Here is a 72,089-nt window from a genome sequence, read left to right as displayed (position 1 = left end):
CTGACTCCAGCTCTGACTCCAGCTGTGACTCCAGCTGTGACTCCAGCTGTGACTCCAGCTGCGACTCCAGCTGTGACTCCAGTCTGACTCCAGCTCTGACTCCAGCTGTGACTCCAGCTGTGACTCCAGCTCTGACTCCAGCTGTGACTCCAGCTGTGACTCCAGCTGCGACTCCAGCTGCGACTCCAGCTCTGACTCCAGCTGTGACTCCAGCTCTGACTACAGCTCTGACTCCAGGTCTGACTCCAACTGTGACTCCAGCTCTGACTCCAGCTGTGACTCCTTGCAGATTCCTTTAGAAACACTAAAGCATCATCTGTTGAGGAACACACACACACACACACACAAACACACACACACACACACACACACACACACACACACACACACACACACACACACACACACACACACACACACACACACACACACACACATACACACAAACACACACACACACACACTGTACTGTTTCTCCCGCCCCCCAGACTCTGTCCCTGTCTTGTTGAGTCTCTGCATGGTTACAAGCTGGTGTGTGTGTCAAATCAATTTCGTGGACACCAGGTGTAGACGAACAGTAAAATGCTTCCTTACAGGCCCTTCCCAACAACGCAGAATACAATGAAAATTAATAATAATACTGGGGGAATATTGGGGGAACAGGGAGTACAGGTTGGGATTAAGCATGCACCCCTGAGGGGCCCCCGTGTTGAGGGTCAGCGTGGCGGATGTGTTGTTGCCTACCCTTCCCACCTGGGGGCGGCCCGTCAGGAAGTCCAGGATCCAGTTGCGGTGAGAGAAGTTCAGTCCCAGATGCTATCCTGATGCTGCATTTATTGTAGCTGGGGATTTTAACAAAGCACATTTGAGAACAAGGCTACCTAAATTCTATCAGCATATTGATTGCAGCACTCACGCGGGCAATACACTCGATCATTGTTACTCTAACTTCCCCAATGCATACAAGGCCCTCCCTCGCCCTCCCTTCGGCAAATCCAAACCACGACTCCATCTTGCTCCTACCGTCTTTTAGGCAGAAACTCAAACAGGATGTTTGGTATAGGGACAAAGTGGAGTGGCAATTCAACGTCTCAGACACGAGTGGCCTAGGGGTCTACAGGAAATCACGGACGACAAGAAAGAAAAGCAAACACGTCACGGACACCAGACAAACTAAACACCTTCTTTGCCGGCTTTGAGGATAATACAGTGACACCCTCGCTAACAAGGACTGCGCCCCCCCCCCCCCTCTCCTTCTCTGTGGCCGACGTGAGTAAAACATTTAAACGTGTTAACCCTCGCAAGACTGCTGGCCCAGATGGCATCCCTAGCCGCGTCCTCAGAGCATGGGCAGGACCAGCTGGCTGGTGTGTTTACGGACATACTCAATTTCTCCCTATCCCCGTCTGCTGTCCCCAAATGCTTCAATATGGCCACCATTGTTCCTGTACCCAAGAAGGATAACTGACCTAAATGACTACCGCCCTGTAACTTTTGTCATCATGAACTGCTTTGAGAGACTAGTCAAGGATCATATCACCTCCACTTTGCTGACCCTCAACACTGGGGCCCCACAAGGGTGTGTGCTCAGCCCCCTCCTGTACTCCCTGTTCACCCACGACTGCGTTGCCACGCACGCCTCCAACTCAATCATCAAGTTTGCAGACCACACAACAGCTGCGGATATGATTACCAACATTGATGAGACAGCCTACAGGGAGGAGGTGAGGGCACTCAGAGTGTGGTGTCAGGAAAACAACCTCTCACTCAACTTCAACAAAACAAAGGGGATGATTGTGTACTTCAGGAAACAGCAGAGGGAGCACCCCCCTGTCCACATTGAAGGAACCATAGTAGAGCAGGTGGAAAGTTTTAAGTTCCTCTGCATACATATCGCTGACAAACTGAAATGATCCACCCACACAGACAGCGCACTAGCGCCTCTTCAACCCCAGGCGGCTAAAGAAATTTGCCTTGTCACCTAAAACCCTGACAAACTTACAGATGCACAATCGAGAGCATCCTGTCGGTCTGTATCACCGCCTGGTATGGTAACTGCACCGCCCTCAACCGAAAGGCACAACGCATCACCGGGGCCAAACTACCTGCCCTCCAAGACACTTACAGCACCCGATGTCACAGGAAGGCCAAAAAGATCATGAAGGACAACAACAACCCGAGCCACTGCCTGTTCACCCCACTATCGTCCAGAAGGCGAGGTCAGTACAGGTGCATCAAAGCTGGGACTGAGAGACTGAAAAACAGCTTCTATCTCAAGGCCATCAGACTGCTAAACAGCAATCAGAGAAGCTGCTGCCTACATTGAGACCCAATCACTGGCCACTTTAATAATGTTATCTTACATTACTCATCTCGTATGTATATACTGTACCTTATACCATCTATTGCACCTTGCCTATGTCGCTCGGCCATCACTCATCCATATATTTATATGTGCATATTCTCATCCATCCCTTTAGATTTGTGTGTATTAGGTAGTTGTTGGGGAATTGTTAGATCACTTGTTAGATATTACTGCACTGTCGGAACTAGAAGCACAAGCATTTCACTACACTCACATTAACATCGGCTAACCGTGTGTTTGTGACCATTAACATTTGATTTGAGACAGAGTTGGTCCTGTCTCTTCTTATTTGAAACCTTAAAGGGAAAGTCCAATGTAAAACTGTATCAACCCTAAAAACATACCAAAAGGATCGTTTTTGAGTAGATTTTCCCTTTAACTCTTACCCATTCAGAATGAATGCCTTAACATAACCAGTCGTGAGGTGCCAGCAACAGCAGGAGGAGGAGGAGGAGGAGGAGGAGGAGGAGGAAGAGGAGGAGGAGGAGGAGGAGGAGGAGGAGCAAACACAGGTTGCCCAAAACACGTCGAAATTTGACATTTGGAGCAACTTCAGAAAGTGATGTTTAGAGAAACGTGGACAACGTGTGTGTGTGTGTGTGTGTATGTGTGTGTGTCTGTCTGTGTGTGTGTGTGTGTGTGTGTGTGTGTGTGTGTGTGTGTGTGTGTGTGTGTGTGTGTGTGTGTGTGTGTGTGTGTGTGTGTGTGTGTGTGTGTGTGTGTGTGTGTGTGTGTTAATGTGTGTGTGTGTTAATGTGTGTGTGTGTGTGTGTGTGTCTGTGTGTGTGTATGTGTCTGTGTGTGTGTGTGTGTGTGTGTCTGTGTGTGTGTGTGTGTGTTGCTATTAGGTATGCGGTGCCTCACCACATAATCAATAGTTCTCGACCTGCCAATCAAAGCAATCTAATTCTTCTCTTTAATCAACCGCTCACACCACCCGCCCACGAATCAACACACAAACATGGACAAACACACACACACAGACACACAACTAATTCCAGCTGGTGTTCCATCCAGTGCAAGGCCTTCACAGCTCAAATTGGAGCATTTGGTTTAAAGAATAACCCTAAGGAACAACCCTAACAAACCAAACACATCCATAACACACACACACACACAGTCACTATTTCACACACACAGAACACACACACACAGTCAAACACACACACACACCTCTGTGACTCTGTACAGTGACAGAATGAATTACAACTCACAATTAACTTACTGTAGATAGTATTTAATGCTTATATATCCTCTGTGGCTCAGGGAAGAGACACATGAGACATAACAAGCACTGTGGCTCAGGGAAGAGACACATGAGACATAACAAGCACTGTGGCTCAGGGAAGAGACACATGAGACATAACAAGCACTGTGGCTCAGGGAAGAGACACATGAGACATAACAAGCACTGTGGCTCAGGGAAGAGACCCAGGAGACATAACAAGCACTGTGGCTCAGGGAAGAGACGCAGGAGACATAACAAGCACTGTGGCTCAGGGAAGAGACGCAGGAGACATAACAAGCTCTGTGGCTCAGGGAAGAGACCCAGGAGACATAACAAGCACTGTGGCTCAGGGAAGAGACGCAGGAGACATAACAAGCACTGTGGCTCAGGGAAGAGACCCAGGAGACATAACAAGCACTGTGGCTCAGGGAAGAGACGCAGGAGACATAACAAGCTCTGTGGCTCAGGGAAGAGACCCAGGAGACATAACAAGCACTGTGGCTCAGGGAAGAGACGCATGAGACATAACAAGCACTGTGGCTCAGGGAAGAGACCCAGGAGACATAACAAGCACTGTGGCTCAGGGAAGAGACCCAGGAGACATAACAAGCACTGTGGCTCAGGGAAGAGACCCAGGAGACATAACAAGCACTGTGGCTCAGGGAAGAGACCCAGGAGACATAACAAGCACTGTGGCTCAGGGAAGAGACGCAGGAGACATAACAAGCTCTGTGGCTCAGGGAAGAGACCCAGGAGACATAACAAGCACTGTGGCTCAGGGAAGAGACGCAGGAGACATAACAAGCACTGTGGCTCAGGGAAGAGACCCAGGAGACATAACAAGCACTGTGGCTCAGGGAAGAGACCCAGGAGACATAACAAGCACTGTGGCTCAGGGAAGAGACGCAGGAGACATAACAAGCACTGTGGCTCAGGGAAGAGACGCAGGAGAGACGCAGGAGACATAACAAGCTCTGTGGCTCAGGGAAGAGATGCAGGAGACATAACAAGCACTGTGGCTCAGGGAAGAGACGCATGAGACATAACAAGCACTGTGGCTCAGGGAAGAGACCCAGGAGACATAACAAGCACTGTGGCTCAGGGAAGAGACCCAGGAGACATAACAAGCACTGTGGCTCAGGGAAGAGACGCAGGAGACATAACAAGCACTGTGGCTCAGGGAAGAGACGCAGGAGAGGCGCAGGAGACATAACAAGCATTATGGGGAATGAAGCAAACTGGAGACAAACTTAATTAAGTATAGACATCACATGTGTCTCAGCACATACACACACACACACATACACACACATACACACAAGCATACAAACAGAGATGCATGCACAAATACACACACACACACCCTTTCCTTAGCATGAACAATCTTCCCTGTAAACCTTGGTCTGAAGCAAGACCTTCGGGCTCAATCAGTCAGAACATACATTGTATGAGATGAATACATGATAACATTCTATATCTCTAGGTGAATACGTGATAACATTCTGAATCTCTAGGTGAATACGTAATAACATTCAGTATCTCTAACATTCTATATCACTAGGTGAATACGTGATAACATTCTATATCTCTAGATGAATACATGATAACATTCTATATCACTAGGTGAATACGTGATAACATTCTATATCTCTAGGTGAGTACATGATAACATTCTATATCTCTAGGTGAATACGTGATAACATTCTATATCTCTAGGTGAATACGTGATAACATTCTATATCTCTAGGTGAATACGTGATAACATTCTATATCTCTAGGTGAATACGTGATAACATTCTATATCTCTAGGTGAATACGTGATAACATTCTATATCTCTAGGTGAATACGTGATAACATTCTATATCTCTAGGTGAATATGTGATAACATTCTATATCTCTAGACCAGGTATTCCCAAACCAGGGGAACGCACAATGCAGTCGGGGGTACGCCAAATAAAAATGTTATTCACATTTTCAAGCAGTCCATTTATATTTTCCAATGGCGCTATACATTTGGGTGAGATTTCTTTCTCGCCTGAGTAGCCTCGTTTCACTTCCAAAAATGTAATTAAACCATCTAGTGTTCAGCGAAGTGTTCAGCGAACACAATGTCAAATACAGGTAGCCTAGTCGAATAATTAACATCCAATCACATTAACCGTTACTCTCTCGCGGGAATTCCACTAACGGTCCGTATGGAGCCAAACGTAGCTGCTGCTCATTCTGTTAGCTCGGAAATGGAAAGTTGGTTTTTAAAAAGACACATACCAGCTCTACTGGTAGTACTGCTACAACCAGCAGTACTACACCTGCACCTGTCGACGACACAAGATGTTGTGCTTCCACGAGCACATCCAATGCTAGCATCAGTAATTGTACATTTGTTGTTAGCCCAGATAGCATGGACACTGACAGTTGTGAATGTGATGCAGCCGAAGAGCTACTGCCCCATGACCCGGGAAAGCACCAAGGTACTGCCCCATGACCCGGGAAAGCACCAAGGTACTGCCCCATGACCCGGGAAAGCACCAAGGTACTGCCCCATGACCCGGGAAAGCACCAAGGTACTGCCCCATGACCCGGGAAAGCACCAAGGTACTGCCCCATGACCCGGGAAAGCACCAAGGTACTGCCCCATTACCCGGGAAAGCACCAAGCTACTGCCCCATTACCCGGGAAAGCACCAAGCTACTGCCCCATTACCCGGGAAAGCACCAAGCTACTGCCCCATTACCCGGGAAAGCACCAAGCTACTGCCCCATTACCCGGGAAGGCACCAAGCTACTGCCCCATTACCCGGGAAAGCACCGAACAACAGACAGAGACGTTGGACCATCGAAGAGGTGCAAATATGATGAGAACTACACTGGGTTCACTTACACTATCATTTAAACGTTTGGGGTCACTTAAAAATGTCCTTGTTTTTCAAAGAAAAGCACATTTTTTTGTCCGTTGAAATAACATAAAATTGATCAGAAATACAGTGTCGACATTGTTATTGTTGTAAATGACTATTGTAGCTGGAAACGGCAGGTTTTTATGGAATATCTACATAGGCGTAAAGAGGCCCATTATCAGCAACCATCACTCCTGTGTTCCAATGGTACGTTGTGTCAGCTAATCCAAGTTTATCATTTTAAAAGGCTAATTGATCATTTTTTGCAATTTTGCAATTACATTAGCACATCTGAAAACTGTTGTCCTGGTTAAAGAAGCAATAAAACTGTCCTTCTTTAGACTAGTTGAGTATCTGGAGCATCAGCATTTGTGGGTTCAATTACAGTCTCAGAATGGCCAGAAACAAAGAACTGTCTTCTGAAACTCATCAGTCCAAGGCTATTCCATGCGAGAAATTGCCAAGAAACTGAAGATCTCATACAACACTGTGTACTACTCCCTTCACAGAACAGCGCAAACTGGCTCTAACCAGAATAGAAAGAGGAGTGGGAGGCCCCGGTGCACAACTGAGCAAGAGGACAAGTACATTAGAGTGTCTAGATTGAGAAACAGACGCCTCACAAGTCCTCAACTGGCAGCTTCATTAACTGGTACCGGCAAAACACCAGCCTCAACGTTAACAGTGAAGAGGCAACTCTGGGATTCTGGCCCCATGTGGGTCGCCATCCCTGCCAAAGCCAGGGCAATTCCTACAAGAAATACAATATACTTAATTCTACCACAAAAATAAAAAATAATGATAACCTTAATCGTGCATAGAAAAAGGCAATCCCCCAAGAAACGGAAACAAGAAAGGAAACACAGGCGATCTAACTCCAGACAACACTCACACTCACTCATACAATTCCCAGCATGCACCAAACACTTCCAGCAGGCAGAGAGAGAATGATGTGTTGGAATGTGTGTCTTTGTGTCTTCCTTCTTGTTTTGGTGTGTGTTAATATCAATAAAAAAAGAGAGAGAAAGAGACCACTTCTCACTACACGTGAATCACGTCCTCCGTTCTTAAACCTGTGCCCTGGAACAAATACCCTCTGGGTGTCACGCTGACAACATTCCCCCATGCTACATCTCCATCAACATTTTGCGATGGCTACAGTGGAACCTAATTTCACGTGTGGCTAAAACAGGCCAATGGAATGGGGAGTGTGACAGTCCATTTAACCTAGTAGAGCCATTCAACAACACCTGATGCTTTCACAACTCTCCCGACGGCCTATAGGGAACAGGGATTTCAGATCACACACACGCACAGGGCCGTAACCAGGGGTTTGAGTTTTAGTGAGGTCCGAAATGCTTTGAAAGTTGAAGCTCATTTACTGAATTTTCTATACAAATAAAAACTCTCTACAATTTGGAAAACAGCAAAAAACAAAAACAAAACATGTAGCATCAGCGACGAAATGAAAAACATCTGACATTTTTATAACTGCATTGTAATGTCGGCCTATAGGGAGGATAGGTCCTGTGGAGATGTTCCCATTGAAACATACAGTGGTTGTATTGTAATGTCGGCCTATAGGGAAGATAGGTCCTGTGGAGATGTTCCCATTGAAACATACAGTGGTTGTATTGTAATGTCGGCCTATAGGGAAGATAGATCCTGTGGAGATGTTCATATTGAAACATACAGTGGTTGTATTGTAATGTCGGCCTATAGGGAAGATAGGTCCTGTGGAGATGTTAATATTGAAACATACAGTGGTTGTATTGTAATGTCGGCCTATAGGGAAGATAGGTCCTGTGGAGATGTTAATATTGAAACATACAGTGGTTGTATTTTAATGTCGGCCTATAGGGAAGATAGGTCCTGTGGAGATGTTCCTATTGAAACATACAGTGGTTGTATTTTAATGTCGGCCTATAGGGAAGATAGGTCCTGTGGAGATGTTAATATTGAAACATACAGTGGTTGTATTTTAATGTCGGCCTATAGGGAAGATAGGTCCTGTGGAGATGTTAATATTGAAACATACAGTGGTTGTATTGTAATGTCGGCCTATAGGGAAGATAGGTCCTGTGGAGATGTTAATATTGAAACATACAGTGGTTGTATTGTAATGTCGGCCTATAGGGAAGATAGGTCCTGTGGAGATGTTAATATTGAAACATACAGTGGTTGTATTGTAATGTCGGCCTATAGGGAAGATAGGTCCTGTGGAGATGTTAATATTGAAACATACAGTGGTTGTATTGTAATGTCGGCCTATAGGGAAGATAGGTCCTGTGGAGATGTTAATATTGAAACATACAGTGGTTGTATTGTAATGTCGGCCTATAGGGAAGATAGGTCCTGTGGAGATGTTCCTATTGAAACATACAGTGGTTGTATTGTAATGTCGGCCTATAGGGAGGATAGGTCCTGTGGAGATGTTCCTATTGAAACATACAGTGGTTGTGTTGTAATGTCGGCCTATAGGGAAGATAGGTCCTGTGGAGATGTTAATATTGAAACATACAGTGGTTGTATTGTAATGTCGGCCTATAGGGAAGATCAGTCCTATGGAGATGTTCAACCTGAAATGTAGTGGTTGTATTTTCATGTCGACCTATAGGTGAAGATAGATCCTGTGGAGATGTTCCTATTGAAACATAACTTATTTTTCTTAAGTTCGTAACTAGTTTGAAAAGATTAGTACAGAGATAAGGAGAGATAGGGGGTCAGATAGATAGAGAGATAGAAACAGAGCGAGAGAGAGAGAGAGAGAGAGAGAGAGGCGGAGAGAGAGAGAGAGAGAGAGAGACAGACAGACAGACAGACAGACAGACAGACAGACAGACAGACAGACAGACAGACAGACAGAGAAAGTGAGGGGCAGATTGAGAGAGAGATTTAATTTTAAAATTACCTTTATTGGCCCAATAATTTACGCCACTTTAATAAAAGATATCCCGCCTTCCACTGCACACAGAACCGCCTTGGCGCCCCTTTACACCATTTCACCAAACGGTTCACCAGTCCACATTGAGAGAGAGAGAGAGAGAGGGAGAGAGAGAGAGAGAGAGAGAGAGAGAGAGAGAGACAGAGAGAGAGAGACAGAGATATAGAGAGAGAGAGAGAGAGAGAGAGAGAGAGAGAGAAAGAGGGGGTGTACAGAGAGAGAGGGGTACAGAGATTGAAAGAGAGGGGTACAGATGAATAAAAGATGGATAGGGCACTACAGGCAGCAGCAGCAGTGTCTGCTAGATGCAGGTGATGGTGTTATTATGATCTGTTCATGGCACACTGGGTTTCATCAGGGCCAGAGGGGACGGGAGCCTTATTGGAATGAAATGACACACACAGAGAACCAGCTAGATAGAGAGAGAAGAGAGGGAATGGAGAAAAGAGGAGGGACTGATGGTATTCATGGAGAATGGACAGAGATGGGAAGACAAGGAGGTAGAGGGACAGAATAAGAGAATGGTAGAATGAGAGAATGGTAGAATGAGAGAATGAGACAATGGTGGAATGAGTGAATGGTAGAATGAGAGAATGGTAGAATGAGAGAATGGTAGAATGAGAGAATGGTGGAATGAGAGAATGGTAGAATGAGAGAATGGTAGAATGAGAGAATGGTAGAATGAGATAATGGTGGAATGAGGGATGAAGAGGTAGGAAGAGAGATAGAAAAAGGAAGAATGAGGGATGAAGAGGTAGGAAGAGAGATAGAAAAGGAAGAATGAGGGATGAAGAGGTAGGGAGAGAGATAGAAAAGGAAGAATGAGGGATGAAGAGGTAGGAAGAGAGATAGAAAAGGAAGAATGAGGGATGAAGAGGTAGGATGAGAGATAGAAAAGGAAGAATGAGGGATGAAGAGGTAGGATGAGAGATAGAAAAGGAAGAATGAGGGATGAAGAGGTAGGAAGAGAGATTGAAAAGGAAGAATGAGGGATGAAGAGGTAAGAAGAGAGGCAGGTTGGTCGTTCACTCTCCTTTTTTCCTGTAAATCTGTGTAAACATAACTGAATAAATGAATGAATGGATTAATCAATCAATCAATTAGATCAAGTTTATTGAGACAGTTTTCTTCCTGGACACTCTGAACACCTGGGACTTGATGTATTATATAGCGTTGTGAGAGGGAGCATTGGTTTCTGGGTAGATGATACACAACATCGCCAAAAGGATGTGGACACGCCTTCAAATTAGTGGACTCGGCTATTTCAGCCACACCCGTTGCTAACAGGTATATAAATTCGAGCACACTGCCATGCAATCTCCATAGACAAACATTGTCAGTAGAATGGCCCGTACTGAAGAGCTGTGACTTTCAACGTGGCACCGTCATACGATGCCACCTTTCCAACAAGTCAGTTGGTCAAATTTCTATCATGCTAGAGCTTCTCCGGGCAACTATAAGTGCTGTTATTGTGAAGTGGAAACGTCTAGGAGCAACAACTGCTCAGCCGCGAAGTGGTAGGCCACAGAAAGCTCATAGAATGGGACCACTGAGTGCTGAAGCGCTCATTACCGAGTTCCAAACTGCCTCTGGAAGCAATGTCAGCACAATAAATGTTTGTCGGGAGCTTCATGAAATGGGTTTCCATGGCAGAACAGCCGCACACAAGCCTAAGATCACCATGCTCAATGCCAAGGGTTGGCTGGAGTGGTGTAGCTCACCTGGCTGTAGTGGCTGTCCTCCTGTAGCCTAATAGCAGAGCCTGTAGTCTAATAGCATAGCCTGGCAGTCCCCTAATAGCAGAGCCTGGCTGTCCTCCTGTAGTCTAATAGCAGAGCCTGGCTGTCCTCCTGTAGTCTAATAGCAAAGCCGAGCCTGGCTGTCCATTAATAGCAGAGCCTGGCTGTCCTCCTGTAGTCTAATAGCAGAGCCTGGCTGTCCTCCTGTAGTCTAATAGCAGAGCCTGGCTGTCCCCTAATAGCAGGGCCTGGCTGTCCTCCTGTAGTCTAATAGCAGAGCCTGGCTGTCCTCCTGTTGTCTAATAGCAGCAGTTGTCTGTTTTCCTGTAGTCTAATAGTAGCAGCTGGCCATCCTCCTGTAGTCTAATAGCAGCAGCTGGCCATCCTCCTGTAGTCTAATAGCAGCAGCTGGCCATCCTCCTGTAGTCTAATAGCAGCAGCTGGCCATCCTCCTGTAGTCTAATAGCAGCAGCAGGCCGTCCTCCTGTAGTCTAATAGCAGCAGCTGGCTGTCCTCCTGTAGTCTAATAGCAGCAGCTGACCGTCCTCCTGTAGTCTAATAGCAGCAGCTGGCCGTCCTCCTGTAGTCTAATAGCAGAGCCTGGCCGTCCTCCTGTAGTCTAATAGCAGCAGCTGGCCGTCCTCCTGTAGTCTAATAGCAGAGCCTGGCCGTCCTCCTGTAGTCTAATAGCAGCAGCTGGCCGTCCTCCTGTAGTCTAATAGCAGCAGCTGGCCGTCCTCCTGTAGTCTAATAGCAGCAGCTGGCCATCCTCCTGTAGTCTAATAGCAGCAGCTGACCATCCTCCTGTAGTCTAATAGCAGCAGCTGGCCGTCCTCCTGTAGTCTAAAAGCAGCAGCTGGCCGTCCTCCTGTAGTCTAATAGCAGCAACTGGCCGTCCTCCTGTAGTCTAATAGCAGCAGCTGGCTGTCCTCCTAAATCAGAACTGTCTAGACGTCATGGTGAAGGCTGAGTTTCTGTTGTTTTTCTCAAGTCAAGAACACTTTTTATAAGAATAAATAGAAAGTTGAAGGATGAGAGAGAGAGGAAATTCCCTGTCCCTCTCTTTTTTCTGACACGCTCTTGTTCATTCTCTCTCTTTCTCTCTCTCTCTCTCTCTCTCTCTGTCATTTCTCTCTCTCTCTCTGTCATTTATCTCTCTCTCTCTCTCTCTCTCTCTCTGTCTCTCTCTCTGTCTCTCTCTCTGGTCTCTCTCTCTCTCTCTCTCTCTCTCTCTCTCTCTCTCTCTCTGTCATTTCTCTCTCTCTCACACACTCTTTGTCTCTTATTATCTCTCTCTCATTCTCTCCTCTTCCCCCTCTCTTTATTTTTCTCTAACCTGCTGTTCTACCCATCACATGAGTGGTATTCAGTGTCTGACTCTGCATTCAGCCACCATTTCTCCCCAAAGAACAATTTACTGATACAGTTGGATGGAAATGAATCAATCTTTCATGGCTGTGCCGGTGAAGTTACTCTGAAGTGAGGGTGGGGAACTCATTGTGTCAAATCATTGCGGCTCTATATAACATTGTTTCTTTCCAAACCGAGGCTCAGACAGCGTTGAAACCTTCACCTCTTAAGGATCCGCCGACTTTAAAAAAAAATGCCTCCTAAAATGACAAACTCAAATCTAACTGCCTGTAGCTCAGGCCCTGAAGCAAGGATATGCATATTATTGATACCATTTGAAAGGAAACACTTTGAAAGTTGTGGAAATGTGAAAGGAATGTGGGAGAATATAACACAATAGATCTGGTAAAAGATAATACGAAGAAAAAACCAACCATTCCGTTGTATATTTTTTATACCATCATCTTTAAAATGCAAGAGAAAGGCCATAATGTATTATTCCAGCCCAGGTTCAATATACATTTTGGCCACTAGATGGCAGCAGTGTATGTGCAAAGTTTTAGACTGATCCAATGAACCATTGCTTTTCTGTTAAGAAAAATTATATCAAGACTGCCCAAATATACCTAATTTGTTTATTAATGACTAGTGCTGCCATGTCACTACGGGCCATTATACACAGTTCTGTATAAATCCCAAATGGCACCCTGTTTCCTATGTAGAGCACAACAGTGGTGGCCAAACGTTTTGAGAATGACACAAATATTAATTTCCGCAAGGTTTGCTGCTTCAGTGTCTTCAGATATTTTTGTCAGGTGTTACTATGGAATACTGAAGTATAATTACAAGCATTTCATAAGTGTCATAAGTGTCATAAGGCTTTTATTGACAATTACATGAAGTTGATGCCATGAGTCAATATTTGCAGTGTTGACCCGGAGGATGTGTTGGTACCGTTCTTTATTCATGGCTGTGTTCTTAGCCAAAATTGTGAGTGAGCCCACTCCCTTGGCTGAGAAGCAACCCCACACATGAATGGTCTCAGGATGCTTTACTGTTGGCATGACACAGGACTGATGGTAGAGCTCACTTTGTCTTGTCCGGACAAGCTTTTTTTCCGGATGCCCCAAACAACCGGAAAGGGGATTAATCAGAGAAAATGACTTTACCCCAGTCCTCAGCAGTCTAATCTCTGTACCTTTTGCAGAATATCAGTCTGTCCCTGATGTTTTTCCTGGAGAGAAGTGGCTTCTTTGCTGCCCTTCTTGACACCAGGCCATCCTCCAAAAGTCTCACTGTGTGTGCAGATGCACTCACACCTGCCTGCTGCCATTCCTGAGCTAGCTCTGTACTGGTGGTGCCCCGTTTCTGCAGCTGAATCAACTTTAGGAGACGGTCCTGGCACTTGCTGGACTTTCTTGGGTGCCCTGAAGCCTTCACAACAATTGAACCGCTCTCCTTGAAGTTCTTGATGATCCGATAAATTGATTGATTGGTTGATTTAGGTGCAATCTTACTGGCAGCAATATCCTTGCCTGTGAAGCCCTTTTTGTGCAAAGCAATGATGACGGCACATGTTTCCTTGCAGGTAACCATGGTTGACAGAGGAAGAACAATGATTGCAAGCACCACCCTCCTTTTGAAGCGTCCAGTCTGTTATTCGAACTCAATCTGCATGACAGAGTGCTCTCCAGCCTTGTCCTCGTCAACACTCACACCTGTATTAACAAGATAATTTTTTACTATTCAGTTAATTTGCATGGCAAAGAGGGACTTTGCAATTAATTGCAATTCATCTGATCACTCTTCATAACATTCTGGAGTATATGCAAATTGCCATCATACAAACTGAGACAGAAGACCTTGTGAAAATGTATATTTGTTTCATTCTCAAAACTTTTGGCCACGACTGTACATTCTGATCAGGGCCAATAGGCACTATATAGGGAATAGGGCTCTGGTCTATAGTAGTACCACTATATAGGGAATAGGGCTCTGGTCTATAGTAGTACCACTATATAGGGAATAGGGCTCTGGTCTATAGTAGTACCACTATATAGGGAATAGGGCTCTGGTCTATAGTAGTACCACTATATAGGGAATAGGGCTCTGGTCTATAGTAGTACCACTATATAAGGAATAGGGCTCTGGTCTATAGTAGTACCACTATATAGGGAATAGGGCTCTGGTCTATAGTAGTACCACTATATAGGGAATAGGGCTCTGGTCTATAGTAGTACCACTATATAGGGAATAGGGCTCTGGTCTATAGTAGTACCACTATATAGGGAATAGGGCTCTGGTCTATAGTAGTACCACTATATAGGGAATAGGGCTCTGGTCTATAGTAGTACCACGATATAGGGAATAGGGCTCTGGTCTATAGTAGTACCACTATATAAGGAATAGGGCTCTGGTCTATAGTAGTACCACTATATAGGGAATAGGGCTCTGGTCTATAGTAGTACCACTATATAGGGAATAGGGCTCTGGTCTACAGTAGTACCACTATATAGGGAATAGGGCTCTGGTCTATAGTAGTACCACTATATAGGGAATAGGGCTCTGGTCTATAGTAGTACCACTATATAGGGAATAGGGCTCTGGTCTATAGTAGTACCACTATATAGGGAATAGGGCTCTGGTCTAAAGTAGTACCACTATATAGGGAATAGGGCTCTGGTCTAAAGTAGTACCACTATATAGGGAATAGGGCTCTGGTATAAAGTAGTACCACTATATAGAGAATAGGGCCCTGGTCTATAGTAGTACCACTATATAGGGAATAGGGCTCTGGTCTATAGTAGTACCACTATATAGGGAATAGGGCCCTGGTCTATAGTAGTACCACTATATAGGGAATAGGGCCCTGGTCTATAGTAGTACCACTATATAGGGAATAGGGCTCTGGTCTAAAGTAGTACCACTATATAGGGAATAGGGCTCTGGTCTATAGTAGTACCACTATATAGGGAATAGGGCCCTGGTCTATAGTAGTACCACTATATAGGGAATAGGGCCCTGGTCTATAGTAGTACCACTATATAGGGAATAGGGCTCTGGTCTATAGTAGTACCACTATATAGGGAATAGGGCTCTGGTCTATAGTAGTACCACTATATAGGGAATAGGGCTCTGGTCTATAGTAGTACCACTATATAGGGAATAGGGCTCTGGTCTATAGTAGTACCACTATATAGGGAATAGGGCTCTGGTCTATAGTAGTACCACTATATAGGGAATAGGGCTCTGGTCTATAGTAGTACCACTATATAGGGAATAGGGCTCTGGTCTATAGTAGTACCACTATATAGGGAATAGGGCTCTGGTCTAAAGTAGTACCACTATATAGGGAATAGGGCTCTGGTCTAAAGTAGTACCACTATATAGGGAATAGGGCTCTGGTCTATAGTAGTACCACTATATAGGGAATAGGGCTCTGGTCTAAAGTAGTACCACTATATAGGGAATAGGGCTCTGGTCTAAAGTAGTACCACTATATAGGGAATAGGGCTCTGGTCTATAGTAGTACCACTATATAGGGAATAGGGCTCTGGTCTAAAGTAGTACCACTATATAGGGAATAGGGCTCTGGTCTAAAGTAGTACCACTATATAGGGAATAGGGCTCTGGTCTATAGTAGTACCACTATATAGGGAACAGGGCTCTGGTCTATAGTAGTACCACTATATAGGGAATAGGGCTCTGGTCTATAGTAGTACCACTATATAGGGAACAGGGCTCTGGTCTATAGTAGTACCACTATATAGGGAATAGGGCTCTGGTCTATAGTAGTACCACTATATAGGGAATAGGGCTCTGGTCTAAAGTAGTACCACTATATAGGGAATAGGGCTCTGGTCTATAGTAGTACCACTATATAGGGAATAGGGCTCTGGTCTATAGTAGTACCACTATATAGGGAACAGGGCTCTGGTCTATAGTAGTACCACTATATAGGGAACAGGGCTCTGGTCTATAGTAGTACCACTATATAGGGAACAGGGTGTCATTTGAGACGCCGGCAGTACTGTGTCCCTCCAGGATGTAAATATGAGTAATTATTCACATTGGAAATATGGAAGGAAAGAAAAGTCATTAATTTAATGAATAAAAGTGTAATTTCAACCGTTTGAATTTTGAAAACAGAACAAATTATTAGATGTTGTTTTCATATGAATGCCGTTTCACTCTCATCAAAGGAAAGTCTGGAGAACCCTGTTCATGAATGAGCACTGGGAGAGTGTGTGTGTGTGTGTGTGTGTGCGTGTGCGTGTGCGTGTGCGTGCGTGCGTGCGTGCGTGCGTGTGTGCGTGTGTGTGTGTGTGTGTGTGTGCGTGAGTGCGTGCGTGCGTGTGTGTGTGTGTGTGAAGTCATGTGGGTGATTATGATTAGATATTAGATATTCATGCATAGTTGACTGCTTGAAATAATAGTTATTATGTAAATGCGTCCGTTGGCTGTTTAATTAAACCCTGAAACATTGTAATAAACGATATTAAACTTAACAGAGCGAGAACACGTCAGAACGGGCCAATGAGATTCATGTAATATCAGAACGGGCCAATGAGATTCATGTAATATCAGAACGGGCCAATGAGATTCATGGTGGTGTGACTCTCTTCTCCATCAAAAACTATTTTATTATGAATCATTATTTTAAATACTGTGACGTTCGGGTCATGGTGGACCTAAGGAACTCTGTCTAATGAAGGTCTACCAGGACTGAAAACAATCCAGTATTTTAGATTCATTCATTAAAAAAGAGACGTTTTTTTGATGGAAAAGAATGTTGTGCCTCCACCACTTTCTTGAGATTCTGTTATGATTTAAAGATGGAATCCGCATCAGGGGAAACAGCTCCTCTGTCCGCCACATCATCTTCCTTATTGTTGTTGTGGAGGAAACATCATCTTCCTTATTGTTGTTATGGAGGAAACATCATCTTCCTTATTGTTGTTATGGAGGAAACATCATCTTCCTTATTGTTGTTATGGAGGAAACATCATCTTCCTTATTGTTGTTATGGAGGAAACATCATCTTCCTTATTGTTGTGTGCTCGATGCACAGAGGTGCAGGGTAGTAAAAGATGGACGCCCATATCCTGCAGTTCTATTGCTTGTGTAAAAAGAACTGTGTTCGTTGTTCACAGTAACTTCTTTGTTGTTTTAATATCCTAAACAGACGAGGCGGTTTAAACACGAAGGAACATTTCACCATTAAGGATTCTGGATTTAAGGTAGCTCCTCTTCACTTGTTGTTCAAGCACAAACACACTTTTCTTTTCTACAACAGCCTTGTTGGACATCTAGTGTGGAATAAAACAGTCCACCTTTCAGTTAGGAAATGAAATGCACAGGGAGGTTCTGTGATAGGAACTGGAGATTCTCCTGGTTAGGTCACCTGTTCAGGAGAAACTCAGGGCCCTGCAGACAGACCAACCAGATCTTAGGCTGTGTGCAGTAGATCATGACCAGGGGAAACTCAGGGCCCTGCAGACAGACCAACCAGATCTTAGGCTGTGTGCAGTAGATCATGACCAGGGGAAACTCAGGGCCCTGCAGACAGACCAACCAGATCTTAGGCTGTGTGCAGTAGATCATGACCAGGGGAAACTCAGGGCCCTGCAGACAGACCAACCAGATCTTAGGCTGTGTGCAGTAGATCATGACCAGGGGAAACTCAGGGCCCTGCAGACAGACCAACCAGATCTTAGGCTGTGTGCAGTAGATCATGACCAGGGGAAACTCAGGGCCCTGCAGACAGACCAACCAGATCTTAGGCTGTGTGCAGTAGATCATGACCAGGGGAAACTCAGGGCCCTGCAGACAGACCAACCAGATCTTAGGCCGTCTGCAGTAGATCATGAACAGGGGAAACTCAGGGCCCTGCAGACAGACCAACCAGATCTTAGGCCGTCTGCAGTAGATCATGAACAGGGGAAACTCAGGGCCCTGCTGACAGACCAACCAGATCTTAGGCTGTGTGCAGTAGATCATGAACAGGGGAAACTCAGGGCCCTGCTGACAGACCAACCAGATCTTAGGCCGTCTGCAGTAGATCATGACCAGGGGAAACTCAGGGCCCTGCTGACAGACCAACCAGATCTTAGGCTGTGTGCAGTAGATCATGAACAGGGGAAACTCAGGGCCCTGCTGACAGACCAACCAGATCTTAGGCTGTGTGCAGTAGATCATGACCAGGGGAAACTCAGGGCCCTGCTGACAGACCAACCAGATCTTAGGCTGTGTGCAGTAGATCATGAACAGGGGAAACTCAGGGCCCTGCAGACAGACCAACCAGATCTTAGGCTGTGTGCAGTAGATCATGACCAGGGGAAACTCAGGGCCCTGCTGACAGACCAACCAGATCTTAGGCTGTGTGCAGTAGATCATGAACAGGGGAAACTCAGGGCCCTGCAGACAGACCAACCAGATCTTAGGCCGTCTGCAGTAGATCATGACCAGGGGAAACTCAGGGCCCTGCTGACAGACCAACCAGATCTTAGGCTGTGTGCAGTAGATCATGACCAGGGGAAACTCAGGGCCCTGCAGACAGACCAACCAGATCTTAGGCTGTGTGCAGTAGAATATCTCAGCTGCCGGGTGTTGACGAACGATGGTGATTCAACATGTAGAATCGTCGGGAGACGAGTATAAAATGACGGCCGACGTTCTGTGGTCAGAGGTGATTGGACGCCCCGCCAGCCTGTCGAATTGTCATGGTTTGTTGCTGTTGTTGACAATCAGTACCCCCTCTGTATTGCTGTTGAGTCCAATGAAGACCGTCACAAACCAGACTTCTGTCGTCTTTGGATGAGTCCCAAAATGGCATCCTAGTCCCTGTCTAGTGCACTACTTTGGACCAGGCACCATAACAGTAGTGCACTACTTTGGACCAGGCACCATAACAGTAGTGCACTACTTTGGACCAGGCACCATAACAGTAGTGCACTACTTTGGACCAGGCACCATAACAGTAGTGCACTACTTTGGACCAGGCACCATAACAGTAGTGCACTACTTTGGACCAGGCACCATAACAGTAGTGCACTACTTTGGACCAGGCACCATAACAGCAGTGCACTACTTTGGACCAGGCACCATAACAGTAGTGCACTACTTTGGACCAGGCACCATAACAGTAGTGCACTACTTTGGACCAGGCACCATAGCAGTAGTGCACTACTTTGGACCAGGCACCATAACAGTAGTGCACTACTTTGGACCAGGCACCATAACAGTAGTGCACTACTTTGGACCAGGCACCATAACAGTAGCACTCACTTCCGTCATCATGAAGTGCCTTGAGAGACTAGTCAAGGACCATATCACCTCCACCCTACCTGACACCCTAGACCCACTCCAATTTGCTTACCGCCCAAATAGGTCCACAGACGATGCAATCTCAACCACACTGCACACTGCCCTAACCCATCTGGACAAGAGGAATACCTATGTGAGAATGCTGTTCATTGACTACAGCTCGGCATTCAACACCATAGTACCCTCCAAGATCGTCATCAAGCTCGAGACCCTGGGTCTCGACCCCGCCCTGTGCAACTGGGTACTGGACTTCCTGACGGGCCGCCCCCAGGTGGTGAGGGTAGGTAACAACATCTCCACCCCGCTGATCCTCAACACTAGGGCCCCACAAGAGTGCGTTCTGAGCCCTCTCCTGTACTCCCTGTTCACCCACGACTGCGTGGCCACGCACGCCTCCAACTCAATCATCAAGTTTGCGGACGACACAACAGTGGTAGGCTTGATTACCAACAACGACGAGACGGCCTACAGGGAGGAGGTGAGGGCCCTCGGAGTGTGGTGTCAGTAAAATAACCTCACACTCAACGTCAACAAAACTAAGGAGATGATTGTGGACTTCAGGAAACAGCAGAGGGAACACCCCCCTATCCACATTGATGGAACAGTAGTGGAGAGGGTAGTAAGTTTTAAGTTCCTCGGCGTACACATCACAGACAAACTGAATTGGTCCACCCACACAGACAGCATCGTGAAGAAGGCGCAGCAGCGCCTCTTCAACCTCAGGAGGCTGAAGAAATTTGGCTTGTCACCAAAAGCACTCACAAACTTCTACAGATGCACAATCGAGAGCATCCTGTCGGGCTGTATCACCGCCTGGTACGGCAACTGCTCCGCCCACAACCGTAAGGCTCTCCAGAGGGTAGTGAGGTCTGCACAACGCATCACCGGGGGTAAACTACCTGCCCTCCAGGACACCTACACCACCCGATGTCACAGGAAGGCCATAAAGATCATCAAGGACAACAACCACCCGAGCCACTGCCTGTTCACCCCGCTATCATCCAGAAGGCGAGGTCAGTACAGGTGCATCAAAGCAGGGACCCGAGAGACTGAAAAACAGCTTCTATCTCAAGGCCATCAGACTGTTAAACAGCCACCACTAACATTGAGTGGCTGCTGCCAACACACTGACTCAACTCCAGCCACTTTAATAATGGGAATTGATGGGAATTGATGTAAAATATATCACTAGCCACTTTAAACAATGCTACTTAATATAATGTTTACATACCCTACATTATGTATCTCATATGTATATACTGTACTCGATACCATCTACTGCATCTTGCCTATGCCGCTCTGTACCATCACTCATTCATATATCTTTATGTACATATTCTTTATCCCCTTACACTGTGTATAAGACAGTAGTTTTGGAATTGTTTTGGAATTGTTAGTTAGATTACTCGTTGGTTATTACTGCATTGTCGGAACTAGAAGCACAAGCATTTCGCTACACTCGCATTAACATCTGCTAACCATGTGTATGTGACAAATAAAATTGGATTTGATTTGATTTGATTTGTGTCTGTAGGTCTGTGTGGATCAGAGATCACCCAGAGTCTGTAGGTCTGTGTGGATCAGAGATCACCCAGAGTCTGTAGGTCTGTTTGGATCAGAGATCACCCAGAGCCTGTAGGTCTGTGTGGATCAGACATCACCTTGTGTCTGTAGGTCTGTGTGGATCAGACATCACCTTGTGTCTATAGGTCTGTGTGGATCAGACATCACCTTGTGTCTATAGGTCTGTGTGGATCAGACATCACCTTGTGTCTATAGGTCTGTGTGGATCAGACATCACCTTGTGTCTATAGGTCTGTGTGGATCAGACATCACCTTGTGTCTATAGGTCTGTGTGGATCAGACATCACCTTGTGTCTATAGGTCTGTGTGGATCAGACATCACCTTGTGTCTATAGGTCTGTGTGGATCAGACATCACCTTGTGTCTATAGGTCTGTGTGGATCAGACATCACCTTGTGTCTATAGGTCTGTGTGGATCAGACATCACCTTGTGTCTATAGGTCTGTGTGGATCAGACATCACCTTGTGTCTGTAGGTCTGTGTGGATCAGAAATGTCAACGGATCGAGCACAATTTATTTTCAAAAAAGCCATTTAATTTAATTCAGTTCATGTCGTGATAAATTTGCTATTTGTGACGTGCGGAAGTGGGTGGACAACCTAAACATTGTCTATGTTGATGGACATAGGGATCTCCTGACACCAGAGATGATGAAAACTATTATAAAGTGGTCCTGCTGTCTGGGATGAAGACAGAGAGAGGGAACGGGAGACCTGTGGGTACACACAGGTTGAATCAACATTATTGTCTCAATGTTATTTCAACATCATTTTGTCAACATGGTTATTTAACCCAGCTTTGAACCAGGCTTTGGTCCCCAAAATTCAACATCAGACCTTGTCCTTTTCGTTAATCAATGATTGAGTTGAGGTTATTTGACAACTATCAAGGCGATGTTGACACGATGTTGATTCGAGGTTGTTCTCTGACCCAGAACTCTGAGAAAACAACTAGGAGGTGATTTGTGTTGTCTGTCTGGGATGTTAATGGGACAATCTGCAGTTCAAACAAGAACAAAGAGGTCACTCCGTCACTGTTTTCAGTAAACAGCTGAGTGAACAGGTTGGAGAAAGGTAACTGCTCTCAAATTCATAGACAAAGCTATAGATGCAAGTGTAACAGTATAGACTTCACGTCCGTCCCCTCGCCCCGACCTGGGCGCGAACCAGGGACGCTCAGCACACGTCAACAGTCACCCTCAAAGCATCGTTTACCCATCGCTCCACAAAAGCCGCGGCTCTTGCAGAGCAAGGGGAACCACTACTTCAAGGTCTCAGAGCAAGTGACGTCACCGATTGAAACGCTATTTAGCACCCCTGCTAACTAAGCTAGCCGTTTCACATCGGTTACACAAGGACTGACCATCCATTGAGATCGACATTATAATTGTAACCATGTATTGAGGCTATACGGTGTTTGTTTAAAATTACTTTAACAAGCTTATATTCTGGGTTCTGATGAGGTACGACAGTTGAACTAAGCTCATGAGGCATTTATACATTGTATTCTTCAAGAATCAATGGTTATATATAATGATTTTAAAAGTCCAGAAATGGATTTGGAATTGCAGATTGCACCTTTAAGGTTGTTTTTGACAAGAGGCCTTTCTGACAAGGAGCGCTAACTCAGATCAGCGGAGAAAAGATAACCCAGACAGAGGTCCCAAATGGCACCTTATTCCCTACATAGTGCACTACTTTAGACCAGAGCCCTATGGCACCCTATTCCCTACATAGTGCACTACTTTTGACCAGAGCTCTATGACACCCTATTCCCTACATAGTGCACTACTTTTGACCAGAGCTCTATGACACCCTATTCCCTACATAGTGCACTACTTTTGACCAGAGCTCTATGGGCCCTGGCACCCTATTCCCTACATAGTGCACTACTTTAGATCAGAGCTCTATGGCACCCTATTCCCTACATAGTGCACTACTTTTGACCAAAGCTCTATGACACCCTATTCCCTACATAGTGCACTACTTTAGATCAGAGCTCTATGGGCCCTGGCACCCTATTCCCTACATAGTGCACTACTTTTGACCAGGGCCCTATGGAATAAATACACAGAGTAGCGAGCTCATTAAAGCAGATTAAAAACACATGGACTGATATTCCTTCTATCCCACTGTCTGTTGGTGGTTGGTGGTCTATAATACTGAGAGTAGTGGTTGGTGGTCTATAATACTGAGAGTAGTGGTTGGTGGTCTATAATACTGAGAGTAGTGGTTGGTGGTCTATAATACTGAGAGTAGTGGTTGGTGGTCTATAATACTGAGAGTAGTGGTTGGTGGTCTATAATACTGAGAGTAGTGGTTGGTGGTCTACAATACTGAGAGTAGTGGTTGGTGGTCTATAATACTGAGAGTAGTGGTTGGTGGTCTATAATACTGAGAGTAGTGGTTGGTGGTCTATAATACTGAGAGTAGTGGTTGGTGGTCTATAATACTGAGAGTAGTGGTTGGTGGTCTATAATACTGAGAGTAGTGGTTGGTGGTCTATAATACTGACATGGAGAGTAGTGGTTGGTGGTCTATAATACTGAGAGTAGTGGTTGGTGGTCTATAATACTGAGAGTAGTGGTTGGTGGTCTATAATACTGAGAGTAGTGGTTGGTGGTCTATAATACTGAGAGTAGTGGTTGGTGGTCTATAATTCAAGTTTATTAGAAAACATCATTGCACGGTAATATGAAATGAAATGTCAAGTAGAGTAGTACAAAATATAGATATTTAAAAAAATACATATATATATATATATATATATATATATATATAATATACTATATATATGCTGTATATACATCATAAAATTATCCACTCTCTTTGGCAAAAACAACGCTCTGCCTCTTTCAGGCTGATTTGGGATCAGTCATTACAACCCAGTCTAATATTAATGATGGAGAGCAGACCATTACACTGACCCCGGATCATGGGTTAATGTGAATAGCTTTGCTTTACAGCACACACACATGCTTGCACACACAAGCACACAATGACACACACACACACACCTAAATCACCTGATTGTCGAGGGCCTTGTTGAATCAAGGTGAAAGCTGTAATGTTGAGTTACTACCTTTTACTGTAGTCCTGACAGGTGTGTGTGTGTGTGTGTGTGTGTGTGTGTGTGTGTGTGTGTGTGTGTTTGTGTGTGTGTGTAATTCACAGTGGAGGTTATTCTGCTGACAAGAGTGAGATTCTCAAAATAGAACCCTGTTCCCTACATACAGTAGTGCACTACTTTAGACCAAAGCCATATGGTACCCTATTCCCTACATAGTGCACTACTTTAGACCAGAGCCCTATGGTACCCTATTCCCTACATAGTGCACTACTTTAGACCAGAGCCCTATGGTACCCTATTCCCTACATAGTGCACTACTTTAGACCAGAGCCCTATGGCACCCTATTCCCTACATAGTGCACTACTTTAGACCAGAGCGCCCTATGGCAACCTATTCCCTGTATAGTGCACTACTTTTGACCAGAGCCCTTGACCTTGATGGATGTGTTGGACAATAACATCATTTTTTTTTAATGACTACCTTATCTCTGTACCCCACACATGCAATGATCTGTAAGGTCCCTCAGTTGAGCAGTGAATTCCAAACACAGATTCAACCACAAAGACCAGGGAGGTTTTCCAACGCATGGCAAAGAAAGGCACCTACTGTATTGGTAGATGGGTTAAAAAAACAAAAAGCAGACATTGAATATCCCTTTGAACATGGTGAAGTTATGACTTATACTTTTGGATGGCGTATCGATACAACCAGTAGCGACAAAGAAACAGGTGTCCTTTTTAACTCAGTTGCCCGGAGAGGAAGGAAACTGCTCAGGCATTTCAACATGAGGCCAATGGTGACTTTAAAACAGTTACAGAGTTTAATGGCTGTGACAGAAGAAAACTGAGGATGGATCAACTACATTGTAGTTACTCCAGAATACTAACCTAACTGACAGAGTTTAATGGCTGTGACAGGAGAAAACTGAGGATGGATCAACTACATTGTAGTTACTCCACAACACTAACCTAACTGACAGAGTGAAAAGAAGGAAGCCTGTACAGATTAAAAACATTCAAAAATATGCATCCTGTTTGTAACGCGGCCCTAAAGTAATACTGCTAAAAATGTGGCAAAGCAATTCACTTTTTGTCCTGAATACAAAATGTTATGTTTGGGGCAAATTCAATACAACACCTCACTGAGTACCACTCTCCATATTTTCAAGCTTACTGGAGGCTGCATCAAGTTATGTGTATTGTCATGACATGGCCCTCTTTGGGTATAGTGAGCACCATCCCCCTCTCTCTCTCACCACCTCTATCTTCCCCCTACACCCCGGCTATGTTATCGCAGGTTGTAAATCCCTGGAGGAGACTCTTTCCCTCATGCAGTATAGAGAGAAGTTTTCACAGGAGAACAAAGGAACCACTTCTCCATCATAGAACTTGAGAACTGAACAATGTCCATGTTTTGGAGAATGTGTACACGGTCGGGGGGAGAATCCAGCTACGACCGGTCCATTTCGTTTAATGTTTGTGAGAGAGAGAGACAATAGAGCCACATTACCAGAGATCTGTATATACAAGAGTCTCAAATCAAATTAAATCAAATTTTATTTTACATAGCCCTTCGTACATCAACTGATATCTCAAAGTGCTGTACAGAAACCCAGCCTAAAACCCCAATCAGCAAGCAATGCAGGTGTAGAAGCCTCAAGTGTGAGGCTTGCATCTAATTGTTGTATAAAATTCATGAGTAAAGATTAAACTATTTGTGAAATTCTGTAATGTGATTTTAAACTGTTTTAACCTGTTACGGCTGGAGATTCCGCTAGCGGAACGTTTCAACAACATCCAGTGAATTGGCAGAGCGTGAAATTCAAAAAACAATTATATGAAATAATTGACTTTCATACATTCACAAGTGCAATACACCTTAAAGCTTAACATTCTTGTGAATCTGGCCACCGTGTCAGATTTCAAAAAGGCTTTATGGCGAAAGCAAACCATGCTATTATCTGAGGACAGCACCCCATCAAACAAACACATGACAATCATATTTCAACCCGCCAGGCGCGACACAAAACTCAGAAATAACGATATAATTCATGCCTTAACTTTGAAGATCTTTTTCTGTTGGCACTCTAATATGTCCCATAAACATCATAAATGGTCCTTTTGTTTGATAAATTCCGTTGTTATATCTCCAAAATGTCCATTTATTTGGCACGTTTGATAAAAAAAAAAACAGCGGTTGACTACTCGCAACATGACTACAAAATATCTAATAAATTACCTGTAATCTTGATCCAAACATTTCAAACAACTTTCCTAATACAACTTTAGGTATTTTTTTCTGTAAATAATCGATTAAATTTAAGACAGGATAAACTGTGTTCAATACAGGACGAAAACAAAGTGGAGCTTTCAGGTCGTGCGCCCCAACCACAACAGTACACTAGACTCGACCCTCGTTCTGAACATCCGTACTTCTTCATTACTCAAAAGAAAAACATCAACCGATTTCTAAAGACCGTTGACATCCAGTGGAAGCGATAGGAACTGCAAGCAAGTGCCTTAGAAATCTAGATCCACATAGAAAACCCATTGAAAACACTTGTCACCTCAAAAAATAAATCCTGGATGGTTTGTCCTCTGGGTTTTGCCTGCCAAATAAGTTATGTTATACTCACAGATACATAACAGATATATAACATATATATAACAGTTTTAGAAACGTTAGAGTGTTTTCTATCCAAATCTACCAACTATTAGCATATCCTAGCTTCTGGGCCTGAGTAGCAGGCAGTTTACTTTGGGCACACTTTTCATCCGGACGTGAAAATATCGCCCCCTAGCCTTAACAAGTTTTAATGAAGGAAACTCCAATTCCCTTTGGAGTTTAACTAAGTCATAGGCCCACCCCATGAGCACAGACATTGATCTGGCGTCATGGGAGAGCCCTTTCCTACTGTTCTGGACATAACCCCCACCTTGGAAATTTCCTAACAGACCAGTACATCGATCACAGAGGGAGTTAATGGTTTCTGTAGAGACCAGGTGTACCTCCACCATCGAGGGAGTTAAGGTTGTAATGGTTGCTGAATCTTTTAACCTCTGAGACTATCAATTCGACAGAATAAGAGCTACTCTTCGATGCTAATTACTAGTCTGCAGCTAGAATCGATGTACCCGTGAATGCGAGGACCGACAACCGCCGAATCATCTCTTCTATGAGAACATTTCTGAATGGGACTCTGAAGTATCCATTCTAACCACGGAAGAGAGAGAGAGGGTGGACGAACATTCCAACAGAAAGACGGGCGATTCCAACAGAGATCACGACGACACACTGAGCGTAAATTTATATATTGATTGAAATTATTCCCGAATGAGTGAGCGTTCATCTACAAAGGAATAGCATTTAATTGAATATAATTATCAAGTGTGTAGTGACTCATTTGCGTAATTCCTGCCTTTCTCAGTCGACCCCCACTTCCCCTTTGTCCACCAAGCCGCGATACCGGTTTCCCCCACTAGGGAACATCCCCTACCATTTCCTTGTAACCATATCTACTTTGTTGTTTGTTGATGTATTTCTGTGATTATTTAGTTAGTTAATAAATAAATAATTGAGTCAATTGATGTATGGATGATAAATAGTGAAGTCTGGGTTCGTGCAGATAACCAACCATTTAGACGTTTGGAATGAGACTAACGTGAGGTAAAGAATAATTCATTAATTAGAAGACAAATTGATCAGATATTAAAATATCTGAAAGTTATATTAGGAAAAATATAACTTTGTAATCTGAATATTTTCCTTGGTGCCCTGACCTTCTAGTTAATTACATTTACATGATTAGTATAATCATAATAATAATTACAGAGAATTGATTTGATAAAATAACAGTCTTCATTTTAATGATGCCAAAGACACGACAGTATGCTTGTAATCATTAAGGACTGGGGAGTTTTTCAGGATAAAAAAATAAACAGAATGGAGCTAAGTAATGAGAAAATCCTAGAGGAAAACCTGGGAGATGAATTCGCCTATCGGCAGGACAATAGCCTAAAACACAAGGCCAAATCTACATTGGAGTTGTTTACCAATAAGACAGTGAATGTTACAGATGAGTTACAGTTTTGACTTAAATCTTCTTGAAAATCTATGGCAAGACTTCAAAATAGCTGTTTGGCAAAGATCAACAACTAACTTGACTCCACAGAGCTTGGAAAATAATAATGTGCAAATATTGTATAATCCATGTCATGTACTGTCATGTTGTGTCTTGTCTCTGTCCTTTCCTTTCACCCTGTCTCCCTCTGCTGGTCGTCTTAGGTTACCTTTTCTCCCCCGCTTTCCCCCAGCTGTTCCTTGTCTCCTCCTAACTACCCATTCACCCCGTTTCCCACCTGTTCCCTTTTTCCCTCTGATTAGGTCCCTATATCTCTCTCTGTTTTTGTTCCTGTCCTTGTCGGATTCTTGTTTGTTGTGTTTCATGCCTGAACCAGACTGTCGTCATGTTTGCTGTAACCTTGTCTTGTCCTGTCGGAATCTGCCGGTCCGTCTGAGCCTACCTATGTTTGGTAATTAAAGAAGCTCTGTTTAAGTTAATTCGCTTTTGGGTCCTCATTCACGCACCGTAACAGAAGAATCCGACCAAGAATGGACCCAGCGACTTCGGATCCTCTCCACTCAGCCGTCGGGATCCAGGGAGCGATGCTAGGCAGACACGAGCAGGAAGTGTCTGCTGCTCGACATGCCGTTGAGACCCTGGCCACCCAAGTCTCCAACCTCACAGAACAGGTTCACCATCTCCGCCTCGATCCACCGGCCACTTCCAGGGCTTTCGAATCTCCGGAGCCCAGAATCAATAACCCGCCGTGTTACTCTGGGGAGCCCACTGAATGCCGCTCGTTCCTCACCCAGTGTGATATTGTGTTTTCTCTCCAGCCCAACACTTACTCCAGGAGCACTGCTCGTGTCGCCTACGTCATATCTCTCCTTATTGGACGGGCTCGTGAGTGGGGCACGGCAATCTGGGAGGCAAGGGCTGAGTGTACTAACCAGTATCAGGACTTTAAGGAGGAGATGATACGGGTTTTTGATCGATCTGTTTTTGGGGAGGAGGCTTCCAGGGCCCTGTCTTCCCTATGTCAAGGCAATCGATCCATAACAGACTACTCTATTGAGTTTCGCACTCTTGCTGTCTCCAGTGGCTGGAACGAGCCGGCCTTGCTCGCTCGTCTTCTGGAGGGTCTCCGCGCAGAGGTAAAGGATGAGATTCTCTCCCGGGAGGTTCCTTCCAGCGTGGATTCCTTGATTGAACTCGCTATTCGCATTGAGCGACGGGTTGATCTTCGTCACCGAGCTCGTGGAAAGGAGCTCGCGCTCTCCGTCGCCCCCCTCTCCGCATCACTACCATCTTCCTCTGCCGGCTCGGGTGCTGAGCCCATGCAGCTGGGAGGTATCCGCATCTCGACTAAGGAGAGGGAACGGAGAATCACCAACCGCCTCTGTCTCTATTGCGGTTCCGCTGGTCATTTTGTCACTTCATGTCCAGTAAAAGGCCAGAGCTCGTCAGTAAGCGGAGGGCTACTGGTGAGCGCTACTACTCCTGTCTCTCCTTCAAGATCCTGCACTACCTTGTCGGTCCATCTACGCTGGACCGGTTCGTCAGCTTCCTGCAGTGCCTTAATAGACTCTGGGGCGGAGGGCTGTTTTATGGACGAGACCTGGGCTCGGGAACATGACATTCCTCTCAGACAGTTAAAGGAGCCCACGGCCTTGTTCGCCCTGGATGGTAGTCCTCTCCCCAGGATTCAGCGTGAGACGCTACCTTTAACCCTCACTGTTTCTGGTAATCATAGCGAAACCATTTCTTTTTTGATTTTTCGTTCACCTTTTACACCTGTTGTTTTGGGCCATCCCTGGCTAGTTTGTCATAATCCTTCCATTAATTGGTCTAGTAATTCTATCCTCTCCTGGAACGTCTCTTGTCATGTGAAATGTTTAATGTCTGCTATCCCTCCTGTTTCCTCTGTCTCTTCTTCACAGGAGGAGCTTGGTGATTTGACAGGGGTGCCGGAGGAATATCACGATCTGCGCACGGTGTTCAGTCGGTCCAGGGCCACCTCTCTTCCTCCACACCGGTCGTATGATTGTAGTATTGATCTCCTTCCGGGAACCACTCCCCCCCGGGGTAGACTATACTCTCTGTCGGCTCCCGAACGTAAGGCTCTCGAGGATTATTTGTCTGTAGCTCTTGACGCCGGTACCATAGTCCCCTCCTCCTCTCCCGCCGGAGCGGGGTTTTTTTTTGTCAAGAAGAAGGACGGGTCTCTGCGCCCCTGCATAGATTATCGAGGGCTGAATGACATAACAGTTAAGAATCGTTATCCGCTTCCTCTTATGTCCTCAGCCTTCGAGATCCTGCAGGGAGCCAGGTTTTTCACTAAGTTGGACCTTCGTAACGCTTACCATCTCGTGCGCATCAGGGAGGGGGACGAGTGGAAGACGGCGTTTAACACTCCGTTAGGGCACTTTGAATACCGGGTTCTTCCTTTCGGCCTCGCTAACGCTCCAGCTGTCTTTCAGGCATTAGTCAATGATGTCCTGAGAGACATGCTGAACATCTTTGTTTTCGTTTACCTTGACGATATCCTGATTTTTTCACCGTCACTCCAGATTCATCTTCAGCACGTTCGACGTGTCCTCCAGCGCCTTTTAGAGAATTGTCTTTTTGTGAAGGCTGAGAAGTGCACTTTTCATGCCTCCTCCGTCACATTTCTCGGTTCTGTTATTTCCGCTGAAGGCATTAAGATGGATCCCGCTAAGGTCCAAGCTGTCATTGATTGGCCCGCCCCTAAGTCACGCGTCGAGCTGCAGCGCTTTCTCGGCTTCGCGAACTTCTATCGTCGTTTCATCCGTCATTTCGGTCAGGTGGCAGCTCCTCTCACAGCCCTTACTTCTGTCAAGACGTGCTTTAAGTGGTCCGTTTCCGCCCAGGGAGCTTTTGATCTCCTCAAGAATCGTTTTACATCCGCTCCTATCCTTGTTACACCTGACGTCTCTAGACAGTTCGTTGTCGAGGTTGACGCGTCAGAGGTGGGCGTGGGAGCCATTCTTTCTCAGCGCTCCCTCTCTGACGACAAGGTCCACCCATGCGCGTATTTTTCTCATCGCCTGTCCCCGTCGGAACGTAACTATGATGTGGGAAACCGCGAACTGCTCGCCATCCGGTTAGCCCTAGGCGAATGGCGACAGTGGTTGGAGGGGGCGACCGTTCCTTTTGTCGTTTGGACTGACCATAGGAACCTTGAGTACATCCGTTCTGCCAAACGACTTAATGCGCGTCAGGCGCGTTGGGCGCTGTTTTTCGCTCGTTTCGAGTTCGTGATTTCTTATCGTCCGGGCTCTAAGAACACCAAGCCTGATTCTTTGTCTCGTCTCTTCAGTTCTTGAGTAGCCTCCACTGACCCCGAGGGGATTCTCCCTGAGGGGCGTGTTGTCGGGTTGACTGTCTGGGGAATTGAGAGGCAGGTAAAACAAGCGCTCACTCACACTCCGTCGCCGCGCGCTTGTCCTAGGAACCTTCTTTTCGTTCCCGTTCCTACTCGTCTGGCCGTTCTTCAGTGGGCTCACTCTGCCAAGTTAGCCGGCCACCCTGGCGTTCGGGGTACGCTTGCTTCCATTCGCCAGCGTTTTTGGTGGTCCACCCGGGAGCATGACACGCGTCGTTTCGTGGCTGCTTGTTCGGTCTGCGCGCAGACTAAGTCCGGTAACTCTCCTCCTGCCGGCCGTCTCAGGCCGCTTCCTATTCCCTCTCGACCGTGGTCTCACATCGCCTTAGATTTTGTCACCGGACTGCCTTCGTCAGCGGGGAAGACTGTTATTCTTACGGTTGTCGATAGGTTCTCTAAGGCGGCTCATTTCATTCCCCTTGCTAAGCTTCCTTCTGCTAAAGAGACGGCACAAATCATCATCGAGAATGTTTTCAGAATTCATGGCCTTCCGTCAGACGTCGTTTCGGACAGAGGTCCGCAATTCACGTCTCAATTTTGGAGGGAGTTTTGCCGTTTGATTGGGGCTTCCGTCAGTCTCTCTTCCGGCTTTCACCCCCAGTCTAACGGTCAAGCAGAACGGGCCAATCAGACTATTGGTCGCATCTTACGCAGTCTTTCTTTTCGTAACCCTGCGTCTTGGTCAGAACAGCTCCCCTGGGCAGAATACGCCCACAACTCGCTTCCTTCGTCTGCGACCGGGCTATCTCCTTTTCAGAGTAGCCTCGGGTACCAGCCTCCGCTGTTCTCATCTCAGTTCGCCGAGTCCAGCGTCCCCTCCGCTCAGGCTTTTGTCCAACGTTGCGAGCGCACCTGGAAGAGGGTCAGGTCTGCACTTTGCCGTTATAGGACGCAGACTGTGAGGGCTGCTAATAAGCGTAGAACTAAGAGTCCTAGATATTGTCGCGGTCAGAGAGTTTGGCTCTCCACTCAGAACCTTCCCCTTAAGACGGCTTCTCGCAAGTTGACCCCGCGGTTCATTGGTCCGTTCCGTATTTCTCGGGTCATTAATCCTGTCGCAGTTCGACTTCTTCTTCCGCGATACCTTCGTCGCGTCCACCCGGTCTTCCATGTCTCCTGCATCAAGCCCGTCCTTCGCGCCCCCGCTCGTCTTCCCCCCCCCCCCCCCCCCATCCTTGTCGAGGGCGCACCCATCTACAGGGTCCGTAGAATTTTGGACATGCGTCCTCGGGGCCGTGGTCACCAGTACCTCGTAGATTGGGAGGGGTACGGTCCTGAGGAGAGGAGTTGGGTTCCCTCTCGGGACGTGCTGGACCGTGCGCTGATCGAGGATTTCCTCCGTTGCCGCCAGGTTTCCTCCTCGAGTGCGCCAGGAGGCGCTCGGTGAGTGGGGGGGTACTGTCATGTACTGTCATGTTGTGTCTTGTCTCTGTCCTTTCCTTTCACCCTGTCTCCCTCTGCTGGTCGTCTTAGGTTACCTTTTCTCCCCCGCTTTCCCCCAGCTGTTCCTTGTCTCCTCCTAACTACCCATTCACCCCGTTTCCCACCTGTTCCCTTTTTCCCTCTGATTAGGTCCCTATATCTCTCTCTGTTTTTGTTCCTGTCCTTGTCGGATTCTTGTTTGTTGTGTTTCATGCCTGAACCAGACTGTCGTCATGTTTGCTGTAACCTTGTCTTGTCCTGTCGGAATCTGCCGGTCCGTCTGAGCCTACCTATGTTTGGTAATTAAAGAAGCTCTGTTTAAGTTAATTCGCTTTTGGGTCCTCATTCACGCACCGTAACAATCCAGGTGTGTAAAGCTCTTAGACTCACCCAGAAGGACTCACAGCTCTTAGAGACTCACCCAGAAGGACTCACAGCTCTTAGAGACTCACCCAGAAGGACTCCCAGCTCTTAGAGACTCACCCAGAAGGACTCACAGCTCTTAGAGACTCACCCAGAAGGACTCACAGCTCTTAGAGACTAACCCAGAAGGACTCACAGCTCTTAGAGACTCACCCAGAAGGACTCACAGCTCTTAGAGACTAACCCAGAAGGACTCACAGCTCTTAGAGACTCACCCAGAAGGACTCACAGCTCTTAGAGACTCACCCAGAAGGACTCACAGCTCTAAGAGACTCACCCAGAAGGACTCACAGCTCTTAGAGACTCACCCAGAAGGACTCACAGCTCTTAGAGACTAACCCAGAAGGACTCACAGCTCTTAGAGACTAACCCAGAAGGACTCACAGCTCTTAGAGACTAACCCAGAAAGACTCACAGCTCTTAGACTCACCCAGAAGGACTCACAGCTCTTAGAGACTCACCCAGAAGGACTCACAGCTCTTAGAGACTAACCCAGAAGGACTCACAGCTCTTAGAGACTAACTCAGAAGCACTCACAGCTCTTAGAGACTAACCCAGAAGGACTCACAGCTCTTAGAGACTAACCCAGAAGGACTCACAGCTGTAATCACTGCCAAAGGTGAGTCTAACATATATTGACTCAGAGTTGTGAATGCACATATATATATTTCTGTATTTAATTTTCAACACATTTGCTAAAATATTTTTTTTAAACAACAACACTTTGTCATTATAGGGTATTGTGTTGATGAGTGAATTGAGGCTCTAACACAACAAAGTGTGGAATAAATCAATGGGTATTCTACAGGGACGGTATTTCTCATATCTTTCCATCCCCAGGGTAAACGTAAAGTGGCCCTCAAAGCCCTACATAAAGTAAGTAGTCTATTTGCATCCCAAAAAGCACCCTATTCCCTGTACAGGATTTGGGATAAGGCCCTGTGATAGTCTAGTGTCCTGTTCAGGGGATAAGGCCCTGTGATAGTCTAGTGTCCTGTTCAGGGGATAAGGCCCTGTGATAGTCTAGTGTCCTGTTCAGGGGATAAGGCCCTGTGATAGTCTAGTGTCCTGTTCAGGGGATAAGGCCCTGTGATAGTCTAGTGTCCTGTTCAGGGGATAAGGCCCTGTGATAGTCTAGTGTCCTGTTCAGGGGATAAGGCCCTGTGATAAGGCCATGTGATAGTCTAGTGTCCTGTTCAGGGGATAAGGTGCTGTGGTAATCTAGTGTCCTGTTCAGGGGATAAGGCCCTGTGATAGTCTAGCGTCCTGTTCAGGAGATAAGGCCCTGTGGTAGTCTAGTGTCCTGTTCAGGAGATAAGGCCCTGCGATAGTCTAATGTCTTGTTCAGGGGATAAGGCCCTGTGGTAATCTAGTGTCCTGTCCAGGGGATAAGGCCCTGTGATAGTCTAGCGTCCTGTTCAGGAGATAAGGCCCTGTGGTAATCTAGTGTCCTGTTCAGGAGATAAGGCCCTGCGATAGTCTAATGTCTTGTTCAGGGGATAAGGCCCTGTGATAGTCTAGGGTTAAGGTTAAGAATTAAGGGTTAGAGTTTTGGGTTAAGGGTTAAGGATTAAGGGTTTGATTAAGGGTTTTGGTTAAGGTTAGTGTTCAAGTGAGGGTCAGATGTAGGTTTTGGCTAGTTGAGCTATAAATATGGATTGCTGGTGGGAAAAGTCCCCTTCGTCTCTCAATGTGCGTCCTCATAATCTACTTTTGACCAGAGTTAGTCCCTCAGTCCCAACTGCCTCATTGATGAACAACAGACCAGAGTTAGTCCCTCAGTCCCAACTGTCTCATTGATGAACAACAGACCAGAGTTAGTCCCTCAGTCCCAACTGCATCATTGATGACCAACAGACCAGAGTTAGTCCCTCAGTCCCAACTGCCTCATTGATGAACAACAGACCAGAGTTAGTCCCTCAGTCCCAACTGTCTCATTGATGAACAACAGACCAGAGTTAGTCCCTCAGTCCCAACTGCCTCATTGATGAACAACAGACCAGAGTTAGTCCCTCAGTCCCAACTGCCTCATTGATGAACAACAGACCAGAGTTAGTCCCTCAGTCCCAACTGCCTCATTGATGAACAACAGACCAGAGTTAGTCCCTCAGTCCCAACTGCCTCATTGATGAACAACAGAGTTATGTATTTTAGTGGCGTAAGATAAACAAACTTTAAGATACTCATCATTCTTCTCACACATCAGCAACTTCTCCTTGTGGCAGTTTGGAATATGAGAGTGACGTCAACACAAACCACTGTCTCCCCCATGTTGATTTACCTAGCAACTACATCCTCTGCAGATGTAGAGTTACAAGGGCAGGGAATGCAGGGTTTACTTCCATACTAGCCCATGCTTGACTTGGACTGAAATAGGTGCCTGTACTGTTTATATTTAGGTGCAGCAGCTCCTCTATACTGTTGATCTGATATTCTATAAGAGGAACAGCAACTCCTCTATACTGTTGATCTGATATTCTATAAGAGGAACAGCAACTCCTCTATACTGTTGATCTGATATTCTATAAGAGGAACAGGAACAGCAACTCCTCTATACTGTTGATCTGATATTCTATAAGAGGAACAGCAACTCCTCTATACTGTTGATCTGATATTCTATAAGAGGAACAGCAACTCCTCTATACTGTTGATCTGATATTCTATAAGAGGAACAGCAACTCCTCTATACTGTTGATCTGATATTCTATAAGAGGAACAGGAACAGCAACTCCTCTATACTGTTGATCTGATATTCTATAAGAGGTGCATCAACTCCTCTATACTGTTGATCTGATATTCTATAAGAGGAACTCCTCTATACTGTTGATCTGATATTCTATTAGAGGAACTCCTCTATACTGTTGATCTGATATTCTATAAGAGGTGCAGCAACTCCACTATACTGTTGATCTGATATTCTATAAGAGGTGCAGCAACTCCACTATACTGTTGATCTGATATTCTATAAGAGGTGCAGCAACTCCTCTATACTGTTGATCTGATATTCTATAAGAGGAACTCCTCTATACTGTTGATCTGATATTCTATAAGAGAATACAGGAACAACAACATAACTGAGGTGCCGGTACTAAAGTCAAGCACTGATACCGGCACTACCACGCCTGATTTAACGAACCAACCAATCACCATCAAGACCCTGGTTATTTTATTCTATAAGAGGAACAGCAACTCCTCTATACTGTTGATCTGATATTCTATAAGAGGAACAGCAACTCCTCTATACTGTTGATCTGATATTCTATAAGAGGAACAGGAACAGCAACTCCTCTATACTGTTGATCTGATATTCTATAAGAGGAACAGCAACTCCTCTATACTGTTGATCTGATATTCTATAAGAGGAACAGCAACTCCTCTATACTGTTGATCTGATATTCTATAAGAGGAACAGCAACTCCTCTATACTGTTGATCTGATATTCTATAAGAGGAACAGGAACAGCAACTCCTCTATACTGTTGATCTGATATTCTATAAGAGGTGCATCAACTCCTCTATACTGTTGATCTGATATTCTATTAGAGGAACTCCTCTATACTGTTGATCTGATATTCTATAAGAGGTGCAGCAACTCCACTATACTGTTGATCTGATATTCTATAAGAGGTGCAGCAACTCCACTATACTGTTGATCTGATATTCTATAAGAGGTGCAGCAACTCCTCTATACTGTTGATCTGATATTCTATAAGAGGAACTCCTCTATACTGTTGATCTGATATTCTATAAGAGAATACAGGAACAACAACATAACTGAGGTGCCGGTACTAAAGTCAAGCACTGATACCGGCACTACCACGCCTGATTTAACGAACCAACCAATCACCATCAAGACCCTGGTTATTTTATTGAACCTGTGTTTTATCAGGGAGTCACGCTGAGGCCAAGGTCTCTTTCACCTCGGTCTCAACCTGAATTACAGACATGACAGAAATTACACGAGTCAGAAAAACAGGCTCATAAAAAATAAAAAACACATTGATCCGTAATAAGGTCCTCTATCAGCTTTCTGATTGGCCGAGGGGCACCTAAACAACATTTCAATTAGCTGTAAAGTGTGTTGATGCTTTGCTGAAATAAAATCCTGCCCTGCACAGACTGTACTAGTATTTCCAGAGGCCTTGTTAGGGAGGATGTAGACATTGAATTGATGCGAAAAACAACGCATTTATTTACCTTCATAAATGTATACAGAATAATGAGGTTTTATTTGTAGGTTATTAAATTAAATTCACCATAACAAGACCACTTAAACATGCTTAGTTCTAGCTCTCTCTCTCTCTGTCTCTCTCTCTCTCTCTCTCTCTCTCTCTCTCTGTCTCTCTCTCTCTCTCTCTCTCTCTCTCTCTCTCTCTCTCTCTGTCTCTCTCTCTCTCTCTGTCTCTCTCTCTGTCTCTCTCTCTCTCTCTCTCTCTCTCTCTCTCTCTCTCTCTCTGTCTCTCTCTCGCTGTCTCTCTGTCTCTCTCTCTGTCTCTCTCTCTCTCTCTGTCTCTCTCTCTGTCTCTCTCTCTCTCTCTGTCTCTCTCTCTCTCTCTCTCTCTCTCTCTCTCTCTCTCTCTCTCTCTCTCTTTCTCTCTGTCTCTCTCTGTCTCTCTCTCTGTCTCTCTCTCTCTGTCTCTCTGTCTCTCTCTCTCCCTCTCTCTGTCTCTCTCTGTCTCTCTCTCTGTCTCTCTCTCTCTCTCTCTCTCTCTCTCTCTCTCTCTCTCTCTCTCTGTCTCTCTCTCTCCCTCTCTCTGTCTCTCTCTGTCTCTCTCTCTGTCTCTCTCTCTCTGTCTCTCTCTCTCTCTCTCTCTCTCTCTCTGTCTCTCTCTCTCCCTCTCTCTGTCTCTCTCTGTCTCTCTCTCTGTCTCTCTCTCTCTCTCTCTCTCTCTCTCTCTCTCTCTCTCTCTGTCTCTCTCTCTCTGTCTCTCTCTCTCTCTGTCTCTCTCTCTCTCTCTCTCTCTGTCTCTCTCTCTCTCTCTCTCTCTGTTTCTCTCTCTGTCTCTCTCTCTCTCTCTCTCTCTCTCTCTCTCTCTGTCTCTCTCTCTCTCTCTCTCTCTCTCTCTCTCTCTCTCTCTCTCTCTCTCTCTCTCTCTCTCTCTCTCTCTCTCTCTCTGTCTCTCTCTCTCCCTCTCTCTCTCTCTCTCTCTCTCTCTCTCTCTCTCTCTCTCTCTCTCTCTCTCTCTCTCTGTCTCTCTCTCTCCCTCTCTCTGTCTCTCTCTGTCTCTCTCTCTGTCTCTCTCTCTCTCTCTCTCTCTCTCTCTCTCTCTCTCTCTCTGTCTCTCTGTCTCTCTCTCTCTCTCTCTCTCTCTCTCTCTCTCTCTCTCTCTCTCTCTCTCTCTCTCTCTCTCTCAAATTCAAATTCAAATTCAAATTCAAATTCAAGCTGCTTTATTGGCATGAAAAACATTGTGTCAATATTGCCAAAGCAACAATGTATACAATATACATTGTAACAAAATTGTAAATGATAGCAAATAATAATATAAAATGGTAGTAAATAATAATACAAAAATAAATACAATAAAATGGTAACAGTCTACAGTAAACATTAATAATTATAGTAATAACAATAATAGTAATAATAAGTAAGTTACTGTTTACTATGCAGATGTTATTATTCAGTGTCCCTCAGGCTATGGCAGGAAAATACATATTTGGCTGCAAGAGGAGCCATTGCTCCTTCGCCCATGAGTATTCTTAGTTTTTCTTCTGGGTTCAATTTGTAAAAATGTGGAATATATGTAGTCATTTCTGTGAATAATGAATCTCTTTGTGAGGAATATTTATCACAGTAAAGGAGAAAGTGCATCTCTGTCTCTACCTCCCCTGTCATGCAGTGACCACATACACGCTCCTCTTTGGGTAGCCATGTCTTTTTATGTCTGCCGGTTTCTATTGCCAATCGGTGGTCACTCAGCCTGTACTTGGTAAGGATCTGTCTCTGCTTCGTATCTCTGACAGAGTAGAGATAATCAGCCAATTCATATTCTCTGTTTAGGGTCAGATAGCAATTTAGTCGGCTTTGGGATTTTGTTTCGTTTTTCCAGTATTGTAAGTATGATTCCTTTGATTGGTTCATGATTTTGTTTATTGGAATTCTTTCTTTTGAAGCAGTGCTGGTGTCAGCTTGATTGGTGAGGTCCAACACCAGCTGACTGAGAGGGCTCGTTTCTGGGCTCAGCTCTTGGGCTTGAAGTGCTTTAAATTGCAGACTCGAATTTGGACTTGAATTTAGATGTAGCCAAAATTTTAATGATCTTTTCTGTATTTTCATTATTACTGGAAAACGGCCCAATTCTGCCCTACATGCATTAGTTGGTGTATTTCTCTGGACTTGTAGAATTTTCCGACAGAATTCTGCATGTAGGGTTTCAATTGGATGTTTGTCCCACATTTTAAAATCCAGTTTATTGAGTGGCCCCCAAACCTCACTTCCATAAAGTGCTATTGGTAGGATTACACTGTCAAATATTTTAGTCCAAATTCTAATTGGGATGTTGATTTTGAATAATTTCATTTTTATTGCATACATTGCTCTGCGGGCTTTTTCTTTGAGTGCATTCACTGCCATATTAAAGTTTCCCGATGCAGATATGGTCAGACCAAGGTAGGTGTAATTTTTTGTGTGTTCAATTAAGGTGTTGTTCAGGGTGAATTTACATTTTTGTTTCTGACATCTGGGTTTTTTTTGGAAAATCATGATTTTAGTTTTTTGGAAATTTACTGCCAGGGCCCAATTATGGCAATATTGCTCCAGAATATTAATGTTTTGTTGAAGACCTTCTTTGGTTGGTGATAGAAGTACCAAGTCATCAGCATATAGCAGGTATTTCACCTCTGTGTCAAATAGTGTGAGTCCTGGGGCTGGAGATTGGTCCAACATGTCTGCTAATTCATTGATATAAATGTTGAAAAGATTTGGACTCAAATTGCAGCCTTGTCTCACACCTCGACATTGTGAAAAAAATTCTGTTCTTTGGTTTTTGATTTTTATTGCACACTTATTTTCTGTGTACATACATTTTATTAAGTCATACACCTTACCACCAAGCCCACTTTGTAGAATTTTGTAGAATAGCCCTTCGTGCCAAATCGAATCAAATGCTTTTTTAAAGTCAATAAAGCAAGCAAAGATTTTGCCCTCTTTTTTTTGGTGGACGTGTTTATTAATTAGTGTGTGTAAGGTGTATATATGGTCAGAAGTGCGATGGTTAGGGAGAAAGCCAATTTGACATTTACTTATTACATTTTTTTCTTGAAGAAAGGTTTGAATTCTTGAATTCAAAATGCTACAGAAAATCTTTCCCAAGTTACTGTTGACGCAAATTCCCCTGTAATTATTGGGGTCTGATTTGTCTCCACTTCTGTGGATAGGGGAGATGAGCCCCTGGTTCCAGACATCAGGGAAGCAGCCAGAAGTTAAAACCATGTTGAACAATTTAAGCACAGCATTTTGCAACTCAGGTGTGCTGTTTTTCAGCATTTCATTTCTGATGTTGTCTACACCACAAGCCTTTTTTGATTTAATAGATTTTAGCTTTTCATTTAGTTCTTGTTGGGTTATTGGGTAATCTAATGGATTTTGGTTGTTTTTAATGACTGATTCCAGGATGTTCAATTTTTCTTTAATTTCTAATTGGTTCTGGTTTAAGTCTTTTTGTGGGATGTTTTTGTATAGATTATCAAAGTAAGTTTTCCAAATTCCTACATCTTGTATGGCTAATTCTTGTGGCTTTGTTGTGCTTAAATTGTTCCACATGTCCCAGAACTGATTTTGGTCAATTGCGTTTTCAATTTCATCAAGTGTCTTGTTGGTATAATTCAATTTCTTGCATTTCAGTGTTTGTTTATACTGTTTCAGAGTTTCAAAGTATTCATATCGTAGCTCTGGGTTGTTTTGCTGCTTATGTTTTTTGTTTGACATTTGTCTTAGGTGTTTTCTAATTGTTTTACATTCATTATCAAACCATTTGTCAGTAACATTTTGATTTTTGCTTCTGATGTTGCATTGCTTTGGTTTTCTCAAATTTGCTTTCGATGCTGCTTTTTGGAATATGCAGTTGATGTTTTGGGTAGCTGAATTGACACCATCTTTATTGTTTTGGTACTGTGAGTTATTGAAAAACTGTATAGAGTTCATCATTTCATTTGAGTTCAATGTTTCAATGAATGCCTCTGCACTGTTTGGAGCCCATCTGAACGATTGGTTTATGTTGTAAAGTTTATTGGGCTGTTTTTTTGAATGAATATTGCCGGTTAATTTCTTCAGAAACACGTTGATCTGACTGTGATCTGACAATGGTGTCTGTGGTCTGACAGTGAATGCACTAATGGAGGAGGGGTCAATGTCAGTGATGGCATAATCGACTACACTTGTCCCAAGAGCTGAGCAGTAAGTAAACTGACCTAAAGAGTCCCCTCTGATTCTACCATTAAGCATGTACAGGCCTAAGGCTCGACAGAGATGTACTAACTCTTTTCCATTTTTGTTCAGTATTTGGTCAGGACTGTTTCTATTATTTATAATAGGGCTACTGTACAAGGAGGGGTGTCCAAATATGTGGTGGTTACCTCCCGCATCAGTGTAGTCAGGCTCAGAACCTGTTCTTGCATTGAAATCTCCACAAAGAAGCACTTTACCCTGCGCCTGAAATGTAATGATTTCTGTCTGGAGATTGTCAAAAAACTGATCATCATAATATGATGAATCTGAAGGAGGAGCATAAGCTGCACATATGTATACATCATTGTCACAATAGATTGTACCTTTGTTAAGTTTTAGCCAAATGTGAGTGGTACCTTTTTTCATTTCATTCATTGCTAAGTCCTGCTTATGCCAAATGATGATTCCACCTGAGTCTCGGCCCCGTTTAACATTTTTATGTTTGATTGATGGTAGTAAACTTTCTCTATAGCCTGAGGGACACTGAGTATCTATGTCTCCACGACACCATCTTTCCAGAAGGATTATGATGTCCTGTCCCTTGATGTTTTTAATCAATTCTGGATTAGTTGTTTTATAACCAAAATGTGAAGAGTATAGGCCCTGGATATTCCAAGAGCTGATAGTTAATGATCTCATTTATAATAAGTGATATTCACTGGTTTGAGTAAAGTACATCGAAAAAAACAAAAAAAATAAAATATGTATATATACATATATATACATACACATATACACATATACACATATATACATACATATATACACACATACATACATATATACATACACATACATATATATATACATATATATATATACATACACATACACATACATACACATATATACATACATATACATATACACACATACATACATACATACATACACACACACACACACATACATACATACATATATATATATACATATATATACACATACACATACATATATATATATATATATATATACACACATACATGCACATACACATATACACACATACATACATACATACACACACACGCGCACACACACACACACACACACCATTACATATAATAATTATTATAATACCGGTGTCAATACATTTAGGAATATTTGTAAACAAATGAATAAGAATGGAATAAGATTGCATTGTACTTATGTTATGTGCAATCTGCAACCCTGTGTGTTTGTGTGTGTGTGTGTGCGCGTGCGTGCCCGTGTGTGAATTAAAGGGACTGTCTAGCTCAGTAGTCTGCATATTAGTTGCAGTAGTTGGCGCACCTCTCCTATCTCTGATTGTTCTAGGGGTCTTCTGCCAGAGGTTACCTCAGCATATGTAGGCTGACGATCTAATTGATACATGGTGTGGACTGCATCATGTGGTCTACTTCCCTGAAGGGCAGTGTTCTGACCGACCCTGGAGTAGTGGTCAGAGCTGTGTTGTGATGGGCTGGGTCTAGTAGAGCTGTGTTGTGATGGGACAGGTCTAGTAGAGCTGTGTTGTGATGGGCCGGGTCTAGTAGAGCTGTGTTGTGATGGGCCGGGTCTAGTAGAGCTGTGTTGTGATGGGCCGGGTCTAGTAGAGCTGTGTTGTGATGGGCCGGGTCTAGTAGAGCTGTGTTGTGATGGGCCGGGTCTAGTAGAGCTTTGTTGTGATGGGCCAGGTCTAGTAGAGCTGTGTTGTGATGGGCCAGGTCTAGTAGAGCTGTGTTGTGATGGGCCAGGTCTAGTAGAGCTTTGTTGTGATGGGCCAGGTCTAGTAGAGCTGTGTTGTGATGGGCCGGGTCTAGTAGAGCTGTGCTGTGTTGGGCCTGGTCTAGTAGAGCTGTGCTGTGTTGGGCCTGGTCTAGTAGAGCTGTGCTGTAATAAGCCATGTCTGGCTCTTTTCTCCTCGGGATGGTGGAGGTACTGTTGTTTCAGAAGGTGGGGCGGGGGACCTTTGTTGCTGGGGTGATGGGTGTGTGGGTCCCTGCCAAGTGTTGCATCTTTTAGGTCCTTGGCAAAGGTTCTGATACTGTCCTGATCAAGATGTATATTATCATATAAGTGTTGACATCTCTGTCTCTCTCTCGCTGTCTCTCTGTCTCTCTCTCTCTCTCTCTCTCTCTCTCTCTCGCTCTCTCTCTCTCTCTCTCTCTCTCTCTCTCTCTCTCTCTCTCTCTGTCTCTCTCTCGCTGTCTCTCTCTCGCTGTCTCTCTCTCGCTGTCTCTCTCTCGCTGTCTCTCTCTCTCGCTTGTATTTGTAGGTTATTAAATTCAATTCACCATTATAAGACCACTTAAACATGCTTAGTTCTGTCTCTCTCTCTCTCTCTCTCTCTCGCTCTCGCTCTCGCTCTCTCTCGCTCTCGCTCTCGCTCTCTCTCTCGCTCTCGCTCTCACTCTCTCTCTCTCGCTGTCTCTCTCTCTCTCGCTGTCTCTCTCTCTCTCTCTCTCGCTGTCTCTCTCTCGCTCTCTCGCTCTCTCTCTCTTGCTCTCTCTCTCTCTCGCTGTCTCTCTCTCACTCACTCGATCTCGCTTGCTTTCACTCGCTCACTGTCTTTCCCTGCATTCTGGTGAGTTCAGAATAAAACTTTTTTTTATCTCACTATCACACCAAGTTTTGTCCAATAAGGCCTGAGGAGGTTGATAGTATATGGCCAATATACCACAACCCCTGAGGTGGCTTATTGCTATTACAAACTGGTTACCAATGTAATTAGAGCAGTAAAAATACATGTTTTGTCATACGGTCTGATATACCACGGCTGTCAGCCAATCAGCATTCAGTGCTTGAAACACCCATTTTAGAATCTCGTTTTTAGAATTGAGAATGAAACCCCAGAATGTCAGAGCAGAGGGCTAAGTTACACATAATAAAGGGGTAGAATATGGCTGTAGGAATAGGGTTGGATGTGGTTAGGGTTAGGGTTAGGGGTATGGTTAGGGTTAGGGTTAGGGTTGTGGCTGCAGGAATAGGGTTGGATGTGGTTAGGGTTAGGGTTAGGGGTATGGTTAGGGTTAGGGTTAGGGTTAGGGTTGTAGCTGCAGAAATAGGGTTGGATGTGGTTTGGGTTGAACTGGGTAGTAGACATGAAGCTAAGGTTTAGGGTTAGGGTTAGGGGTATGGTTAGGGGTATGGTTAGGGTTGAGGCTAGGGTTAGGTTTGTGGTTGAGGGTAAGGGTTAGGCTTGAGGCTAGGGTTAGGTTTGTGGTTGAGGGTAAGGGTTAGGGTTGAGGCTAGGGTTAGGGTTGTGGTTGTGGTTCAGGCTAGGTTTAGTGATGTGGTGGAGGCTAGGGTTAGGTTTGTGGTTCAGGCTAGGGTTAGGGTTGAGGCTAGGGTTAGGGTTGAGGCTAGGGTTAGGGTTGAGGCTAGGGTTAGGCTTGAGGCTAGGGTTAGGGTTGAGGCTAGGGTTAGGGTTGTGGTTGTGGTTCAGGCTAGGGTTGGGGTTGTGGTTCAGGCTAGGGTTGGGGTTATGGTTGAGGGTTAGGGTTAGGGTTGTGGTTCAGGCTAGGGTTAGGGTTATGGTTGAGGGTTAGGGTTAGGGTTGGGGTTATGGTTGTGGTTCAGGCTAGTGTTAGGGTTATGGTTGAGGGTTAGGGTTAGGGTTGTGGTTCAGGCTAGGGTTAGGGTTATGGTTGAGGGTTAGGGTTAGGGTTAGGGTTATGGTTGTGGTTCAGGCTAGGGTTAGGGTTGTGGTGGAGGCTAGGGTTAGGGTTGTGGTTCAGGCTAGGGTTAGGGTTGTGGTGGAGGCTAGGGTTAGGGTTATGGTTCAGGCTAGGGTTAGGGTTGTGGTGGAGGCTAGGGTTAGGGTTGTGGTTGTGGTTCAGGTTAGGGTTAGGGTTGTGGTTGAGGTTAGGGTTAGGGTTGTGGTTCAGGCTAGGGTTATGGTTGTGGTTCAGGCTAGGGTTAGGGTTGTGGTTGTGGTTCAGGCTAGGGTTATGGTTGCGTTTCAGGCTAGGTTTAGTGATGTGGTGGAGGCTAGGGTTAGGGTTGTGGTTCAGGCTAGGGTTATGGTTGTGGTTCAGGTTAGGGTTAGGGTTGTGGTTGTGGTTCAGGCTAGGGTTAGGGTTGTGGTTGAGGTTAGGGTTAGGGTTAGGGTTGTGGTTCAGGCTAGGGTTATGGTTGTGGTTCAGGCTAGGGTTAGGGTTGTGGTTGTGGTTCAGGCTACGGTTAGGGTTGTGGTTCAGGCTAGGGTTAGGGTTGTGGTTCAGGCTAGGGTTAGGGTTGTGGTTCAGGCTAGGGTTAGGGTTGTGGTTCAGGCTAGGGTTATGGTTGCGGTTCAGGCTAGGTTTAGTGATGTGGTGGAGGCTAGGGTTAGGGTTGTGGTGGAGGCTAGGGTTAGGGTTGTGTTTGTGGTTCAGGCTTGGGTTAGGGTTATGGTTGCGGCTAGGGTTAGGGTTGTGGTTCAGGTTAGGGTTGTGGTTGTGGTTCAGGCTAGGGTTAGGGTTGTGGTTCAGGCTAGGGTTAGGGTTGTGGTTCAGGCTAGGGTTAGGGTTGTGGTTGTGGTTCAGGCTAGGGTTAGGGTTGTGGTTCAGGCTAGGGTTAGGGTTGTGGTTCAGGCTAGGGTTGGGGTTGTGGTTCAGGTTAGGGTTAGGGTTATGGTTGTGGTTCAGGCTAGGGTTAGGGTTGTGGTTCAGGCTAGGGTTAGGGTTAGGGTTAGGGTTAGGGTTAGGGTTAGGGTTAGGGTTAGGGTTGTGGTTCAGGGTTAGGGTTAGGGTTAGGGTTATGGTTGTGGTTCAGGCTAGGGTTAGGGTTGTGGTTCAGGGTAGGGTTAGGGTTGTGGTTCAGGCTAGGGTTAGGGTTGTGGTTCAGGCTAGGGTTATGGTTGTGGTTCAGGCTAGGTTTAGTGATGTGGTGGAGGCTAGGGTTAGAGTTATGGTTGCGGCTAGGGTTAGGGTTGTGGTTCAGGCTAGGGTTAGGGTTGTGGTTGTGGTTCAGGCTAGGGTTAGGGTTGTGGTTCAGGCCAGGGTTAGGGTTGTGGTTGTGGTTCAGGCTAGGGTTAGGGTTGTGGTTGTGGTTCAGGCTAGGGTTAGGGTTAGGGTTGTGGTTCAGGCTAGGGTTGGGGTTGTGGTTCAGGCTAGGGTTAGGGTTATGGTTGTGGTTCAGGCTAGGGTTAGGGTTGTGGTTCAGGCTAGGGTTATGGTTAGGGTTAGGTTTAGGGTTAGGGTTAGGTTTTTTTATAATTTATTTCACCTTTATTTAACCAGGTAGGCAAGTTGAGAACAAGTTCTCATTTACAATTGCGACCTGGCCAAGATAAAGCAAAGCAGTTCGACACATACAACGACACAGAGTTACACATGGAGTAAAACAAACATACAGTCAATAATACAGTATAAACAAGTCTATATACGATGTGAGCAAATGAGGTGAGATAAGGGAGGTAAAGGAAAAAAAGGCCATGGTGGCAAAGTAAATACAATATAGCAAGTAAAACACTGGAATGGGAGATTTGCAATGGGAGAAAGTGCAAAGTAGAAATACAAATAATGGGGTGCAAAGGAGCAAAATAAATAAATAAATTAAATACAGTTGGGAAAGAGGTAGTTGTTTGGGCTAAATTATAGGTGGGCTATGTACAGGTGCAGTAATCTGTGAACTGCTCTGACAGTTGGTGCTTAAAGCTAGTGAGGGAGATAAGTGTTTCCAGTTTCAGAGATTTTTGTAGTTCGTTCCAGTCATTGGCAGCAGAGAACTGGAAGGAGAGGCGGCCAAAGAAATAATTGGTTTTGGGGGTGACTAGAGAGATATACCTGCTGGAGCGTGTGCTACAGGTGGGAGATGCAATGGTGACCAGCGAGCTGAGATAAGTGGGGACTTTACCTAGCAGGGTCTTGTAGATGACATGGAGCCAGTGGGTTTGGCGACGAGTATGAAGCGAGGGCCAGCCAACGAGAGCATACAGATCGCAATGGTGGGTAGTATATGGGGCTTTGGTGACAAAACGGATTGCACTGTGATAGACTGCACCCAATTTGTTGAGTAGGGTATTGGAGGCTATTTTATAAATTACATCGCCAAAGTCGAGGATTGGTAGGATGGTCAGTTTTACAAGGGTATGTTTGGCAGCATGAGTGAAGGATGCTTTGTTGCGAAATAGGAAGCCAATTCTAGATTTAACTTTGGATTGGAGATGTTTGATATGGGTCTGGAAGGAGAGTTTACAGTCTAACCAGACACCTAAGTATTTGTAGTTGTCCACATATTCTAAGTCAGAGCCGTCCAGAGTAGTAATGTTGGACAGGCGGGTAGGTACAGGTAGCGATCGGTTGAAGAGCATGCATTTAGTTTTACTTGTATTTAAGAGCAATTGGAGGCCACGGAAGGAGAGTTGTATGGCATTGAAGCTTGCCTGGAGGGTTGTTAACACAGTGTCCAAAGAAGGGCCAGAAGTATACAGAATGGTGTCGTCTGCGTAGAGGTGGATCAGAGACTCACCAGCAGCAAGAGCGACCTCATTGATGTATACAGAGAAGAGAGTCGGTCCAAGAATTGAACCCTGTGGCACCCCCATAGAGACTGCCAGAGGTCCGGACAGCAGACCCTCCGATTTGACACACTGAACTCTATCAGAGAAGTAGTTGGTGAACCAGGCGAGGCAATCATTTGAGAAACCAAGGCTGTCGAGTCTGCCGATGAGGATGTGGTGATTGACAGAGTCGAAAGACTTGGCCAGATCAATGAATACGGCTGCACAGTAATGTTTCTTATCGATGGCGGTTAAGATATCATTTAGGACCTTGAGCGTGGCTGAGGTGCACCCATGACCAGCTCTGAAACCAGATTGCATAGCAGAGAAGGTATGGTGAGATTCGAAATGGTCGGTAATCTGTTTGTTGACTTGGCTTTCGAAGACCTTAGAAAGGCATGGTAGGATAGATATAGGTCTGTAACAGTTTGGGTCAAGAGTGTCACCCACTTTGAAGAGGGGGATGACCGCAGCTGCTTTCCAATCTTTGGGAATCTCAGACGACACGAAAGAGAGGTTGAACAGGCTAGTAATAGGGGTGGCAACAATTTCGGCAGATAATTTTAGAAAGAAAGGGTCCAGATTGTCTAGCCCGGCTGATTTGTAGGGGTCCAGATTTTGCAGCTCATTCAGAACATCAGTTACATTAGAACCTGTAATGGTTAGACTTTTCCATGCAAAAGTGACATCAGTCATTTTCATTTCTTCAATAAAAGTTGTGTATAACAGTTTATAAGGCACATAGTCATAATCATAAGGAAGACTTTTGAAAGTTTAGTAAGGGCATTTCGTTTATTTTGCTTTTCTCCGCAGGGTCTAGAAGAATGTGATCAAGTACTCAGGATATGCCTGGTTGTCATGGAAAATGACAAACATAGATGGTCCTGATGGGTTGTCTGTCACGCTGTTGTAGAGTTCAACAGTCGTGGTGCTTTTAGCTGGAGGAACTGTCATCCCATGTCGTCCTGCTGTGAAATCGCCAGTCAGAACTCGACATAGGTACATATACTTCTGCCCCTGGCGATCCGGTCTTGAGTATGTGCTTCTGGCAGAGTAGCTGGCACCAACAGCAAAGTAGGTGCCGTTTCCAAATGCTGTACCTGGAAAAATGATACATTGCTTAGGTTTTAGACTATTGCAGAGACAGGACTGAGTAAATGAGAAGCACAAGCTAAGTTTTAAATCAAGAGCAATAGAATTGTACATATAACTTTTACCAACAAGCCATAGGAGTTGGCAAGACAGGACGAACAGATCTGGGACCTTGTCCATGGAACATACATATCTGTCTCACCATTTGTCCCAGCAAAGCTCCGATTGAAGCCATGGTTGTTGATGTGATTGATGGTTGTGTGGCATGTTCCATGGAAGAGCCTCTTCTCATTCTTCTGGTGACCGTTCCTGAGCTCCATGTCGTGTTTCTTGATCTGGAGACTCCTCCACAGGGTTGGGTTCTGGATCCTCTCAATCTGAAATAAATTGAGGGAAAATCACTTTATACGAGCCAATAATAGACTCTAAAATGTATCCTGAATACCTTCTATACATCTTAGATTATTATTGTGGGCTAAAATGTATCCTGAATACCTTCTATACATCTTAGATTATTATTGTGGGCTGAAAAAGATCCACTCACCCTCACCTCACCTAGCTGACCCGTAGATGAGCTGAGGGGCCTCTTCATTACTTCTAAGTGCTTAACTAAATACTAACTGTCACCGACTTCCTCCAAAGTCGTCCCCTCTCCTTGTTCGGCGGTCGACGTCGCCGGCTTCCTAGTCACCACCGATCCATGTTTCATTTTCGTTTAGTTTTGTCTGTATTACACCTGGTTTCAATCCCCATATCAAAAAAAAAAAAAAAAAAAAAAAAAAAAAAACAGGTAGCCTACCTGTGTAACTTTGTTGTGGCAGGTGTCTCGGAACAGCTTTAAAACTTCATTGTGCTCTGGGCTTCCTGGCTGGATGAGGCAGGACAGGCAGGACGTGTTGGCTGGCATGGCATCCCAATGCCGGGGGAGACTCTCAATCGGTTGAGCTAGAGCAAACACAGTTATTACTAAGTTGGTGAACAGTTAGCATTTTCCATAAGAAAACCATGTCACACTTAGCCATCACGCTAACACTAACTGGGCTCGCATAGTTGTATACAGGATACGATAGTGCCACGAGAAAGAAGAACAGTCTTAGCCAAACACCTGCCCGTGTCATAGTTGTTTCCACGGCTCTAAAAATGTTACCTTCCTCACAATAAATGGTATCCAAGAACAAAATATAAAGGTTAAGAAAATGCAAATAGACTTCCGGCTAATGGACGTGTTGAATTTGAACTCAGCTTATCCCCTTGTTAACTAAGGTTAAAATAACAAATTAAATCTGTATGGAATAAACCAACCTGTACCTGCTAACTTGAACTCAGCTTATCCCCTTGTAAACTAAGGTTAAAATAACAAATTAACTCTGTATGGAATAAACCAACCTGTACCTGCTAACTTGAACTCAGCTTATCCCCTTGTAAACTAAGGTTAAAATAACAAATTAACTCTGTATGGATTAAACCAACCTGTACCTGCTAACTTGTCGATTTGTCTGCTTTTGGGGCTGTTTCCACTTGTGTTGTTAGCAGTCGTGTCAGGCAGGGTGAACGTGTACATTTTCCTCCGGGCAGAGACCTCCACGCGGGGCTGGTTCCTGTCCAGCGCCTGCTGCAGATGGAAGTTATGGAAGGGGGGGAATCTCTGGGACTGTCCCCCTGGCTGCTGCTGCCAATCCACCATGATGCTAGGTGCTGTAATGTTCCTGTTGAAGGACTTTTTGTCCCTGGCCTTCCTCAGCATCTCCTCGATTCTCATGTCATGGTAGACAGCGTCGTGTGGGATGCTGCTGCTCTCTGGTTCCTTTAGGTTCAGGTCCTTGATCCAACGATCCACTTTGGAAGAAACGTGGAAGACAGCCGGATCCACTTCCAGGCCCTCGATGACAATGTCCTCATTCTTTTGTGGCTTTTTAGCTTTACCCCAGTTGAACAATGCTGTGAGAATAAAAGGGAGGGTGGGGATACCTAGTCAGGTGTACAACTGAATGCCTTCAACTGAAATGTGTCTTTCACATTTAACCCAACCCTTCTGAATCAGAGAGGTGGGGGGAGCTGCCTTACTCAACATCCACATCACCCAGGGAACAGTGGGTTAACTGCCTTGCTCAGAACAACAGATTTTGACCTTGTCAGGTGAGGGATTTGATTCAGCAACCTTTAGGTTACTGGCCCAATACTATAACCACTAGGCTACCATATGGGTACACAACACACTGTTTTAATGAAGTAACAGGGTATTCTATAGAATGTCGTGTGAAACGTCATGTGGAACGTCATGTGGAACGTCAAGTGGAACGTCAAGTGGAACGTCATGTGGAACGTCATGTGGAACGTCAAGTGGAACGTCAAGTGGAACGTCAAGTGGAACGTCATGTGGAACATCAAGTAGAACGTCAAGTAGAACGCCATGTAGAATGTCTTACCGTGAGGTTTTACGTATGTAGGCTTATTGCAGGTGATCAGATATTCAGGTAGAGCCTGGTGACCATTGAAGACGACCCAGGTGTCTCCGCCTCCTTTCACACTGTCATACAAGGTGAGTGGGTCTCTGGCAAAGGGAGGTGGCACGATGAGACCTGGACAGCCAACAATTGACTTGCCAGTCAGCACCTGTGCCTCAATGAAGTACAGGTACTCCTGGTCAGCTGAGCCCTTCCACAGCCTCTCTGCTCCATGGACACTGCTGCTGAAGTAGATCCCCTCTCCCAGATTTTGCTCTGTGGACGTAAACATAAGAATGGTGGACTCCATGGCAACATAAAACCATTTTGTGACGGTTGTTGTGTTATTCTAGCTACACACCAGGAATAGGTTATGTGCTTCGACTGAGAAAGGACTAGGGAAAGTGTCCGCCCTGCATATTCTGATTGCGGTAGACCCACGGATAGAGTACGTGTCGGCTAGTGTAACTATTTATTACACCTCCTGTTAACCTGTTAACATTCTGTCATTTAAAAAACATGTTTTCCAATCTCAAGGCGGTAAATAATGATCAAATACTAAAGTGCCTCTAAAGGTAACATGGTGGAGGTTTTCAACTTAAATCAGACGTAAATTGTCCCTTTGTGTCATGTGGAATGGAAGCTTGTTGTGGGCAACAGGGAGGGTCAATTGAGTGCAAGCTTCACAAAAAACAACGCCTAGCCTTATCTATCTATGGGGAAAAGGTGTGATAGTGTCATGCTCGACTTGCAAATTTTTCCACCACAAATCACCAAAAGTAATAGAACCAGCTCACCTGCTTTCACACTATGATTGACAGTTTTTTTAAAACCTTTGTTTAACTAGGCAAGTCAGTTAAGAACAAATTCTTTATAGAATGACGGCCTACACCGACCATACTCAGACGACGCTGGGCCAATTGCGCGCTGCCCTATGGGACTCCCAATCACATCCAGTAATGATACAGCCTGGAATCAAACCATGGTGTCTGTAGTGATATAGCCTCTAGCACTGAGATGCGGTGCTTTAGACCACTGCACCACTCGAGAGCCTGAACCAGGGTCTGTAGTGATATAGCCTCTAGCACTGAGATGCGGTGCTTTAGACCACTGCACCACTCGAGAGCCTGAACCAGGGTCTGTAGTGATATAGCCTCTAGCACTGATATGCAGTGCTTTAGACCACTGCACCACTCGAGAGCCTGAACCAGGGTCTGTAGTGATATAGCCTCTAGCACTGAGATGCGGTGCTTTAGACCACTGCACCACTCGAGAGCCTGAACCAGGGTCTGTAGTGATATAGCCTCTAGCACTGAGATGCAGTGCTTTAGACCACTGCACCACTCGAGAGCCTGAACCAGGGTCTGTAGTGATATCGCCTCTAGCACTGAGATGCGGTGCTTTAGACCACTGCACCACTCGAGAGCCTGAACCAGGGTCTGTAGTGATATAGCCTCTAGCACTGAGATGCGGTGCTTTAGACCGCTGCACCAGTCGAGAGCCTGAACCAGGGTCTGTAGTGATATCGCCTCTAGCACTGAGATGCGGTGCTTTAGACCACTGCACCACTCGAGAGCCTGAACCAAGGTCTGTAGTGATATCGCCTCTAGCACTGAGATGCGGTGCTTTAGACAGCTGAACCAGGGTCTGTAGTGATATCGCCTCTAGCACTGAGATGAGGTGCCTTAGACCGCTGAACCAGGGTCTGTAGTGATATCGCCTCTAGCACTGAGATGAGGTGCCTTAGACCGCTGAACCAGGGTCTGTAGTGATATAGCCTCTAGCACTGAGATGCGGTGCTTTAGACAGCTGCACCACTCGGGAGCCTGATGTTCAATGTTTATTTTGAAAAAAAGGAAGGAATAGGAATAGTTTCACCATATTAAAACGAGAGTTCTGTTCACGTAACAGGGGTTGACCTTAAGATGAGGGACACTTGTAAATGAATCACTAATCACGTAAATTAAATTAAAATCTTCAGAAAATGACTGTCAAAACAAGAACATACAGTAACTAGGCTTTTACAAAGAGGGTGGAAGCATGAAAAAATGTTGGGGTTAAAATGTGTTAAAATCTTCCTAAACGTGGTGTAAACTCCATCTGAATCTCTCTAACCGTCTGGTGGTGTAAACTCCATCTGAATCTCTCTAACCGTCTGGTGGTGTAAACTCTGAATCTCTCTAACCGTCAGGTGGTGTAAACTCGGAATCTCTCTAACCGTCAGGTGGTGTAAACTCCATCTGAATATCTCTTACCGTCAGGTGGTGTAAACTCCATCTGAATCTCTCTTACCGTCAGGTGGTGTAAACTCCATCTGAAAGCCCACTCTGCATAGCAGGTCACAGAATTGCACAGGCAAGCGCTGGTACATTCGCTGAGAAGGGGTAGACACCTGCAACTGCCTCTTCCTAAGGTCAAAGACCTGCTTCAGAGCTTTGTTCTCCACCTTCTCAACCTGTAACGCATCAGCCATGGACATATTTGATGAATTATCAGGCAGAGAATACCACAGATTGCAACTTCAATGTTATCCATCGTTTCCTGTGACACTCACCCTGACAATTTGAAGTCCGGCAAAATGTTGCTGTCTCTCTTTATAGTCAGAACTGTTGTCATCTACTGGCTTCCTTGGGGAACTGATGGGAGATTTCAGGCCCATTAAACTCAACTCTTCCTTTGCAAAATCCTCTTGGACTTTGCAGCACAGGGCTTCCACCTCTAACACAGCAGCTTTGAACCCTCTAGAAGCCCCCTGGATGGTCAATCCAAAGCGGCCATCTTTAAAGTTCTCCTCGATGGAAACTTCCCTCTTGGTCTGAAGGGAAAGAAGCTCTTCAAACTCCCTCTGGCCAAAGTGCTGGATGAAATTGTTGTGAATGGTGATTACATTCTTCGAGGCAGGGTACAAAGCATCCAAATACCAGCGTCTGGCCTCCCTCAATGTCTCATGATAGGCCCCACAGAGCTCAATAAATGGTGGAACACTTTTCCTTGCATCTCTGGAGTCGGAATGGACAGTTTCGTGCTTAAATACTTAAAGATGAGACATAGAAGAAGAATACTGTGAGATATAATGTAGGAAATACTGTAAGAAAGACTGTGAGATATCATGTAGGAAATACTGTAGGAAATACTGTGGAAAATACTGTAGGAAATACTGTGAGATATACTGTAGGAAATACTGTGAGATATACTGTAGGAAATACTGTAAGAAATACTGTGAGATATACTGATGGAAATACCGTAAGAAAGACTGTGAGATATCATGTAGGAAATACTGTGAGATATACTGTAGGAAATACTGTAAGAAATACTGTAAGAAATACTGTGAGATAAACTGATGGAAATACTGTAAGAAATACTGAGATATACCATAGGAAATACTGTAGGAAATACTGTGAGATATACTGATGGAAATACTGTAAGAAATACTGAGATATACCATAGGAAATACTGTAGGAAATACTGTGAGATATACTGTAGGAAATACTGTGAGATATACTGTAGGAAATACTGTGAGATACACTGTAGGAAATACTGTGAGATATACTGTAGGAAATACTGTGAGATATGCTGTAGGAAATACTGTGAGATATACTGTAGGAAATACTGTGAGATATATGGCAAGTGTTCTGATAAAACACCAACGATAATAAGAGTTCCTCTTCATCTACTTCTTTTGACCAGGATCTCACCTTGAGAGGAGGCAGAACTACACACTGTTGGAAGAACTAAGAACTAGATCCAAAATGGCCCCCGGAAGAAATGGCAGCAGTTTTACGGGCGCCCAACCAATTGTGCTATTACATGTTTTTTTTCGCGTTGTTTGTAACTTATTTCGTACATAATGTTTCTGCAACCGTATCTTACGGCAAAAAAATTGCTTCTGGATATCAGGACAGCGATCACTCACCTCTGATTAGACAAAGAGCTTCTGGATATCAGGACAGAGATCACTCACCTCGGATTAGACAAAGAGCTTCTAGATATCAGGACAGCGATCACTCACCTCGGATTAGACAAAGAGCTTCTGGATATCAGGACAGCGATCACTCACCTCGGATTAGACAAAGAGCTTCTGGATATCAGGACAGAGATCGCTCACCTCGGATTAGACAAAGAGCTTCTGGATATCAGGACAGCGATCACTACCTCGGATTAGACAAAGAGCTTCTGGATATCAGGACAGAGATCACTCACCTCGGATTAGACAAAGAGTTTCTGGATATCAGGACAGCGATCACTCACCTCAGATTAGACAAAGAGCTTCTGGATATCAGGACAGCGATCCCTCACCTCGGATTAGACTAAGAGCTTCTGGATATCAGGACAGAGATCACTCACCTCGGATTAGACAAAGAGCTTCTGGATATCAGGACAGCGATCACTCACCTCGGATTAGACTAAGAGCTTCTGGATATCAGATCACTCACCTCGGATTAGACTAAGAGCTTCTGGATATCAGGACAGCGATCACTCACCTCGGATTAGACTAAGAGCTTCTGGATATCAGATCACTCACCTCGGATTAGACTAAGAGCTTCTGGATATCAGGACAGCGATCACTCACCTCGGATTAGACTAAGAGCTTCTGGATATCAGATCACTCACCTCGGATTAGACTAAGAGCTTCTGGATATCAGGACAGCGATCACTCACCTCGGATTAGACTAAGAGCTTCTGGATATCAAGACAGCGATCACTCACCTCGGATTAGACAAAGAGCTTCTGGATATCAGGACAGAGATCACTCACCTCGGATTAGACAAAGAGCTTCTGGATATCAGGACAGCGATCCCTCACCTCGGATTAGACTAAGAGCTTCTGGATATCAGGACAGCGATCACTCACCTCGGATTAGACAAAGAGCTTCTGGATATCAGGACAGCGATCATTCACCTCAGATTAGACTAAGAGCTTCTGGATATCAGATCACTCACCTCGGATTAGACTAAGAGCTTCTGGATATCAGGACAGCGATCACTCACCTCGGATTAGACTAAGAGCTTCTGGATATCAAGACAGCGATCACTCACCTCGGATTAGACAAAGAGCTTCTGGATATCAGGACAGAGATCACTCACCTCGGATTAGACAAAGAGCTTCTGGATATCAGGACAGCGATCCCTCACCTCGGATTAGACTAAGAGCTTCTGGATATCAGGACAGCGATCACTACCTCGGATTAGACAAAGAGCTTCTGGATATCAGGACAGCGATCACTCACCTCGGATTAGACAAAGAGCTTCTGGATATCAGGACAGCGATCCCTCACCTCGGATTAGACTAAGAGCTTCTGGATATCAGGACAGCGATCACTCACCTCGGATTAGACAAAGAGCTTCTGGATATCAGGACAGTGATCCCTCACCTCGGAATAGACAAAGATTTTCTCAACAAGCAGGACGCACAGGACATTCTCCGAACACCCTACAAGGCCAACATCCCAGTTATTTGAAAGAAGAAGAGACGCGGGTACAGAGGCCACAGAGCGGGATGCCTCGTACGGACCCGCAGAAGGCGAGTGGGAAAGCTGCCGTTACTGTCAATATTACTTGCCAACGTGCAATCATTGGACAATAACTAGACGAGGTACGATCACGAATATCCTACCAACGGGACATCAAAAACTGTAATATCTTATGTTTCACGGAATCGTGGCTGAATGATGACATGGATATTCAGCTAGCGGGATATACACTGCAGCGGCAAGATAGAACAGCACACTGAGGACGAGGGGGGCGGTCTGTGAATATTTGTAAACAACAGCTGGTGCACGAAATCTAAGGAAGTCCCTAGATTTTGCTATATAAGGAAATAAGCAAGCAGGAAACCCAGAGGCAGCGCTCCTAGTGGCCGGAGACTTTAATGCCGGGAAACTTAAATCAGTTTTACCTCATTTATATCAAAATGTTAAATGTGCAACCAGAGAAAATAAAATCTAGATCACCTTTACTCCACACACAGAGATGCGTACAAAGCTCTCCCTCGCCCTCCATTTGGTAAATCCGACCACAACTCTATCCTGATTCCTGCTCACAAGCAAAAATTAAAGCAGGAAGCACCAATGACTCTGTCTATAAAACGTGGTCAGATGAAGCAGATGCTAAACTACAGGTCTGTTTTGCTATCACAGACTGGGACATGTTTCGGGATTCTTCCGATGACATTGAGGAATACACCACATCAGTTGCTGGCTTTATCAATAAGTGCATCGAGGACGTCGTCCCCACAGTGACTGTACGTACATACCCCAACCAGAAGCCATGATTTACAGGCAACATTCGCACTGAGCTAAAGGGTAGAGCTATCGCTTTCAAGGTGCGGGACTCTAAGCCCGAAGCTTATAAGAAATCCTGCTATGTCCTGCGACGAATCATGAAACAGGAAAAGCGTCAATACAGGGCTAAGATTGAACCATACTACACCGGCTCCGAAGCTTGTCTTATGTGGCAGGGCCTGCAAACTATTACAGGCTACAAAGGGAAGCACAGCCGCAAGCTGCCCAGTGATACGAGCCTACCAGACGAGCTAAATCACTTCTATGCTCACTTCGATGCAAGCAACACTGAGGCATGCATGAGAGCATCAGCTGTTCAGGACAACTGTGTGATCACGCTCTTTGTAGCCGACGTGAGTAAGACCTTTAAACAGGTCAACATTCACAAGGCTGCGGGGCCAGACGGATTACCAGGACGTGCTGACTAACTGGCAGGTGTCTTCACTGACATTTTCAACATGTCCCTGACTGAGTCTGTAATACCAACATGTTTCAAGCAGACCACCGTAGTCCCTGTGCCCAAGAACACAAAGGCAACCTGCCTAAATGACTACAGACCTGTAGCATTCACGTCCGTAGCCATGAAGTGATTTGAAAGGCTGGTAATGGCTCACATCAACACCATTATCCCAGAAACCCTAGACCCACTCCAATTTTCATACCGCCCAAACAGATCCACAGATGATGCAATCTCTATTGCACTCCACACTATCCTTTCCCACCTGGACAAAAGGAACACCTATTTGAGAATGCTATTCATTGACTACAGTTCAGCGTTCAACACCCTAGTGCCCACAAAGCTCATCACTCAGCTAAGGATCCTGGGACTAAACACCTCCCTCTGCAACTGAATCCTGGACTTCCTGATGAGCCGCCCCCAGGTGGTAAGGTTAGGTAGCAACACATCTGCCACACTGATCCTCAACACTGGAGCTCCCCAGGGGTGCGTGCTCAGTCCCCTCCTATACTCCCTGTTCACCCATGGCCAGGCACAACTCCAACACCATCATGAAGTTTGCAGACGACACAACAGCGGTAGGCCTGGTCACGACAACAACGAGACAGCCAATAGGGAGGAGGTCAGAGACCTGGCCGGGTGGTGCCAGAATAACAACCTATCCCTCATCAGGAAACTAAAAAGATTTGGCTTGAGTCCTCAGATCCTCAAAAGGATCTACAGCTGCAACATCGAGAGCATCCTAATTGGTTGTATCATTGCCTGATACGGCAATTGCTCGGACTCCGACCGCAAGGCACTACAGAGGGTAGTGCGTATGGCCCAGTACATCACTGGGGCCAAGCTGCCTGACATCCAGGACCTCTACACCAGGCGGTCCAAAAGATTGTATAAGACCCCAGCTACCTCAGTCATAGACTGTTCTCTCTACTACCGCATGGCAAGCGGTACCGGAGTGCCAAGTCTAGGACAAAAAGGCTTCTCGACAGTTTTTAACCCCAAGCCATAAGACTCCTGAACAGGTAACCAAATGGTTACCCGGACTATTTGCATTGTGTGCCCCCCCCAACCCCTCTTTTACACTGCTGCTACTCTCTGTTTATCAAATATGCATAGTCACTTTAACTATACATTCATGTACATACTACCTCAATTGGCCCGACCAACCAGTGCTCCCGCACATTGACTAACCAGGCTATCTGCGTTGTGTCCCAGCCACCACCTGCCAACCCCTCTTTTACGCTACTGCTACTCTCTGTTCATCATATATGCATAGTCACTTTAACCATATCTACATGTACATACTACCTCAATCAGCCTGATTAACCGGTGCCTGTATGTAGCAACGCTACTGTTATTTTTCACTGTCTTTTTACTGTTGAGGTCCTTTGACAGCTGGGTAGAAAACCTTTCCTCACCTGGCTTCTTGAACTTCATTGCACCGGCATCAACACCATGGAGCACAGCAGTACATCCAAACTTGCTATGTAGGACATATGTCAGAGCTGGTCCGCATCGATCCAGGATGCTCAACATCTTCTCCTCCAGAGGGATACTCTCTGACCTGGCCATTGCTCTCACAGAACAGGGAATATTGATCTGAGGAATGAGGAGAACAATTAAGATCAATAAAAGATGGAAGCCGCGCCACTGTCCGCCCCTACGTTGTTATTGTTTTTGATTTTGTTGATCAAGTGGAGGTGAGGAGCGTCATGGTAACGTGGTGAAACAAAAACACTACACACTCTGCTGTTCTACAATGTCCCGTGATGCAATGACGTCTGAGGGAAAAATCAGTGTCGGTTGTTTGAAGTAAGTTCGGTAGTGTATGTTGTAATACCACAAATGAACATGGCAGTTTCACCATTAAGTTTTCCACCTTTAAGGCATACATTATACAAATCAAATTTTATCAACATAATATAGCCTTTCATATAGTTTGCTCGTAACTACTGACATGTACAGTGCCTTCAGAAAGTATTCACACCCCTTGACGTTTTCCACATTTTGTTGTGTTACAGTTTAAAAATATATATAAAAATGTAGATTTTGGTTCATTGGCTTAAGCACAATACCCCATAATGTCAAAGTGAAATTATGTTGTTTTTTTGTAATGCCAAGAGTGTGCAAAGCTGTCATCAAGTCAGGCTCCTGAGTCGTGCAGCTGCCAAAGGCACTGAATCTCATTACAGTCCTTGGTTCGAATCCAGCAGTGATGGTGAGTCCCATAGGGCAGTGCACAATTGGCCCAGTGTCATCTGGGTTTGGCCAGGGTAGGCCATCATTGTAAACAAGAATTTGTTCTTAAAACCTCTTCGGGCTAGGGGGCGGTATTTTCACGTCTGGATGAAAAGCGTGCCCAAAGTAAACTGCCTGCTACTCAGGCCCAGAAGCTAGGATATGCGAATAGTTGGTAGATTTGGATAGAAAACACTCTAATGTTTCCAAAACTGTTAAAATTATGTCTGTGAGTATAACCAAACTTATTTGGCAGGCGAAACCCCGGGTTTCTATGTGAATCTAGATTTGAGGCATTTTGGTTGCAGTTCGTATGGCTCCACTAGATGTCAACAGTCTTTAGAAATTGGTTGATGTTTTTCCTTTGAGAAATGAAGAAGTAGCCCTGTTATTTTCATGTGTCACTCTAATGTTTTGGTGCGCGCTTCACTTCACCGCTATTGAAAACACTTTCTTTATTTTTTTATTTAACTAGGCAAGTCAGTTAAGAACAAATTCTTATTTTCAATGATGGCCTACTGGGGAACAGTGGGTTAACTACCTGTTCAGGGGCAAAACGACAGATTTGTACCTTGTCAGCTCAAGGATTTGAACTTGCAACCTTTCAGTTAATAGTCCAACACTCAAACCACTAGGCTACCCTGCCACCCAGTTTATCCCGTCTTAAATTTGATCGATTATTTATGGTTTAAAATATCTAAAGTTGGATTAGGAAAGTTGATTGAAATGTTTGGATCAAGATTACAGGTAATTTATTAAATATTTTGTAGTCATGTTGGGCGAGCTGGAACCGGTGTTTTTCTGAATCAAACGCGCCAAATGAATGGACATTTTGGCGATATATAACGACGGAATTAATTGAACAACAGGACCATTTGTGATGTTTATGGGACATATTAGAGAGCCAACAGAAGAAAATCTTCAAAAGGTAAAGCATGAATTATATCGTTATTTCTGAGTTTTGTGTCGCTCCCGGGGGGTTTAAATATGATTGTCATGTGTTTGTTTGATGGGGTGCTGTCCTTAGATAATAGCATGGTTTGCTTTCGCCATAAAGCCTTTTTGAAATCTGACATGGTGGCTAGATTCACAAGATGTTAAGCTTTAATTTGGTGTATTGCACTTGTGAATGTATGAAAGTTAAATATTTATAATAAAAAATATAAAAAAATTGCGCTCTGCAATTTCACCGGATGTTGTCGAAACTTTCCGCCATAATTTAACTGACTTGCCTAGTTCAATAAAAGGCGGTGCTACTTTGAAGAATGTAAAATATATTTCGATTTATTTAACACTTTTTTGGTTACTACATGATTCCATATGGGTTATTTCATAGTTTTGATGTCTTCATTATTGTTCAACAATGTAGAAAATAGTAAAAATAAAGAAAAACCCTTGAATGAGTAGGTGTTCTAAAACTTTTGACCGGTAGTGTATGTATAATTGATTTTGAATCATGTCCTTGTTCGATTACAACTGTTGGTGTTTCTGAACATAAACAATAAACTCAAATTAGATCAAATTAGATTAAATAAAGTATCAAGTTGTTAATTGTGAGATTCGGGCATATTCCTTCCTAGAGAGCAAACTACAAAAATATACAACACAGACTAGATCTAACTTGTTTAGTAAGGACAGACTAGATCTAACTTGTTTAGTAAGGACAGACAAGATCTAACTTGTTTAGTAAAGACAGACTAGATCTAACTTGTTTAGTAAGGACAGACAAGATCTAACTTGTTTAGTAAAGACAGACTAGATCTAACTTGTTTAGTAAGGACAGACTAGATCTAACTTGTTTAGTAAAGACAGACTAGATCTAACTTGTTTAGTAAGGACAGACTAGATCTAACTTGTTTAGTAAAGACAGACTAGATCTAACTTGTTTAGTAAAGACAGACTAGATCTAACTTGTTAAGTAAAGACAGACTAGATCTAACTTGTTTAGTAAAGACAGACTAGATCTAACTTGTTTAGTAAAGACAGACTAGATCTAACTTGTTTAGTAAGGACAGACTAGATCTAACTTGTTTAGTAAAGACAGACTAGATCTAACTTGTTTAGTAAAGACAGACTAGATCTAACTTGTTTAGAAAGGACAGACAAGATCACAAAAAAGCACATAAAGAAATCACAGTACCTGGTGTTTTACAATAAATGTAATCTCTTTTTTCTGGTGCTCGGTTTCCGTGTAGATCTGTAGATCTGAGGCCGTGTGAGAAGATGATTGGATGAACTGCAAGCTCGTGTGTGTGTGTGTGTGTGTGTGTGTGTGTGTGTGTGTGTGTGTGTGTGTGTGTGTGTGTGTGTGTGTGTTATTTACTCTGGGGGCAGGACTTCCCATGAAGAGCCCAGAGGAAGTTGAACTGAAAGTAATCCTTGTCTTGGGCTGGGCTTGGCTGTGTTCCATACCTACTTTCTGCCTCCTCGATTCAAATAGCGTCTCTGCGTCAGTGTTATGATCTAGGATCAGTTTGAATCCTTAGAATCGTAATGAATAAGATTACATGGACAGGGGGGACCTGATCCTAGATCAGCTCTCCTACTCTACGGCTCTGAATACTGGTCCTTTTACATTACATGGAGGAGGAGGTGTGATGGTGTGGGGGTGCATGGCTCGTGACACTCTCAGTGATTTATTTAGATTCCATATGTGTTATTTCATAGTTTTGATGTCCTTTCATAGTGGTTTCTTTGCATCAATTTGACCATGAAGGCTTGATTCACGAGGTCCCCTCTGAACAGCTGAGATGTGTCTGTTACTTGAGCTCTGTGAAGCATTTATTTGGGCTGCAATTTCTGAGGCTGGTAACTGTAATGAACTTATCCTCTCCAGCAGAGGTAACTCTGGGTCTTCCTTTCCTGTGACGGTCCTCATGAGAGCCAGTTCCATCATATCAGTTCCATCATAAGGCTATCTTCCGTATACCACCCCTACCTTGTCACAACACAACTGATTGGCTCAAATGCATTAAGAAGGAAATAAATTCCACAAATTAACTTTAAACAAGTCGCACCTGTTAATTGAAATGCATTCCAGGTGACTACCTCATGAAGCTGGTGGAGAGAATGCCAAAGTGTGCAAAGCTGTCATCAAGGCAAAATGGTGGCTACTTTGAAGATTCTCAAATATAAAATAGATTTAGATTTGTTTAAAGAAAATTGGGTAACCATATGATTCCATATGTGTTATTTCATAGTTTTTTATGTAAAAATAAAGAAAACACTTTGAATGAATCCAAACTGTTGACTGGTGCTGTATATATATTTCTCAATGGAGGAGTCTATAGATGTCATAAAGATATCAACAGAATTTGACTAAAACTATGACAACGCCACGCTCGCATCCCCTGGTGGGGAAATATTCCGAATATTGTGATTGCCGGCCATCAAAATCAGCCTACATTTAGGCTGTTGTTTCTCTGTGTGTATTTCACACTGTGTTGAGGTAAAAAATCAGCCTACATTTCGGCTGTTGTTTCTCTGTGTGTATTTCACACTGTGTTGGGCATTTAGCAGAAAATGTTTTTCTCATCCTGAAAAAGTTTAAATTCTAAATGTTATGAATCTAAATATATCCAAATCAGATTTTTAGAAAAACACTTTGTGGTACTGTTAGATCAGATTTTGTGAATGTTAAAACACACATAAACTACCTGTTTATAACTGGTGCGATTGGTATCCCACCCGTCTGATAGGCCTGTTCATTGGGCTCGTCCAAAAGCTACAATTTGGTTCTGTATCCATAAGTCTGTATCCATAAGTATCCATTAGCCACGGACTGTTCTAACTTTACAACAGTTCCCTTCTTATAACGTGGGAAAGTGCTCAGTCAGACATTTCACTCGTAGGTGTGTCTGCAATACGAGCTGTAACATGTTCTAACACGTATTCCCTTTGACGTGTTTGGTGTTGCACATGTTTTCCCTGAGTTACTTTCTGAACCAATAGAAACTCGTGAAGAGAAAAATACCTCCATGCGAATCTGTGTTAAAACTGATGTACAGGACACCCCCCAGACAGGACACTAGTCTATCTGCTGTTTTTGTAGTGAGACAGCTTGATGTACCAGTACACCCCCTGGACAGGACACTAGTCTATCTGCTGTTTCTGTAGTGAGACGGTGTGATGTACAGGACACCCCCCAGACAGGACACTAGTCTATCTGCTGTTTTTGTAGTGAGACAGCTTGATGTACCAGTACACCCCCTGGACAGGACACTAGTCTATCTGCTGTTTCTGTAGTGAGACGGTGTGATGTACAGGACACCCCCTGGACAGGACACTAGTCTATCTGCTGTTTCTGTAGTGAGACGGTGTGATGTACAGTACACCCCCTGAACAGGACACTAGTCTATCTGCTGTTTCTGTAGTGACACGGTGTGATGTACAGGACACCCCCCGGACAGGACACTAGTCTATCTGCTGTTTCTGTAGTGAGACAGCTTGATGTACAGGACACCCACTGGACAGGACACTAGTCTATCTCCTGTTTCTGTAGTGAGACAGCTTGATGTACAGGACACCCACTGGACAGGACACTAGTCTATCTCCTGTTTCTGTAGTGAGACAGCTTGATGTACAGTACACCCACTGGACAGGACACTAGTCTATCTTCTGTTTCTGTAGTGAGACAGCTTGATGTACAGGACACCCACTGGACAGGACACTAGTCTTTCTCCTGTTTCTGTAGTGAGACAGCTTGATGTACAGGACACCCCCTGGACAGGACACTAGTCTATCTCCTGTTTCTGTAGTGAGACAGCTTGATGTACAGGACACCCCCTGGACAGGACACTAGTCTATCTCCTGTTTCTGTAGTGAGACAGCTTGATGTACAGGACACCCCCTGGACAGGACACTAGTCTATCTCCTGTTTCTGTAGTGAGACAGCTTGATGTACAGGACACCCCCCGGACAGGACACTAGTCTATCTCCTGTTTCTGTAGTGAGACAGCTTGATGTACAGGACACCCCCCGGACAGGACACTAGTCTATCTCCTGTTTCTGTAGTGAGACAGCTTGATGTACAGGACACCCCCTGGACAGGACACTAGTCTATCTCCTGTTTCTGTAGTGAGACAGCTTGATGTACAGGACACCCCCTGGACAGGACACTAGTCTATCTGCTGTTTCTGTAGTGAGACGGTGTGATGTACAGTACACCCCCTGGACAGGACACTAGTCTATCTCCTGTTTCTGTAGTGAGACAGCTTGATGTACAGGACACCCACCGGACAGGACACTAGTCTATCTCCTGTTTCTGTAGTGAGACAGCTTGATGTACAGGACACCCCCTGGACAGGACACTAGTCTATCTCCTGTTTCTGTAGTGAGACAGCTTGATGTACAGGACACCCCTGGACAGGACACTAGTCTATCTCCTGTTTCTGCAGTGAGACAGCTTGATGTACAGGACACCCCCTAGGCAGGACACTAGTCTATCTCCTGTTTCTGTAGTGAGACAGCTTGATGTACAGTACACCCCCCGGACAGGACACTAGTCTATTTCCTGTTTCTGTAGTGAGACAGCTTGATGTACAGGACACCCCCTGGACAGGACACTAGTCTATCTCCTGTTTCTGTAGTGAGACAGCTTGATGTACAGGACACCCCCTGGACAGGACACTAGTCTATCTCCTGTTTCTGTAGTGAGACAGCTTGATGTACAGGACACCCCCTGGACAGGACACTAGTCTATCTCCTGTTTCTGTAGTGAGACAGCTTGATGTACAGGACACCCCCTGGACAGGACACTAGTCTATCTCCTGTTTCTGTAGTGAGACAGTTTGATGTACAGGACACCCCCTAGGCAGGACACTAGTCTATCTCCTGTTTCTGTAGTGAGACAGCTTGATGTACAGTACACCCCCTGGACAGGACACTAGTCTATTTCCTGTTTCTGTAGTGAGACAGCTTGATGTACAGGACACCCCCTGGACAGGACACTAGTCTATCTCCTGTTTCTGTAGTGAGACAGCTTGATGTACAGGACACCCCCTGGACAGGACACTAGTCTATCTCCTGTTTCTGTAGTGAGACAGCTTGATGTACAGGACACCCCCTGGACAGGACACTAGTCTATCTCCTGTTTCTGTAGTGAGACAGCTTGATGTACAGGACACCCCCTGGACAGGACACTAGTCTATCTCCTGTTTCTGTAGTGAGACAGCTTGATGTACAGGACACCCCCTGGACAGGACACTAGTCTATCTCCTGTTTCTGTAGTGAGACAGCTTGATGTACAGTACACCCCCTGGACAGGACACTAGTCTATCTCCTGTTTCTGTAGTGAGACGGTGTGATGTACAGGACACCCCCTGGACAGGACACTAGTCTATTGCAGATTCTGTGAACAAAACAGAAGGTTACCATGCCTTTATTGAAGAAACAAGGACAGTGATACAAGTCAAGTATATTCCTCCAGTAGGATAACCTGATAGGCTGTACCAAATGGCACCCTACTCCCTATATAGTGCACTATGTAGCGTGAGGCAGCTTGATGAACAAGTGCTAATTTTAACCAATTCAAAAATGTATATTGGGGCCTCCCGAGCGGTCTAAGCCACTGCATCGCAGTGCTGGAGGCGTCACTACAGACCTGGGTTTGATCCCTGGTTGTATAACAACTGGCGCTCTGGCGACTCCTTGTGGCGGGACGGGTGCCTGCAGGCTGACCCCGGTCATCAGTTGAACGGTTTTTCCTCCGACACATTGGTGCAGCTGGCTTCCCGGGTTAAACAGGTGGGTGTTCATTAAGGAGCGCGGTTTTGGGCGGGTCATGTTTTTCGGAGGACGCACGACTCGACCTTCGCCTCCCGAGCCCGTTGGGGAGTGGCAGCGATGAGACAAGATTGAAATTGGGGAGAAAATATGTGGGGGGGGGGGGGGGGGGGGTAAAATACAAAAACATTGCCAGATAGATCCACTTCTGGTAGTGTGGACTGTGAGAGGGAAGGATAACAAGAAGCCACTGTCTCCCTCAAGAGGGTTAACATAGCAACTGACACCTCGATCGCTGGAGCGTTACAAGAGCAGGGACTGCAGGGTTTAGTTCCATACCAGCACTAAGACACCTAGTTCAGCAAGCCAACCAAGACCCTGATTAGGTGATTTAATTATATTGCTTGCTTCATATGTTCTATATAGAACCCCACATTTCAAGAAAATGGTTATTGGGGTTCTAAATAGAACATTAGGGGTGCCGTATAAGCAAGGGAAAGAACCCTTTTTGGTTCTATATGGATTTATATTTTTCTTAGAGTGTATGGAACAAAATCCTGCCCTGCCCAGACTGCACTAGAATGTGTAGAGTCAGACTGCACTAGAATGTGTAGAGTCAGACTGTACTAGAATGTGTAGAGTCAGACTGCACTAGAATGTGTAGAGACAGACTGTACTAGAATGTGTAGAGTCAGACTGTACTAGATTGTGTAGAGTCAGACTGTACTAGCATGTGTAGAGTCAGACTGTACTAGAATGTGTAGAGTCAGACTGTGCTAGAATGTGTAGAGTCAGACTGTACTAGAATGTGTAGAGTCAGACTGTACTAGAATGTGTAGAGTCAGACTGTACTAGAATGTGTAGAGTCAGACTGTACTAGAATGTGTAGAGTCAGACTGTACTAGGATGTGTAGAGACAGACTGTACTAGGATGTGTAGAGTCAGACTGTACTAGGATGTGTAGAGTCAGACTGTCCTAGGATGTGTAGAGTCAGACTGTACTAGGATGTGTAGAGACAGACTGTACTAGGATGTGTAGAGTCAGACTGTACTAGGATGTGTAGAGTCAGACTGTACTAGGATGTGTAGAGTCAGACTGTACTAGGATGTGTAGAGACAGACTGTACTAGGATGTGTAGAGTCAGACTGTACCAGGATGTGTAGAGACAGACTGTACTAGCTGTACCAGACTGTACTAGAATGTGTAGAGACAGACTGTACTAGAATGTGTAGAGACAGACTGTACTAGAATGTGTAGAGACAGACTGTACTAGGATGTGTAGAGTCAGACTGTACTAGGATGTGTAGAGACAGACTGTACTAGGATGTGTAGAGTCAGACTGTACTAGGATGTGTAGAGACAGACTGTACTAGGATGTGTAGAGTCAGACTGTACTAGGATGTGTAGTCAGACTGTACTAGGATGTGTAGAGTCAGACTGTACTAGGATGTGTAGAGTCAGACTGTACTAGGATGTGTAGAGTCAGACTGTACTAGGATGTGTAGAGTCAGACTGTACTAGAATGTGTAGACAGACTGTACTAGGATGTGTAGAGTCAGGGATTGATGGGAGGATGTAGACATTGAATTGATGCAAAAAAACAACGTATTTATTTACCTCCATCAATGTATACAGAATAATTAAAGAGTTATTAAATTCAATTCACCATTATAAGACCACTTAAACATGCTTAGTTCTTGCTCTCTCTCTCTCTCTCCCTCGCTCTCTCTCTCTCTCTCACTCTCTCTTCCTCCGTCTTTCCCTACAGTTAGGTAAGTTTAAAATGTATTAATTAAATGTATTTCACTATCAGAATGGTTTTGTCCGATAAATGCCTAATCTCACATCCAGAATAGAGAATGAATCCCCAGAATGTCAGAGCAGAGGGCTAAACTGTTTATAAAGTTACACATAAAACCAGAGTTACATCTATAAATGGACAGAATAAGGGATGGGATGGGGTCAGTGAGATGGGGTCAGTGGGATGGGATGGGATGGGGTCAGTAGGATGGGGTCAGTGGTATGGGGTCAGTGGGATGGGATGGAGTCAGTGGGATGGGGTCAGTGAATTGGGGTCAGCGGGATGGGATGGGGTCAGTGGGATGGGGTCAGTGGGATGGGATGGGGTCAGTGGGATGGGATGGGGTCAGTGGGATGGGATGGGGTCAGTGGGATGGGGTCAGTGGGATGGGGTCAGTGGGATGGGATGGGGTCAGTAGGATGGGGTCAGTGAGATGGGGTCAGTGGGATGGGATGGGGTCAGTGGGATGGGGTCAGTGGGATGGGATGGGGTAAAACATAGTAGGTTGGGGTGAGTAGGATGAGTTGGGTGGGGTCAATGGGATGGGGTGGAGTTTTAGTCATTTAAGAGGCGGGAGCTTTCTTTTTGACCACTCTCCTCCTAGTTGGCACTGGGTTGGAGGCGGGGTTTGGGTTGGAGGCGGGGGCCAAGGTGCCGCCATTGGCCCGCTCAGTCTTGACCTCGTCGATGAAGGTTTCTATGGCGACAAATTTCTCTGTGAGATCACCAAGGTGAGCCTTGAGAGAGTTGAACTCCTTGTAAAGGTCATTCAGAGCCTCAGACAGGGGCTGGATCCTGAGGAGAGGAGAGGATAGGATAGGAGAGGAGAGGAGAGGAGAGGAGAGGAGAGGAGAGGAGAGGAGAGGAGAGGAGAGGAGAGGGGAGGGGAGGGGAGAGGAGAGGAAAGGAGAGGAGAGGAGAGGAGAGGAGAGGGGAGGGGAGGGGAGAGGAGAGGAGAGGAGAGGAGAGGAGAGGAGAGGAGAGGAGGGGAGGGGAGGGGAGAGGAGAGGAGAGGAGAGGAGAGGAGAGGAGAGGAGAGGAGAGGGGAGAGGAGAGGAGAGGAGAGGAGAGGAGAGGAGAGGAGAGGAGAGGAGAGGAGAGGGGAGAGGAGAGGAGAGGAGAGGAGAGGAGAGGAGAGGAGAGGAGAGGAGAGGAGAGGAGAGAGGGGAGAGGAGAGGAGAGGAGACGAGAGGAGAGGAGAGGAGAGGAGAGGAGAGGACAGGACAGGACAGGAGAGGAGAGGAGAGGAGAGGAGAGGAGAGGAGAGGAGGGGAGAGGAGAGGAGAGGAGAGGAGAGGAGAGGAGAGGGGAGAGGAAAGGAGAGGAGAGGAGAGGAGAGGAGAGGAGAGGAGAGGAGAGGAGAGGAGAGGAGAGGGGAGAGGAGAGGAGGGGAGAGGAGAGGAGGGGAGAGGAGAGGAGACGAGAGGGAAGAGGAGATGAGGGGAGAGGAGAGGAGAGGAGAGGAGAGGAGACGAGAGGAGAGGAGAGGAGAGAGGAGAGGAGAGGAGAGGAGGGGAGAGGAGAGGAGAGGAGAGGAGAGGAGAGGAGAGGAGAGGAGAGGAGAGGAGAGGAGAGGAGAGGAAAGGAAAGGAGAGGAGAGGAGGGGAGAGGAGAGGAGAGGAGAGGAGAGGAGAGGGGAGAGGAAAGGAGAGGAGAGGAGAGGAGAGGAGAGGAGAGGAGAGGAGAGGAGAGGAGAGGAGAGGAGAGGAGAAGAGGAGAGGAGAGGAGAGGATGGGAGAGGAGAGGAGGGGAGGGGAGAGGAGAGGAGAGGAGAGGAGAGGAGAGGAGAGGAGAGGAGAGGAGAGGAGAGGAGAGGAGAGGAGAGGAGAGGAGAGGAGAGGAGAGGAGAGGAGAGGAGAGGAGAGGAGTAGGTCAGAGAGAGGGAGAAGGGGAGATAGGAGAGGAGTAAGTCAGAGAGAGGGAGAGAAAAAAATGGAGAGAGAAAGTGAACGTCAGCTGAGCAGTGGTCGTTATATTTCCCTGTGGCCAGAGAGATGACTCACTTCCAAACCAGAGAGAGGAAACTGTCCATTTCTCTGTGCTGTGTGGAACTTTAACCACGTTCCAAATGACATCATATTCCCTATGTAGTGCACTACTTTTGACCAGGGGCCCTTGGTGCACTATATAGGGAAAAGGCTGCCCTTAGGGATGAAAGACTAACTGCCTTTTTAACCTCTTTCCCTGTCTATCCATAATCACACATTCTATTTTAGCCAATCAAATTGCAGCTTTCGAGTGTTGTTATATAGTAGCCGACCACACAACGTTTGACTTTCAGTTTCAGTTTCAGATATTCTCCAACAACATCATACAGACACACTGTTATTTTGCCATTTGAAAAAA

General features: G+C 45.1%; 1 protein-coding gene across 1 annotated transcript; it reads right to left on the bottom strand.

The window, feature by feature from the left end:
- Nucleotides 1–49,283: 49,283 nt before the first annotated feature.
- LOC118938375 lies at nt 49,284–60,506 on the bottom strand. Its single transcript, XM_036942101.1, has 8 exons — nt 60,399–60,506; nt 54,798–55,276; nt 54,536–54,698; nt 52,226–52,519; nt 51,276–51,737; nt 50,599–50,744; nt 50,002–50,176; nt 49,284–49,807 (listed from the first exon to the last, which is right to left on the bottom strand). The coding sequence occupies exons 1-8, from the start codon at nt 60,415–60,417 to the stop codon at nt 49,524–49,526; spliced, it is 2,022 nt and encodes a 673-aa protein (XP_036797996.1). The 5' UTR covers nt 60,418–60,506; the 3' UTR covers nt 49,284–49,523.
- Between the last annotated feature and the right edge of the window lie 11,583 nt (nt 60,507–72,089).

This window comes from Oncorhynchus mykiss, chromosome 13, assembly GCF_013265735.2.
Source record: "Oncorhynchus mykiss isolate Arlee chromosome 13, USDA_OmykA_1.1, whole genome shotgun sequence".
Classification (NCBI taxonomy): domain Eukaryota; kingdom Metazoa; phylum Chordata; class Actinopteri; order Salmoniformes; family Salmonidae; genus Oncorhynchus; species Oncorhynchus mykiss.
This window is presented reverse-complemented; position numbering and strand designations above follow the sequence as displayed.

Excerpts from the sequence above, each read along its gene's own strand:
- LOC118938375 (XM_036942101.1), bottom strand. Across the intron at positions 51,738-52,225 it reads TACATACGTAAAACCTCACG|CATTGTTCAACTGGGGTAAA; the intron begins GTAAGACATTCT and ends TTATTCTCACAG. Across the intron at positions 50,745-51,275 it reads ACAAATCGACAAGTTAGCAG|CTCAACCGATTGAGAGTCTC; the intron begins GTACAGGTTGGT and ends TGTTTGCTCTAG.